Raw genomic sequence first — 60,948 nt, forward strand, 5'->3', positions numbered from 1 at the left:
CATCCACACATCTGTTAAATGCGTTCAAGGATGGGGACTCTACCTCTGCCCTGGGCATAGGTGATGATGAGCAAGGAGAGTTCAGGAGACAACCTGAATATCTGCACACCACTGTGGCACCAGCGGGGCTTAGGGGTGTTTTACAGGCAGTTTATCTCACACTGGTTTTCTTGGCCCTAATAACGAGCTCTGATGGACACAGCCCGAATTGTTCCCATTCCCTGTAGCACTTCAGCAGGGAGGTGGGACCAGCAGTTTCGTTTTCTACCCACAAAATTACCAGCCAGTTTTAAATGCCAACCGCAGGCCGATAAAGTGCTTTTGTTGGTTTTACTTTGTGCTTTTTTAAAGATAAAGGCTTTAAACAGAATTCTTGTTTCTTTCCATGGGAAGCTGCAAAACAACAGTGAATTGGTGCTTGTCTTGCAGTAAACACCAAGAGAGCATCCCAAGAGCTAAGCCTGCCTCAGGCTGCATTCCAGAAGAGCCTGTGCCAGGGATGTGGTCTTGGCCATCCCCCTTCCATCTCACCATAGGGACACACCTGAATCAGCACCCTGAGATTTCCAAGCATTTATTTGCCAAATCTGCAGATGCAAAGCCCCACCATCTCCCAGCCTTGGCTATGATATGATGTGGGGGAAAGGCTGGGAAGAAGTTCTGACTCCACATCAGCACAGGGGCTGGGAGGTGCTGGGGCTGCTTCTGCTGTGATGCTGGGATCAGGGAGACCAAACAGAATGGAAAGCTTTTAGACCTAAGGAGTTTGGGGCACTTCCAGCCGAGAAGTTGAGTTTTTTCCCCTACATCTCCAAAAACAGTTGTAGTGAGGTCCCCGTTCTCCAAACAGGAGGGAAACTACCAGAGATAACACAGAAAGAAAACAACTTTATTCTTTGGCACCAGTACAAAACAGTGGTTTGAGAATAAGGCTGAACACTGTGGTTCCACAACAAGCATCCTGTAAATAACCAGGGTACCACTTCCTTCTCTAGGGACAGATCTTACTCACAGCATCTACTGCACCGTTACAAAATTCAGCAGGCAAAACTCAGCCTGGGCTTCTAAGACAACACTCAGACCTAATTCCAACCCACAAATAGCTCTGGGATGAAATCTCACTCCCATTTTAGCAATGGAGGCACAAGGTGGAGCTCAGTTTAGCCACATCACACAGCAGGGCACCCCAAGATGGGTCTGCAAGGCCAGGAGGTCTTCAGTATCATGGCTGCCCTAGATGTGGCTGAATTATTGTGGATTAATTACACTTTCGTAAGACAAAACAAACTTCAGGTGTTCCAGGGTGGCTCAGCAGGTCTTGGTGCTTGGCTGTAACATTTCTAGGTCTGTGCCAAGCTCTGACAGGTGGTCTAGCAGGACTTCTCAACTTCCAGTGCTCACTGCAGCTCCAGACTGTTCACATATTCCTTCACCCACCTGGCATCAGGGTTAGCACAGACCTCTCGCTTCTTTCTGGTCACAAACCTGGCAAGTCATGAATTCAGGAGTTACCCGGAGCGGAAAAGGGCCACGGGGGCTCGGGTCATGTCATTGAGTCGTCTCCCTCAAGCCCTCAAGCATCTGGGAGCTGCAGAGTGTGCTAAAACCCAGGGGGAGATCAGGGTCCCTTGATCTGAGATGAGGCTCAGATATTCATCTCCTTGTCCAATGCAGAGGTGAGTCTGGAAGCAGTATGGAATGTTGTGTGGATTGGGTTCATCGAGTTCTTGCTGGCTCCTGACCTCTTCCCCAGACCTTATTCCCAGCATCAGAATAGTCCAAGGAGACCAAGGGACCCCTTATTTCTCAGCTGAGGTGGGTGAGGGCTCACACACTGCACATGGAACCTGGGTGTCTGCTCCCTTCCCCCAGGGATGATGCCTCACAGCATCCTGCTCCTGGCCCTGTTGGATGTGAAGCCAGGAGCCCAAAGGCTGGCAAAGCCTCCCCTCAGGGCCCAAAGGTGGTACTTACACAACTGCTGGCTGGGAACACTTGCTGCTGGTGTAGTAATACTCCTGCACATGACTCTGAGGCAGCTTTCTTGAGGTGTAGCTGAAGCAGCATGAAGTCGTATCAGACCCCACTGAAAGAGATCAGGAAATCCAGTCTGAGACTATCACTCAATAAAGTGTACCTTCCCAACTGAGGGCACAGGCAGCTGCCTCCTTAATCAGCTGGACCTCCCCTTTTGCTCCTGTTTTCCCTGAAAATCAGCAAGAAATTGCTGTGAACACAGAAGCTTGCTAAACATTGCTAGAATTGTTTGTTGAATATTTTACACTCACATCCCAGGGTAAAAATCCCTGTCAATACCCTGGGTTCACTCCTAAAGGCCAGCAAGAATATCAGGGGAGAGGAAACCTTTGATATCACTAAAATTTGTCTCTAAGATAAAAGGATGTTAGAAAGGAAGACCAGTCCAAATAAATCAGGAGAAGTTATTCAAACAGTTTTCCAACATTTGCAGCTGACTTTTGCAAGTTCTGCTCCAAATGCTGGCAGTCAGAGCAAAAGTCCACCCCAGGAGAGCAGAGGGATGCTGTACTCACATGGAGCAGGAAGGGCCTGAGAAAACAGAGCAGCCACCAGGATGATGGAGAGGCAGAGCGTAGAGATGTTCATCCTGGACAGGGATAAGCTGCAAGGGCAGAGACAGGACCAGAGCAGGATCCTCCTGTGTCTTCTGTGAGGTGCTGGCTCAGTCCTTGCTCTTTATAGGGACAGTGGCTACTCAGTCAGATTTGAAGGCAAATGTGGAATTTCCAAAACATAATAGAGCTGATGTCATGGCACCTTTGCTTCAGAAACACTGGTTTAAAAAAAAAAAAAAAAAAAAAAAAAAAAAAAAAAAAAAAAAAAAAAAAAAAAAAAAAAAAAGAAACAGCTGGTTGAGGAAGTAGCAGAATAGCAGAATAGCCTTTGTGTGAAGGGAGGTAAGTGAGAAAATCAGCCCCCAGTGACCAAGACAGGTTATGAAACCACCCCTGAGCAGCAGGTTCACATTTGCAGCATCTGAAACAACTGAGCTTATCAAAGTCACCTCAGCATCCTCACCAAAGCACAAGGAGGACCCAGCTCAGTCTCTTCTTCAAGGAACCAGGTCTAGGGGTCAGCAGTGCTCAGACCCTCAAAATGGAAGGTGCAGGTCCAGCCATGGAGTTCCTTCTCTAGTGGTAGGTCTAGGAAATGTCCAGGGTGGATACAGGGCGTCAGTGAGGGCAGCATGGGCAGCAGGAACACTCAGCCTGGAGACTGACTGTAGATCCAGGCTGGCAGGCTTGGCACCATCAAGCACAAAATTCTTATTGCTGTGCATCCAGTGTGGGGTTGTGTTCTTCAAACCCCTCCCAAACTCCCCAGTAAGGGCAGGGAATCCTGCCTGGATGGACTGACTCTACAAAGAGCATCTTCTCCAAGTGCCAGTGGATTTGGTACAAGGTGGGATGCAGAGGTCAGAGCAGGAGCTTCCTCAGCCCAGGGAGTGGAGATGGACCAAGAGACACCAGTCCCTGGTGCCCACCTACAGTCATGGGGGTCGTGGTATGGTGGCCCCTGGCACTCCTCTTGCCATGATGTGATGGGTTCCCTAGGATGTGCCAGGGAGCATTTCCCCTTTTTCCACCTCTCTCTTCTTTGTGACAGGCACCCATTTTGCCACCTCACAGTCTGTTGTTCCTCTGGGTGTTTTCCAGCCCAGCTGCTGCTCATGAGGCACCATGAGCTTGTGTTTCCCCTATCTCCTCACTGACCCTTCTCTCCAGTGCTGCGACAGGGCTGTAGAGAATGGCTGCTCTGCTGCCATTCTCCTTTTCCCCCACTGGCCTCATGGGTCTGTGGGGGCACTCAGAACCTCCCCAGTGTCCCCTCCACCACGGTGTCCCCATGGGTGGGGACCAGGGCTGCGGGAGGGTCTCCAAGGCTGTGCCAGGGTATGCCTCCTGCTGGGGTGGCAGGAGGCAGGAGCCCATGTTTTTTTGAAATCATCCTCCCAGGAGGCATATGGCTGGTGTCCTGAGGACCCTGAGGACTCCTCATGAGCAGGAGCTGAATCAAGTGCCTGACATCATGGGGTTGTCACAGACACATGGCTGTGGCATTTTGGGACAGCCAGCAATGTGCTGCAGGTATTCAGGCCTTGCAAGGGACAAAACCTCAGCTGGAATTTGCCAAGGGACACTCCCTGTCAGAGATGGAGAGATGGATTATTTATTGCTACTGCCATATTGCATTCCAGAATTGTGATTAACCTGTGGTCTGGCCAATTGAAGTGTGTATTGTTTATGCCCCAGATCCATATAGGGTGTGAAGTAATACAGTTGGTCTCACCCTCCTCTTCTCAGTACAATAACTGCATTTTGTGCTGAGTCTCATACCCACTGCCCCAAGGCTGATCCTGGGGCTAGGATTTCTCCCAGCCTGTAGAAAAAGTCTATTTTTTATGTCCCCCACCTGCCTAGCCATACGGCCCTACAGAGAGCTCCAAAAAGCAGCTCCTGTGCCGTGTCACCTTTTGGTTGCCTGTGGTGAGTGGCAGCCACTCACCTTCCACCAGAGATGGAGACTGTCCTGCCTTGGGACATGCAAATGAACCTGTTTGGTGTTCCCAAATCTGCTGGCAGATGAAGGAACTGTTACTGCCTGTGACATAATATGTAACAGGGTCAGACCAAGATCTAAGAAACCACAGAAAGATTCTGATGCTCCCCCAACCGCAAGGCAGCCAAAGCTCACACTCTGTCACGGCTGGTAAAGGCAGCCAAAACTATGACATCTGATTATTCTTCTGACAGTGCAGGGTGACTTCTCCGTAGCCCTGCACAGCCTCCCCCTTCTCTGCTCCAGACATGCCCAAGGGCTGGCACAATCCTGTAGGATCATCACACCGCCCAGCCTTGCCCCTCACTTGGGAGCTTTACCCTGTGCAGGGTTTTTTGAAGGTGCAGCCCTGACCCTCACAGTAGAGATGCCAGAGGTTTGGAAAGATGCCAGGTCATTTGTTGTAGATCCATCCTTTCTCCAGGCCTTCTCCCCATTCCCCAAAGCTGCCTCCCCTTTCCTTCTTTCTCCTTCTTCTTCTCCTTCTCCTCCTCCCTTCTTCTCCTTCTCCTTCTCCTTCTCCTTCTGCTTCTCCTTGTCCTCTTCTCCTTCTCGTCCCCAAGGAAAGGTATTGGCAAAGCTGGCAGCTGGAATCCAGCAGACACTGCAGAGAAACCTGGGAAGAGATCATGGCACCACAGGGACAGGGGGGCAGTATGCCCGAAGTCCCACTGGGATGCCAGACCAGGTCATGGAAGGATTGCAGGCAGGACCGTGGTGGGGTTTGGCCTCAGATGGAGATGAGACCTGCCCTGACCAGTTTTTTGAAACTGCATGGGACAAGGCAAAGCACAGAGAGGTTTCCACTGTCTGTGTGCATCGATCCCTGAAAATCAAAGAGGTTTTCTCTCTGTCTGTTTACTTCCCCTCCCAACCTTGAGCATCCAAGGAGCGCCAAGCCCTCTGCTGTTCTCCATGGGAAGTGTTCCTGGAGCCCTTTCACTCATCTCCACCTCAGCCACGGTTCATCCATCTGCTGAGGGGCCCTGGAGACACCCTTGTGCTCCCCTCTTGGGGTCTCCTCCCTGCACACAGCCCAAGAGCTCCACCCTCTGTGTCAGTGCTCCTTCCCCTTGGATCTGAGCCCTGGTGTGCTGGGAGCTGCAGGCACAGGTGACGCTTGTTTCCTTGAGTCCTGGGCTCTCCCTTGTGCTTTTTGTTCTGGGCAGGGGGCCGGGGCTCTGCAATGCCCTGTCCTGATGCCCTTGCTGGTAGCAAATCCCTGGGGAGTGGGAGGGACCATTTCCAGTCCCTCTGCATCTCCCTGTTGATCAGGAAGACACTTTTGCCCCCGCCTTCTATGGGGCAAAGGAAGACAGAACTCACTACTCCCTGTAAAGGAGAATCACCTGCTCTACACACCTCCAGATTAGGTTCCAGAAAGCTGCCCTCAACCAGCTGTTTTCTCATAGACAGATAAGATGGCCAGGTTACTGTAAAACTATCAGGAATGGAGACTGCAGACACATTCCCTGCCTAGCACCAGGACTCAGATAAGTTTCGCTTCCTCAGGAAAGGCTCTGCTGACAGTCAGCCTTTACCTGTACTTTTGTTCTTCTCCCCAGGTGACCCTGGAGAAGCTCAGGCCATGCACTGGGGGTCAGTATTGTTGTGTCCATGACACTGTGTGTTACACACTGGTGTGTGTCACACGAGCCTGGCAGTGCACAGCAGCCCCAAGGGGGCCGTGATCCAGCAGCAGCAGGAAAACTTCCCTGGTGAACCCCCAGAGGAACCTTTTCCTGAACCATTTGCTGTCATTGCCTTCCCCAAACCTGCCTTCAGTGGTGCTCAGAGTCATGATACTACCATGTCCTGCTTCCCTGGTCTACAGAAGTGGGGTCCCTTTGTACAGAGGGGCTTCCAAACGCCACAGGCATCCCTGACAATTCCCCCAGAAAGGCTGTGGCATCCATCCCCTCTCGTCTCTCCTTGAACTGTGGGGAGCAAGTGTCCCTGACCCTTCAGGGCTTGGTTGATGCTAGCAGCAGGTCACTCTGGTGTTGGCCAGTCTACATTGGTGGTCAGGATTTGGCACTCTCACTGCCACATCCTGGGTTCAGTTCCCAACCAGGGAAGGGGTTCCTGCAGCCCCACAAGTCCCAGTCTTTTCCTAGGTGGCTGCGATGTCCTGGAGCAGCTCCTGGGGTTCAGTTCAGGGTTCAGAAGCTCCCAGTGTGCGGGGCTGGATCAGGGTGGAATGAATTTTGGAGGGTGGCAGCAGCACCCTGTCCTCCCACTGCCATGAGGCTGAAGCTGCCAGTGGGGTAATACCCCTGTGGTGGGGTGTAGGGTGTGACAGGGATGTAGGAGGCTCACGTGCCAATTCCCCAGTATGTCCCCTAGGGACAGGTTTTAGACTGTCTGATGCAACACAGGGGGTTGTGATGCTTTATGTCCCCTTCTAATGCCATGACCACGGTTTGGCCCCATTTCTCCCGAGTGTTTTATTGCACCAGTTGCGAGTCATTGGAAGGGAGAGAACTGGCATGATAAAAAATATTAGCCCTCCTCCACAGGATCTGCTTCTTATTAGCTTTTGCCCTTATCTCTTTAAAACATTCGAGGCATTAGCTTCTGGGTGTCAGGGACACAATAAATCACAGAGCTCTAGCAGCTTTTTTAAACAAAGTTCAGTCTATCACTGCAGAGTGACACCTGGGGGGAGCAAGGTGATGGGCTTTTGGGAGCAGGGTGACACAGCCAGAGGGAGTAGGTTGACACAGCTGTAGGGAGCTGGGTGATGGGCTTTTGGGAGCAGGGTGACTCAGCTGCTGAGGGCAGAGAGAAGGGCTACAGAAGGCAGGATGACACATTTATAGAAAGCAGGGTGACAGTTCTAGGGAGCAGTGTGACACCTCTATAGGGAGCAGGGTGACAGGAGTTAGAAACCAGGATGACATATCTAGAGGAAACAGTGTCATACAGCTGTAGGGAACTGGGTGACATGGCTATAGGGTGGAGGGAGACATGCTATTGCAGGATTTCATTTAGTGATAAGAAGAGGTGCAGGGCTGCTCCCCTGAAAACCTTTCTGATCATGTCCTAAAGGTAGAGTCCCTGGAGATCAGGGTAGGATACGATAGGATAGGATCACAGGGTTCCTCAAGGAGGTGTGATTGCCTTGTATCTGTCCCTCCTGGAGCCAGTGGGACAGGGAGTGACAGTAAAACCCTCACTGTGAGCAGGACTTGAACCTGTGTAGGGAGTGACCCCACTGGATTTCAAGTCCAACGCCTTCACCACTTGGCCATCACAGCAGCTTGTCCAGGCTGTGTCCACAGAAGCCCCTGTCTGTAACTCTCCCCAGGAGTGCAGCAGCCTGGTCCCATCCTGGACATGGATTCTGCCATCCCTGCTTCACATCAAGCTCGGGAACTGGTGTTTGTGCAGCCACCTGCCCCTGCACAGAGCATCCCAGCAGCGCTGGGAATGGGAACAAGCCACAACATCTCTGTTGATGACATGGGGGATGAGCATGGTGGGGGGTCTGTCCTGTCTCATCTCTCTGGATCCAATAGGAAACTTGTCCGAGGACAACTGTCCCCAGTCTTCTTTTCTAGCCTGGAAATATCCCAGCCTTCTCCATCCCCTCTTCCCACAATATCACTATTTTTGCCTCTGTGACAGTGTGTCCAGACATGGCTCTTGGAGGCAGCCTGAGCCATGGACCTGGCAGATTCTCTCTGGCAGCTAGGAGGAGATGTTCCAGGGTTCTGTGGTTCTCATCAGGTTGCTGCCTGCATTTGGGCTTTTGGAACAGGGAATTTGGAGAAAGGAGGAAAAGGTGGCTGTCATGAGGAAATCCTTGCTGAGGTTTGGTAGTGACTTAGCTTCTCCTTTGGAGCATGAATTCAATTTGGAGGGCAGTCCTAGAAGCACTGTCCTGCTTTAGGTGGGACCTGGCTTTGAGGATCATCCTGAGACTTTCAAAGTCCTCCCTGGATCCCTGGAGTTGTGTCCAAGAGCTGTGCAAGAGCTTCCTTGTGTCACTGGCACTTCATGCCCCTCCCATGGGGATTTATCAGCAGGGACTTGCACATTACCAGACTCCAAAATGGGGTTTTGAGTGGTCCACCATGATATCAAAAGTATGGGAAGGTCCATTTGAAGGACCTGGAGAGAACCAGAGTGGGACATGGAGAGCAGTGGCTCTCTGTTTTCCTAAGAGGGGAGGTTGGATGAGACTAGACCTGAAAAAAAGAGATCTGAGGGGGTTAAGGAGGTTGAAAGGTGTGGTCTGGAGAGCTCCAACAGAAGTGTCTGGAGGAGACTGGAGGACACCATATCCCACAACTGTTTTTGCAACCTGGCTGGACTTGCACTTCCATTGCACTGGTCGGAATTGCCCGGTTTTCCTCTGAATCCTTCATCTTGTTGACTTTTTCCTTATCTAATCTTGCATTGTTGGCAGTGAACAGCTATCTTTATGTACAGTTCTTGCCATATTTACAGACAAAACAATCTTGCCTGTTTAAAAGAACCGGATGTGTTTACAGAAAAGTCTGAGTTCAACAGAGAGCTGACAGCTCTTCTCTTGTAACAAATGGTGCTTTGCAGTATTGTGCAATACAGAAAACCACAAGGTGTGTCATGAGGCAGAGCTTCTAAATCAAGGAAATGTTCAGACTCTCATTTTCGTCCTTTAATGTTGCAAGTTTCAGAAAACAGTGACAGCTCTGCCCGAGCACTGACTTTGCTGGACCCAGCACACAGCTCTCACCATTCCTGAGGAGAGAGAATGGACAGAATGGCCTCAAGATGTGCCAGGAAAGGTTTAGGTTGGATATTAGGAAAAATTACTTCATTGAAAGGGTGGTCAAGCACTAGGACAAGTTGCCCAGGGCAGTGGTGGAATCACCATCCCTGGAATGGCTCAAAAAACATGGAGATATGGCACCTGGGGACATGGGTTAGTGGTGGCCTTGGCAGTGCTGGGGGAATAGTTGGATTCAATTGTCTTAAAGGGCTTTTCCAACCTAAATGATTTTGTGATTCCTTGATTCACTGTTCCCTCCCATCATTTGATGCAATATTACACACTGCTCTCACCATAAATCAGCGTGTCACTGGTCGTGGTGTGAGGGCATAGGATGACCCAGAGGAGCCTTGGAATACCAGGGAACCTGTGCAAGCTCCCTCCATACAGATATTCCTTCACAGGGTTAAGCATTGAACCAAGCCACAAAATATGAGGTCCTTTTTTGCTTCTATTCACGTATTCAGCCTCTTGAGAATTTAAGCTGCAGTTCAGGAATCATTGTCTATGGCAGTGGATCACTCTGATCTCCCAGCTGTGGGGCATGATGAAAACTGCAGTGGGATCTAAAGCTTCTTCTACTCTCTTTGCCTAAATAAATCCCTGGAGTGTTTGAAGCTGTGTGTTCTCCTAGTGGCTTTCCAGGGGCTTGACAGCTGCTTCTGCTGTGTCCCATATTTCCAGAGAAGATGGGAACTGATTCCAGTGCAGGAAGATACATGGAAAATGGAGAAATCATCTTCCTGCATTCTGTCTTCTGCTCCTGCCAGCCCCATCTCCAGAGAAGCCATTGCCACAGTCCTGCCTGAGCCTGCGTGCACAGTCTGGAAGAGAAGTGGATGGGATGGAAGAAAGGATTACTAAAGGATGGGGCAGGAAGAAATTTGGTTCTTGAGGGGGAGCTGAAGTTTTTATTCAGGGAGTTTGGTCCATGGAAAGGGAAATAAAGCTACAGCCCCTGGGGAAGGATTGTTGTTCTTATGGAAGAAGTGTTCTAGCTGCTGCTCAGGACTGGAGGCCCATATAGGCCTTGCAAGATGAGCGTTTTCTGTGGATGGATGTGCAGAAGCTTGTGCAGGTGTGTGTGGTGGGTCCTACCACTGTGCTGGAAAGCCACGGATGCCTAATGGCTTTCCATCCCTGGGCACTGTGCCTGCTGCTTGTCTGGAAGTACACCTGAAGCACCTGCCACGGCTATGAAGTATCTCCGTGGCAGGTGGGGAGATGCACCAAAGAGGCTTCATAGCCTTGGGTGTTGAGTCTTTAAAGGAGAGCTTCCAAAAGAGGTAATAATGTCACTCCCAGGGATCACACAGCTGGACACACTCCTGAACACCTCAGTGATGCTGTGGTGCCACCCCCAGAACATCCCTTGCTGCTGCTGTCACTTATCCATAAAGGGTTAAAGTTCCCTTTCAGTGTTACAGACTTTCTATATTAAAGCTGGACAATCTGGTTTTGTTTAATGTCACTCCTCTGCTGCTGGGAAGTTTCCCTCCTCTACTTGCCCTTACAATTTCTGTGCTGTAACCTATTACTTCTGACTTTTATCTGTCTCATCCTGCTCACTCCCTCCCTTTATAAGCTCCGCCCTTCATCTATTGGAGCAGAAGATGCACTGGATACTTGTATACTTGTGCCCTGAACAGATTGGGTTGTACAGGCTGTTATCGCTCAGTTTGTAAATAAATTCACAGTTTGAAATAAAAGGAAAAATACACCATTGGCAAGTGAAGAGGAAACTTTGTACATTTAAAATGGTACCCAAATTAAATCCTTAATCATTATTAAACTTGAGGCATCATGGCTCACACCTGGGCTTTAAATGTGTCTCTGCCATCCAAGGCCAAGTTAAATGGGGCTTGGAGCAATCTGCTCTAGTAGAAAGTGTACCTGCCCATGGGATGGGGTGGAATGAGGTGACCTTTAAGGTCCCTTCCAACCCAAACCAATCTGGGATTCTATGATTTCTATGAAAACAAAGCTGAAGGAACTTGCAGGAATATCAGAGGTATCAAATGAGGAAGGGGAGGATGTTGCCTTTTGCTATTAGGATGGGAAATAGGAATACAATAGTAAGCTCTTTCTTTTGTTTGTGTTGCTGGAGTTAAATGACTTTGTTCCTATAGCTAGTTTTTAGCAAACACTATCAGTAGTTTACACAGCTCTGGGTGTACACTGGGATTTAGGGGTGAGGATCTGCAGCCTGAACAGGACCAAAAAGTAATGTTAGCAATACTAAGAGCCTGAGAGAAAAGAAATCTGCATCTTCTCAAGATATAGAAAATCTGCTACTTGGTCAGATAACTAATGGATAATTATTGCCCTGGTTGCCTGAATGTCTTGTGCACTGCTGAATACACATTGGCCTTGGTAAGCAGGATACCCTGGGTTTTCTGGAGGTTCCAAAGGTTGTACTGGAACACTACAGATCCCAACTGGAGGCGACATGGGACTGCTTGCTTGTCATGTGAAAGCCTTGGGAACTGCACTTAGACCCCAATAATGGACATGACACGTGATGTGAAGGCAGCCTTTGCCAATCAGGGCACTGGAGCCATGGGAGCAGCATGGGGCCACCTTCCTACAAAGACATGTCCTCTAGGGTGGACAGTGTCCTTGTCCAAGGGCAGTGGAGGTCACCAGCCTGCCAGTGAGGTGTAAAGGAAAATTCATTGTCTGACCTGGTACTTCCTCGGCTCTAGCCTGGCAGTCCCACTGGCACCACCTGAGCTGGGACTGAGGTCCCTTCCCAGCAGTGGCACCAGTGACCCCACTAGACTCCCCACATCTCTCACACTCGCCTAGTCAGACCAGGTTTCCTCACCAGCTTGACCCCAGGTCCCACAGCAGAGTCTCAGATGTCTGGATGCTTGAAATAATTTAATCTTGGTGTAACAACAGAATAATTGCTTGACTTGGAGCCTCTGAGATGGGATCCAAACAAAGGAAGCCCTGGTCTTTTATATCCCCACAGTCCAAGCAGAGGAAAGTCTAGAGTTATTGACTCCTGCCATGTCTCTGAGTGTCCCTCACCTGGTTGTGCACTGGTCCCTGTTCCTCTGCTGGGAAGAGGCTTTGGTTCCAGATCAGGTGATGCCACTGGGGCTGCCAGGGTGGCTCCTGGATGGTCAGATAGGGAAACTTCTTTAAGAGTCCCTAATGGCAAAGATACTTGTCACAAACACAAAAAAAGTAGCAAAGCCACCCAGCGGGTACCTGGATTTCTGCCTAGGCACGTTTTGTGAGGATAGCTGGATAGATAAGGTGGAGAACCTGGCAGGGTGATTAGAGTCCCTCTGGTGCCAAGGGCCACCTTCTGCTTTGGCTTCAAACTTCTGTTTAGCGGAGAAATATTGATTTTGCATTTTCAGTTTCTGAAAACCTGGCCTTCACGCATCTTTCTTTTTTTTTTTCTTTCTTCCCCCCTGCCCCCAGATTTAAAATGACATCTTTTGGGTAGCAATTTCCTTCATTATATATGCTTTTCTTTTATTTTGGTTTAATAAGAGCTGAGAAAATATTTGAACAGTAGGAAGGGTTGGTTCCCTAATCCTGTGAGGTTTAAACGGCTGATTGATGGCATAAAAATTCAGCATTGTCTTTTGTTATCAGTGTCACCAATGTTCAAAGGAATAAATTATTTCTACCTTCCCGTTGTTCCACTGAAGGACTGAAGTACAGTTCTTTTCCCTCCTGCATATCATGGAATCATGGAATGGTTTGTATTGGAAGGGACCTCAAAGATCATCCCATTCTGCCCTCTGCCATGGGCAGGGACACTTTCCACTGTCCCAGGGGGCTTCAAGGCCCATCCAGCCTGGCCTTGGACACTTCCAGGCATCCAGGGGCAGTCACAGCTCTGGGCACCCTGTGCCAGGGCCTAACCACTCTCCCATGGAAAAAATTTCCTCCTAACCATCTGTCATAATTCACATTGAAATTAATTACATCACTTAGCCCAAGACTTAGTTCCTTTCTAAGTATTTGCACAGCTATAACTTTGGGATTGTCCATGTGATTTTGCTGGAGACAGCTTGACCCTGCTCTGTGCTACTGCCTCCTTCCTTGTCTGCCTCATTCTTTGTCCAGTCTGTGTCATCCCCAATAATCAGCAATTATTTTATAGAGGCTTTCAAATCCTTGTTGGGACACAACTTTGTTCTGCCTGGACACAAATAGTGGCAGGCCCACCATTATTACATGCTCTGTGTGGACTTCAGGATGCTCCACAAATGCCCCACTGGCAAAACGATCCATTTCTGACTTCCCAAACCTTCAGAGATGTTAAACAACAACAACAGCAACAAAGCTGTGTTCCACCATGATCATTTACCATCATAAAGTTAAGCTGATCTCTTTCACTTGCAGGAAAGAAATGTGTGTCTTCATTCCTTTTTAAACTGATTTTTCAAGAAGGAAGTCAGAAGGAATGGAGAAGTGTGCACTGTCTAGCTCATTCCAGGAAAGCAAACCAGCATATATTTCCTCTTGGCTCTATCTGGTCCCAGTTTTTTGGCCACACCCATCTTAGACCCAGCTAATTTCTGTCCTGTTCCAAGAGTATAAAGAACTGACTTCTCTCCCAACCCTGCCAGTGCTGCAGAGATGACAGGTAAGATCAGTCCATTTTCATTCTATATCTGCATTTTATATTTCTGATGTAGATATTGGTGCATTCCATGAGTGAACCCAAGGAGATGGGAGGCAGAGTGGAGTGTTGGGACCTGGTTTCATTCCTCCTTCTCCCTCGATGTGTATTTAATTTATTGTGAGAAGTCAGCAGACACCCTGATTTATTCCTTGTGCAGAAATATCCTGCAATATATGATTGCAAGGAAGAAGCAGCTTTCAATCCCCAGGAAGATGGTTCAAGAATTTTAATGTAAATGTAAGATAACCTCTCCCACTGTGAGAAATCTGTTAGTTCTTCCAAATTTTGTCTCTATCCTGTTCTAAACAATTAAAAAGTTGACTTAATTACTTAAAATAAATCTAGTTGCAACCTTTGAGCTTAAAATCTCCATTTGGGGAAGGTGCTGTGCCAGAGTGGGAGATGCTGGTGGAACATATCATACACATTTCTGCTGTTAATGTGGAACAGGGATAAAGACAAATTTCAAAGAGCAGCAGGAGGACTGGCAGAGGTGGTTGAAAGACTGATGGTAGATGTGGAAACTTGTTTTGTACAGCACCAAGATGGAGGGGGCAGAGAGGGATGTGTGGGGTCAGGCTCCTTTCCACCAGCTGCTTGTGGACAGCTGCCAACACCTACAGCCACAGCCCCAGCCTGAGTCCCACTGACAGATCTGGACAGAGGGCAGCTCGATTTTATTCCTGGATCCTGAAAGTGATATTGGGACCAAACATGTTCTGGCCCCTCAGTGAAGCCCTGCCCATTGAGGATTTATGTTACATTTCTCTCTAGGCAGGAACCCAAGGATGACACTCCTGGGACCCATCATCACTCTCTGCGCAGTTGGAACAATGGGATCCTCGGGTCGTGGTAGGTTCCTCTTTGCCCTCTGGCTGCTGCTGTACTGGAAAGAGTATGAATCAAAACTCAACCTGAGTTACGAGTTAGACATAGCTCTAATAAAGAATTGAAGTATCCTGTAGATTGATCCACTAAAAATGAAGTTGATACTTGAGAGATTTTCCGAAGGAAAGTCCCTATTTAACCAACAGCCTATCTGTGCAAATTGTCCTTTTATGACAGGGAACTTGAGGGAGAGATTGTATCTTTGGCTTCTTCTGTGCACTTTCCTTGGGGAAACGTCTGGAGCCCCAGGAGCAGCTGAAGCAGCAACTGAGGGAGCTGGAAAGGGGCTCAGCCTGGAGAAAAGGGGGAACCTTGTGGCTCTGCACAACTCCCTGACAGGAGGGGACAGCCGGGGGGGTCGGGCTGTGCTCCCAGGGAACAGGGACAGGAGGAGAAGAAATGGCATCAAATTGTGCCAGAGCTTTTGATTGGATATTGGGGGAAAATTCTTCATGGAAAGGATTGGGAAGCCTTGAAACAGGCTTCCCAGGCCAGTGGTAGAATCACCATCCCTGAAAATGTTAGAAAACCCTGTCTATGTGGCAGCTGGGGGTGTGGTTTAGTCAAGAACAAAGCTTCTGTGTATGTTATAATTGAGTATCCTCAATTTCTGCGTTTTCTTCTTTTACTTTTTTGAGCAGAAGTGTCAGAGGTGCTGTCAGATTCATCTCTCCTGAGCATCATTACTGAGGCCAAGCAGTTGGTAGACACCACATATTTACAGTCTCGAAAAAGGTGAGTTCTTCCTGCCTGACAGTCCCAAATATTTTAAGGCAATAAGATCAAATATACGTGTGGTTTTTTTCTCCGTGTTCCAATGCATATTTATTATGGAGAAGCCTTAGTGCCAGGGCTCTCCTTGCCATAACTGGAGGGATGCTTTTGCCCAGTTTGGCTGGATTCTGGTCCCAGGACCACAAACCATTACCTCCAAGTATTGTTTCCTCACCTACACTGCCACGAGCACCTCTCACTGATCCATTCAGACGTGAACCATCCGTGGTTCAGACATGCCGGACATGTGTGAGTACTCTCCTGGCAGCAGGAGTTCTGCCCCTCTCTGGAAGGACTGGAGTTGTGCAGATGGACACCATGCCAGTGTAAGTCAAACCCCAGGTATCCTCTGTGATTGTCCCAAGAGGCTGGTTCCAGGCAGTGGGATGATTGGGAAGGAGTCTTTCTCCACTCATCCTACAGAAGTAACAGAACCTTGGGACCAGAAAGAGATGGAAGAGGAGCAATGTTTTCCCTCTGTTCACAGAATACACCTTGCAACATAATACATGTAAAATTTTATCCAGTCACAGCTCATTGATCTGGATTTTCACATGATAGAACAAAGTTTATTGTGACAAGGAAGTGTGACTGCCAACTTGAAGTAGGGGATTATTGTGCTTTGTTTGCCAAAACCATCTGAGCTGATGTGCTGATGTGCAGACAGCTGGTCCTTCTGGGCAGGGCTTGCGTGTGACCCCGCAGTGTTGTCACAGCTAATTACACCCAGTCCAGCATGACAAAGGACTGAAATGGTGCTTCATGGAACTCTTCTATGTTCAGCTTAAAGAGAAAACTGGAGGAAAAGATTGTCAACCCGATGGATTTCCTGAAGCACCTAAAGGACCCCATAGGTAGAACCAGATCTGCTGTCCGTGCTGCTGATTACTTGGAAACTACTTTGAAACTTCTCAAAAAGAAGCTACATCTCCCTGGGGAACAGAGTTTCAATGTCACAGGTAATGTGATTTAGACCAAAATGTCTTACAAATAGCTAAGAGCAAGAAATGTGCCACAGCAGGTGGCAGAGAGCAGCTCTGCCATGACCCAAATAACCAAGGATAAAACCCTTCCCCAACAGGGGAATAGATTCGAAGGTTGCTCAGAGACAGACCAGACCCTGGGGTGTTTTATTCATCATCTTTGAGAGTGCATCTCTCCTATCCTTGTAAAAATAGCATAACAAGACCTGTGACAAGCCTGGGACAAAACCTACTAGCAACTGTAACCACTGAGAACCCTCCGTCTTCTACTTTGCTCCTCACACCCCGGTTGTACCACTCTGCAAACTCATTGTCTTTTTCCCAGCTGGGGTAAAACCTTCCTGGGGATGATGCTCTCCACATTCCCCTGGAAAATTGCTTCATGCCCACCCTGTTTCCCTAGTCTAGAGGGGAAGGCTGGTCCACAAAAGGGTTTAGGCACTAAATTAACAATTCCTATCCAGATGTTTTACATCCACAGCTCCAATTCAGCTGGCTCAAATGCTGACCTAGAACACTGAGCTGAAACAACAAAAAAAAGGTAGAATCAGATGCTACTTGATAGGGTTTCTCTTGCAGACCTGCTGAGCAGGAGACAGAAGGAGATGATTTCCAAGGGCACTGGGTGTGACTACCAGATTCGTTCCATTAAATGCCCGGAGAGGGACTTTTACCGTACCATTACTGGGGAATGCAACAACAGGTAGGATTTGTGTGTGGACAAGGAGAGTCTCAAGTCTATATTCTCACCCTGGGTAGATGATTTGTGAAAGTGCCTTTCCAAAGGGCAAGAAGAGCGAAATGCACAGTTTAATAAGCCTATAACAGAAGATTCATTTCTACCTTTGCCTGTCAGGAAAAAAAAGTAGTTTCTTGAAACTTTAAGATTTGCACCTGCTGCCCTTTATGTGCTGCTTTGGATGAAGGAAAGGACTTCTTGGGGTGGGGGCAGGTAAGAAGTTGAGGAAATTTTGAGTCTATGACTCTCATTTTGCTGGACACTACAGGAAATCACCCCTCCACTCTTTCATAAGATCATACGAATTTCCCCAGCTGATTCAGATGATAATATTCAGCTGTTGATATATCTCTGTGATGAGTAAGGATAGGAATTAAATATGACTTTAATTCTTGGCTCTTCCAACTTTATCTAACAAAATTAGTTCTTCAGCTTTTTTTGCACATAATTTCCCTCCTGATTCGAAGCTGGGATAAATTGTTTTTTTTTTCTTACCAGAAAAATGACCAAATTCCTACTCTGACAATGGCGGTCAAGGTTCCTTGTCCTGCTGTGTCAGTGCCAGCCCCCAAATCTGAGTGGAACTTCCTTCCAACGTGCATCTGGCATGAAACAGATGTGCCAAATGTGGTGAAATGGCACAGGTCTGCGTCACTGTGTGGGAAGCTCACATTCATTGGGGTTTTCCGGTCTGTTCCCATGGACTCCAGGGCCTTCAGCCCCACAAGGACAGCATTGTCTGTCTGCCTAGAAAGGGTGTGGAGTCTCTGTCACTGGGGATATTCTAGAGCTATCTGGACACTGTCCTGTGCCATGTGGTCTGAGATGACACTGCCTGAGCAGAGACATGGAACTGGTGACCCCAGTGTGGTCTCTTCCAGAGAGACCAATCGTGAGATTTTGTGTCTGTGCTGATTTGAGGCTCAGGGTAGGGTTATCCTTGGTCTTTTTAGGCTGTTGGACCCAGTTGATCCCTATGGTGTTAATATTTTCCGAAGGATCTTTCTCAGCTTGAGGCACAGACCATGAGAATAGTTTGCCTGCAAAGTCAGTAATAACAACCAGAACAAGATCCTGCTGGTTCTGAGTCCTTAGTATTTGATGGAATTGCTTCAGCTCTAGTACAGTCATTTTTCTAGGACATGCTCTTATTTCACAGCACACTTGCTGTAAACACTGGTAGTCATCTCCTTTTCTAGTGTAGAATTATTTAAGTTGGAAAAGACATCCAAGACCATCATGTCCAACCTTTGACTCATCCTAACCTTGTCAACCAGACCAGAACCCTGAGTGCCACATCATATAGACAGACATTGTCTGAGTTTTGTGCCTGCAGGGCCACAGATCATTGGCTCAATCAGAATTATTCTTCTTCTGAACACAAAATGCTGACTTAAGCAATTCAAACTTTTTGGAGCAGTGTAAGGCAACACCATAATGGCCACAGCTGCAGGCTGAGAGGGTCTGTGTAAAACTTTCCCCAAGGGGCAACCTTGGCACAGATCCCCACAGAGTTGGAGAATCCTCATCCTTAGAATCTTCCAGCCCCCAGCTGGACAAGACATGGCCACCCTCACCACACTGATGGCCCGGCTGTGAGTCTGATTTTGTGTGAAGGTAGAGGTGGTACAGAGATTTAAATGCCAGATAAAATTAATGTAGGTTTAAATGACACATAAAATTATTAGAGTGACACAGGGCACCTTTTTAAAAAAAGTTGATTTTTCTCCACAGTAATAACCTTGATATAATTTGCTTCTTAGTGTTTTCTCAGTCTTATCCCTGTTACCAGAGAACTCAGACACAGAATAAAGGGCTGTGAAATGTTGGTCTGTACAAGGTTGCTGATGTTTGAAAAAATAACAGAAGTTGTTTTTCGGGTGATGCTGCAGAAATCACTCCCACCTGGGGTCCTCTAACCATGCTTTCGCACGCTGGCTCCCAGCCATATATGAAGATGGAGTGTCTGTTCCCAGAGGAGCAAGTGAAGGAAAGCGCTACAATGGATTCCCACTCCCACTGGTGAGAGCTGTTATCCTAATCCAGCCATGGGTATGGACACTGCCCTCAGTGCAGGAAGGAAGCAGTGGCAGCATCTAGAGGATAAATTGCTTGATCTTTGATCTCAGGCTGCTTTTCCATAACTGAGTTATGGCTCAGGTTAATACTTTTTGTTGGAAACAGACATGAGGCAAAAAGGTTGTAGATGTTTCCCTAAGCAGTTTCTGAAGTGTGCGGCCCAAGGATTGCTGCAGTAAGTGCTCAAGGACACTGGGAGGTTTGTACAAACCACAGGGCTTGGAATTCCTCAGCCATGTTCTTTCTGGTATTCATGAACAAGTTACAGCTGGAATGGGCTTTCCATGAGCCAGGTTTGGCTGAAGGACTGTGTAATCTACTTTTACATCTGATGGAGTAGAGCTGGGGCATGGCATGGAGCTCTGTAATGCCATATTTAACTCTTAGTAATTTATCTAAGATCATCTTGTGCATGATCTACAACTACCTGAAAGGAGTAGGGGGGATTGGCCTCTTCTCCAAGGGAACAAGTGACAGAACAAGAGGAAATAGCTTCAAAATGTACTGTAGGAGGTTTAGGATATTAGGAAAAATGTCTTCACTGACATAGTGGCTAAGCATGGAGCAGGATCTCCAGGGCAGTGGAGGAGTCAGTCCCTGGAGGCATTCACTAAAAAGGTAGATGTGGCACTTTTCAATATGGTTTAGAGGAAATGAGGATACTCAGTTGAAGGTTGATGATCTTGAAGGTCTTTTTTTTTCTGACCTTTGTCATTCTGTGATTCCAAGATCTCACAGTGGGAGTTCAAGTGAGAGGCAAATCCAACGTGGCGGAGACGGTCACATTTTCATTTTGGTTTTCTGCAGGTTCGAAAAGTATCCAATGAAATTGCTCACACGGCCAATGAGAACATCACTGCAGACCAGCAGCTCTCACTGGTCTTCATGCACTGGGGACAGTGGGTCAACCATGACATCGACTTGGCCCCTGCCAGTGGGGAAGGAGCCAGCCTGGAGCTCCAGTGCCACACCAGCTGTGCCTTCAAGCCCCCCTGCTTCCCCATTAAGGTACCCTGACTTCTCACCTATGCCACACTCTTATACAGCAGCAAAAAGAAAACCACAGGATTTTCAGATGCATCACTTGGCTCATATTTGCTTTAGTTGCCCCCCGACGACCCGCGGATGCTGAGCTCCGACACCTGCATGCCATTTGTGCAGTCAGCCTCTGCGTGCAACCCCGGGACCTTCCGCCGGGAGCAGCTCAATGCCGTCACGTCCTTCATCGATGCCAGCACGGTGTACGGCAGTGATGACTCCCTGGCGAGGAGCCTGAGAAATCTCACCAACCAGCTGGGTTTGATGGCTGTGAACCAGGATTTCATGGACGCAGGGCTGGAATTACTGCCCTTCGAGAGCGTGACAAAGAGCGTTTGTGTTCTCACCAACAAGAGCGCCAACATCCCCTGTTTTAAAGCAGGTAAGGTGCAGCTGGGGGGTTGTTTTCAGTGGGTCATAAAGTTAAAAAGGGACAAATATCTCCTTATAGGATCCTTGTGGGTCCCTTCCAATGAAGAATATTTTGCGATTCTGTGATATTTGAATGAGGCACTTCAAGACATGATTACGTAAGGTGAAAGACAGGGAATATTCCCCTCAGTTAGAAAAGAAAAATAATCAAGCAAAAATCAATTAATAAACACAAAAATTATTTTAATTTCCCAGAAGAATTACAAAAAATTGTTCTTTCTCAATGAAGTCTTTTCAAAAGCAGGAGAAATTTTCAATAGAATAGCCACCAGTGCTTAAAACTTCTCAGGAGCTTTTTTCTTCTACCTAGAATTCACCATTTATTACCTGAATGCCAGTTGTCAGCTTGTCAGCACTGACGGGCTGAGAAAGTTGAGGCTATTCAGCCTGGAGAAGAGGGATTGTGTGGAGACCTCACAGCACCATCTAGGATCTGAAAGGACTACAGGATAGCTGGAGAGGGACTGCATCAGCAACTGCAATGTGAGGACAAGGGAGAATGGCTTCAGACTGAGAGAGAGTAGATTAAATTTGATAAACAGAAGAATTTTTTCCCTATGAGGGTGGTGAGTCCCTGGCAAAGTTTGCCCAGAGGAGCTGTGGCTGCCCCTGTTTTCCTGGAAGTGTCCAGGTCCAGGCTGAATGGGGGACCTGGAGCAACCTGGGGTTGAAATGGGATGGGCTTTTAAGTCCCTTACATTCTGTGATTCTATGATTTAGTTTTCAACCCAATCGAGACTAGTAATTAAACACGCTTAAGCAATCTAGTCAATTGATTAACTAACACCCTATATCAGAAGAAGTCTAGAAATTTGTCTGAAATTTAAGCAAACTGAGGACAAACACAGAACTTACTCAAATTTTAAATGATCCATCATAGGCATAACATTAAAAAACCCACTATAAATGGGAAGCTTGCAAAATCAATCATAAGAATACAGAGTGTTCTCATTTCCTCATTCTCTGCCCATGAGAAGGGCTCCTTGCTGAGTGAGGAGATGCTCAGTGCTTCTTCCATCGTCTCACAGAGGGTCTTCACTGAGTCCCCTCCAGTTCTCATAGAATCATGGAAGGATTTGGGTTGGAAGGGGACTTAAAGACCATCCTGTTCCACCCCCTGTCATGGGCAGAGACACCTTCCACTACACCAGGTTGCTCCGAGCCCTGTCCAGCCTGGCATTGGACACTTCCAGGGACAGGGCACTCACAGCATTATTGCAAGAACATCACAACTGGTTACTTGTCTGTCCTAACACAAAGACATGCATCTGAAATTGAAAACAATGTACAAAATTCTTAAAATTTTTTCATTTTAGGTGACAAACGGGTGACAGAAAACCTGGGACTCTCTGCAATGCACACTCTCTTTGTCCGAGAGCACAATCGTCTGGCTACGGAGCTGAGGAAATTAAATCCCCACTGGGACGGGGAAAAGCTTTACCAGGAGAGTCGAAAGATTGTGATTGCCATAAACCAGGTACTGATTACTGTTTTCTATTTATCATCCACACACCGAGAAATGGTTTTTCCTCCAGGCAAAAGGAGGAAAATGTTTTGCTGAATCAGCGGGGTTATTTGTAGGTGTTGTAAACGGTGAATGAGAATGGTCCATCAAGAGACAGCATGGATATACAGAGCTTTTCTATGTATCATGTTACTAATTTATCCATTATTTATTATCTTAATGTATAAATTGATTATTAGATAAACTAATTTCACAGTTGAAAATAATTTTAAAATAATTTAAACTCATAATGCCAAACTTATTCATTGCTATAGCTCTTTTTAAATGAAGATTTTAATGAATTTTGCTGCAGAGAATCCATGTTCATTCTCTGTACTTGACTTTTGATGCCATTTCTGCCGCAGCTGCTGGTAACTTGCTGTGCTCTTGTGCTCTTTCAGATCATAACATACAGAGACTACCTTCCACTCCTGCTGGCTGAGGAGACCAGCAAGTGGATCCCTTTGTACAGTGGTTACAATGAAAAGGTGGATCCAAGAGCCTCAAATGTTTTCTCCCTGGCCTTCCGGTTCGGCCACACGTCAGTGCAGCCTTTTGTGTCCCGTTTGAATGAGAGCTTTCAACCTTTTGGTTTCTCCTCCCACGTCCCTCTGCATTTGACATTTTGTGCTCCATGGAGAATTATAGTGGAAGGTAAGAACATGAAGCAGTGGTCTTGGTCTGGTCCTGAGGTGGAGATCAGCTTGTTGAGCACGTGGAATTACAGAATCCCAGAACCATTTAGGTTGGAAAAGATTTCCAAGACCATCAAGTCAAACTTGTGACCCTCACCTTGTCACATCCAGCCCAGAGCACTGAGCACCATGTCCATTTCTTGGACACCTCCCAGCTCAGCAAGACCTGACAGTGAGATGTTCCACATCCACTCAGATGGTGCAGCTGCTCCTGCTGCTCCAGGAGGCAGAAGACTCTCTGTGCCAAATGTCAATTCACTAGACTCTACGTTAATCAAAGCTGTTATATCCCCCTATAATCAGGAGACATGGCAGAGGGTGATGCATCCAGTTTAACTGAGTTAAAGCTCAGTCCTTCCTAGAGGTACCTATCGCTTTTCCTGGCTCTAAATGGAGTTATGGGGTCCTGCTATTACACAGCTGAGATCTTCAGATGAGTCTTTCCAAGGAAGACAAATGTCTCTTTACAAAATGGGTTAACGAATTATGATAAATATAATTACAGATGTGCAACCAATTTTCCTGTGTTTTCTCATATTGTCTCCTTAATTGCTATGAAAAAGATGTGGCTAGTCACACATGAATTAATTTTGTCACTACATTTAATGTTTTAATAAATACCTGTCAATTAATAGTGAATTATAAACAAAACTTATTGCAAAACCTAAAACCTTGGACAGACCCCCAAGCAGTAGGACATAATGGAGCCTTGCAGGCTGAGGAGCAGACTTGGAAAGGGGCTGGTGTACAGCAAGTGGATTTAGGGGTGTGAAAGGAAAAGCTGAAGGATGAGGAGGGGTAAGGAATTTAGTTACTTTACTATGTGAGACTTTATTTACTGGCACCTGCAGACATGTACAAATTCATACAGGTACCACTGTTAGGGTGGAGAGGCCCTGGCACAGGCTGTCCAGAGCAGCTGTGGCTGCCCCAGCCCTGGAACTGTCCTGGGCCACCTGGATGAGGCTTGGAGCAACCTGTGATAGTGGAAGGTGTCCGTGCCTGTAGCAGGGGTTGGAATGAGATGGGCTTTAATGCCCTTTCCAAACCAAACCAGTCTGTGATTCTATGATTCCATACACACATGGTGAAATGAAAATATGGAGATGAAAACCCCACCCAGCCCATAGTTGACTGTTGCAGCTGCATGAAAGGGACCATCAAAGCTGCATTTTGGCACAAAAAATCTTCCCTTGATTTGCAATGGCTGCAGGAGGCATCGACCCCCTGATCCGGGGCATGGTTGTGGATCATGCAAAACTCATGAAACAGAGCCAGCTGCTCATTGAGGAGCTCCAGAACCACCTCTTTGAACAGACAGAGGTGATGGGTCTGGATCTAGGGGCCATGAACATGCAACGGGGAAGAGACCACGGCCTTCCAGGTAAGGAGACACAAATCCACATCTCCTGTGAATTACGACCTTTTTTTCTGCTGCTGCTTATTTCATGAATGAACTAAGCTTTTTCTATACTAATGGGAAGAACCAGTACCTTGATTTGAGGGTGGAGGATGAGCAGACAGCCAAGCTCAGGGAATGAAAGGTTTCTCTATTATAAAAATATTTTTGTGAGAGATTTATAACAAAGACAAAACACTTAGAAATCAAAGATGATATTTGAGATAATGTAAGAAAGCAGGTGAGAGACAGTGGTGAATTGCAAAGGGAAAACATGTGTGGTAAAGAAGGTACAGACACAAGTGACCAAATTCAGCTTTTGCATGGGCTTGGACAGGTCCCCTGGGCTTTATTCTCTGCCCATCAATCTTTATGTGTGTCCCAGACAAGCCAGAGTTCTGAGCAGAAGTGGCTTGCACCACAGGTGGGACTACCCCAGGTGCTATAGAAGAGGTGTTCTTGGGTTAAACACAACCAAATTTCCTCTTTTCTAAAAGTTTGATCCTAGAAGTTTTGCCTCTGAAAGTGGCAAGGACTGATGCATTCACCCTCAGCAGTAGAGAGTTTTAACCAATAGGATGAGAGGTAGTCGCAAAGACAACCCAAACTGTTTAGTGCACATATGAGAAGGACCTTTGAAAATGTGATATTCGTTGATACTGCCTGGACAATAGTGCCTTCCAGATCCTTTGAGAAGAAGCAGACAGTGTTCATGAGCCAAGAAAGGTGCTGTGGAGATGTGGTGGTGGGTTCTGGTCATCTGCTGCTCCTGTTCTTGCAGGTTACAATGCCTGGAGGGGCTTCTGTGGGCTCTCCCAACCCCAAACTATAGAAGAATTATCTGAGGTGCTGGGCAATCCCAAACTGGCCAAGAAGTTCATGAATGTGTATGGGACACTGTACAATATTGACCTCTGGATTGGGGCAGTTGCAGAGCCTGTGGTTCCCCAGGGCAGAGTTGGGCCCCTCCTGTCCTGCATTATTGGCACTCAGTTCAGGAACCTGCGTGATGGGGACAGGTGAGAGATACACTCCCTGTTTTTCAGAGGGGAAAAGATGACATTTCCTGTGACACACTAATCCAACCCATTTACAGCACTCCAGTGAGTGCTCCCAGCACTCTCACCCCTTGATTTTAGCCCCATTGTCAAAGGACTGTTTTTTGCATCCTGTTTCTCTAGATTCACATGGCTGACGAGCACCAGCTCCAGATCATGAGGGATCTGCTGTAGCCTCTGCCTGAGGTGACTTTTGCTCTCAGGGCATAAATCCCTGCATCCCAGCAGCCTGTTGATGCTGTGTGGAAGAGGCAAGCTCTCTGCACTGGCAGAATTCAGATCTGGCCACACTGGAAACATCTCTTTCTAAAGGGATGTTCCTGGTGAATGTGGATCTGAGCACCATTCAGACTCACCTCGGGCAGGTTCCCATCTCAGCAAGTAACCAGAGGTTATAAACTGCTTCTGAAAATTTCGTTGCAGATTCTGGTGGGAAAACCCAGGAGTTTTCACTCCACAACAGTTGCAAGCATTGAGAAAAATCTCAGTGTCAAGGGTGATCTGTGACAATACTCATATCAAAAAGATACCCAGGGATGTGTTCATGATCAACACTTATCCTGAGGACTTCACTGATTGCCAAGAGATTGACGTGCTTGACCTCTCCTCCTGGAAAGATGAGCCTGAGAGTGCCACAAAAGGTACCAGTGGTCTGAGATCTGTCAAAGATAATAAATGTGCTATGAAGTCTCTTCCATGTCTAAAAAAAATGAAAGAATTAAGGTTTCCACAGTGACTCTGCCCCCCAAAAGAAGACGACTGTTCATTTAGCTACATTCAGACACCACTAGAGGCAGGGGTGCTGTTAACTGGGTTTCCAGGCAATCTATCACTTTCAGCAGATGGGAAATCCCTCAAAATCCAGCCTGTTCTGGACCTTGGGAATGTGTCCTCTAAAGACCTTATTCCAGAGCAACCATAGTCTTTCCTGGCAGGAAAGCTGTTGATGAAAAATCAACTAGAATTAGCCAACCTGCTCCAAGGTCTTACTCTGCTGCTCCAAGTTCCTGCTCTCCCCTCATCTTCCCCAAAGCTTTAAACCAGTTTAAGATATATTTGGAGTAGTTTTGACACTGTAGGGCCTCACCCACCAGTAGCTGAAACACATGATCAAAGGTTATGATGTGCCACAGTAAAACAATGTCTTTGTCTGAGAGATGTGGACAATCAGTGTCCTACTGAAACACTTTTGACCAGGGCTCTCCCAATTGAAATGATGTGGGAGAACAGAGACTTGGAAAATGGAGTAGATTGGATTCTTTTTCCTTCTGACAACATTTATAGATGATCACAATACCTTGGGGTTACCTACACTGCAAGGCACAGACCACAAAGCATCTCCATGCAGTTCCTGTATTGAGTTTGACTATCTATTTGAGGGAAACATTGTTTTTTAAGACAGATACTTGCACTTAAAAGCTAAATTACAGTGGCTTTACCCCATTCTTTAGGACCTGAGTCCAGCTCACCTTCTCTCTAAACAAGAGTTTTTTCATTTCTTGTTTTTTTATTGAATTCTTATGGTCACTAAAATGTGTTGAGCTGCTTCCTGTGGCTCCTTTCTCACTAGGCTCAGGGGAAGTCAGTGTTTGTGTAATCCAGAGAGTAAAATTCCAGGGCTAAAAGCAGCTGCTAGAAGCTTAACCTTTTGAAATGGCAAGAAATTGCCCCCAAACCACTCATTCTAAGGCCGGAAATAGCACGGTGTCTCAGAGGTGCAAGGATACAGGGATGACAAAAGGGTGGACAAAAATGGTGAAAAAAATTCTGCCTCTCAGCAGTTTTTCTGCTTTATTGACAGTTTCTAATCCCGCTCGTCAGACGACTATTGGAAACCCCTAACAGTGGCACTGAGCTGCTGCTGGGAAACTCCTGCCTGGACATGAGGCTCTGCTGGCTGCTGTTGACTGAACATCAGCACATGGTTTCCCAGAGGGGAGCTCACGACTATGTAATCTGTTTTATTTCCTGCAACATGGCTTTTAAAATATAATTTCTTTCTAAAAACTTACATTAATGTAAGTCTTCAGATGGAAGGGCAATGATATTTTATTTTATGTTGCCCTAAAATATTGATCAGAGGCTTTCTGACTCTCTAAAAGTGTAATTATGACATGGGTTTTTTACTTCCTATCCTGATTGGGTGTCAAACCTGCAGGCTGCCATGGTTGCATTGCAAAATCAAATTCCTTATCCTTTATACCTGCTCAGAAATTAGCACATTCATGTAATCTCCACAAAAACTTCCCCAATCTCCTGGTTTTGCACAAGAGAAGAAGCTGTTTAGAGTGAGTGTTTAGAATCAGTAGTGAGATTTCAGCCTTTGAAGACACTGAAGAATGGCAGCTGCATCTGGAAGGCTTGAAGCAAGTTTTATTTAAATCCTACAGTGAACCTGTGTGGTTTAGGCATCCTTGTGCACTCACCTACAGTCATCAATGACAGCCTGGGGGCAGAGAGGCTGGAAATCTTTCCATCAGAAAAGGGCCTTGGGGAGCTGGTTGACAGTGGCTGAACAAGAGCCCAAGTGTGCCCAGGTGGGCAAGAGTCCAATGGTACCTGGGCTGTGCCAGACACAGTGTGACCAGCAGGACCAGGGCAGTGACTGTCCTCCTGTGCTGGCACTGCTGAGGCCCCACCTCAAATCCTGTGTTCACTTTTGGGCCTCTCACTGAAAGAATGTGAAACCCTGGAGCATGTCCAGAGAAGGGAATGGAGCTGGGAATGAGCTGGAGCCCCAGGAGCAGCTGAGGGAGCTGGAAAGGGGCTCAGCCTGGAGAAAAGGAGGCTCAGGGGGGACCTTGTGGCTCTGCACAACTCCCTGACAGGAGGGGACAGCCGGGGGGGTCGGGCTGTGCTCCAGGGAACAGGGACAGGAGGAGAGGGAACGGCCTCAGGCTGGGCCAGGGGAGCCTCAGGGTGGACATCAGGAGGAATTTCCCCAAGGAAAGGGTGGTCAGGCCTTGGTGGGGCTGCCCAGGGAGACTTGGAGTGCCCATCCCTGGAGGTGTCCAAGGAAGGCTTGGATGTGGCCCCCAGTGCTCTGGGCTGGTTGAGAAGATGGGGATTGGGCACAGGTTGGACTTGATGATCTTAGAGGTTTTTTCTAACCTAAATGATTCTGTGAATATGTGTGTGATTCTACGGAAGTCAGGCTGGTGTCCAAAATATTCTTTGGCTCTGTTTCATAGCTAAACACACCAGCAGAAAAAAGTAAGTCACATCAAGGCTGGCGGGCATCCTTTGACAGAAAACGCAGAAGGCTGGACTCAGAAATCAGGATCTGCAGGTCCCAGAGTGTGTTTGAGTTGAAAGATATATAGATTGTGCTAAAAATCATGAGGTTATCATAAAATCGTCACAGAATTTCAGAATCAGTAAGGCTGGAAAAGCACTCCAAGATCACAGAGTTCATTAACCCAGCACAGCCAGGTCAACCACTAAACCATGTCCCTAAGCACCAGTTACACACATTTTTGAACACTTCCAGGGATGATGATTCCATCTGGGCATGCCAAGGATATTAGGCAGCATACTCCTGCTGTTTGCCTCTGGTTTCTGACTCCCCAGACATGTCGCTCTCACTCAACCCTGAAAGCAAAATCTTCCTCAGCTTAAAAGGGAGGCTAAATATGTCAAAGATACCACCAAGCCCCATAGACACATGTAAGGTCTTTAATTCCCCTCTCCCAAAGCTGCCTTGGTTTCTGTGTGTCATGGCAGAGGTACCTCCCAAATCCTCCCCATGTAGGAGGAAGAAAACAGCACCTTCTCCTGAGTGTGTTCCAGGGGAATGTGGCAGCCCTCAAACCTCAAGGCAGCCACTTCCCAGGCAGCACGGTGACAGGCTTGGGATCAATGCCTCCACTTTGCTGGATGTGAACAGGAAACGGTGGTTATAAGCAGGCAGCAATGATCACAGGAAGGGCCCAGCTCTGCCTGGGGTCTGGCTGGGGGGACATTCTCAGCAATATGATTGCATAGAAATGTCCAGCAGTCCACTGCGTGTCTGTCCCCCTGGGTGGCACAGTTCTCTGGGAGGGTCACAGCAACATTCCCCTGGGAAGCTTCTCTCCTTGGTGGATGTTTTGCATGTCTCTGGTATGTCAGTGTTGCAATCCACAGTTGTCTCTGCTCCAGACCGTCCTGTGGTTGCCGTGGCCTCCCCTCAGCTGTGGCACACACAGCTGGAGCTGGAAGATGGGATTGCTAATGGGAAGCTCTGTTCATCATTCCTGATATCCCCTGGTAGGAGGAGAGCATGGAGTCACGGACCTGCTCCGTCAGCTTGGGAACATCATCTGGGCCCAGGCCCAGCGTCTCCACTTCTGGCAGGATCTGGATGATCATATTTCCTGAAAGAAGGTGAGACAGGGTGGGGGGAACAATACATGAGTGGTATAGAAGAGCCGGAGGCGGTACAGCAGGAGAGGTGATGCCAAACAAGGAAATGGCCTCATTCCCACACTGTGGTGTGGGAGCCCAGCCACATCCCAAATGTACACAGCAAAAACCCAGCCTGGGCTTTTCCCACCCACAGAGAGCACAAGAATCATAAATATGGAAACAGGTGAATGTCTCTTCCAACACAATGCAGTGTTTCATATAGGATGAGTTTTCACAGTGGAAAGATCTCATGGTCTGTCTAGATCATGGGTAAAAAGAAAATGTTTAATACAACACATACAAACTGGCTGGTCTCTGTCTATGTATACCAAACTTAGTATGGTCCCTCCTTCCAGAAACACACTTCGGGATGAGAGAAATTGTGGCCAGGATTCCCTGGTATGTCAGATTTCTCCAGGGGAGCATCTAAGCAATAGACTGGTGTAAACTGGAAGAACTTTACTGGGGAGCAAAGTTCTGTTCTGGCACCAAGAGTCCCCTGTTTTGGCCCAGTGGAGACAAGACAGTGCCTGCACAGACTGAAACCTGGGGATGTGGGGAGAGTCTGTGATGTGTTGTAATGTTTTTGCATGACTTTACATGTGTGCCTGGAGTGAGATCCAGCAGTGCCAGGAGCAGAGCTGTGGGAAGGAGGTAAAACAAGCATACAGAACTTCACAAAAGAAAAGGGTTTGTCATGTTGGATGGGGCTTGGAGCAATCTGGTCTAGTGGAAGCTGCCTTTGGCCATGGTCAGGGGTGGAATGAAATGAGCCTCAAGTCCCTTCCAACCCAAACCTTTCTGTGATTCTATGATTCTGTGTTGCCTGCCTGCACACCTTACACCCAAAGCCAGGCTGGTACCTCACTTCATTTGCTCTTACTGAAAGAGCAGAGTGATGACAAGGCTGTGCTGAAAATTCAGGTCCCTTGGGAACAGAATTCCAGCAAGCACCAGGCATGTTCCATGAATGACACTGTCCAACACCAGGCACAGAACTGGGCTTTCAAGAGGCTCCTCAACACACTGAGAACCACTGTGGACACACAGAGCTGTCCTGATCCACAGACGTGCTCAGTGTGCTAGAATCTTAATCACCATCTTCAGAATCAGCTCTGGCAAAACTTCCAGATGGCAAAGTACAAGAAAAGATAACTATGGTTCTTTCTTAGCAGTGAGGTCTTGCCTGTTTAACGACCATTTGGAAAAGGGCTCACAGATCAGCTGAGCATGGAATTAGCTAACCATGAATTCCCAGGGTGACTGAAGTTGTATATAGACAAATGTACATGTAACTGCAAAATGTCTTTCCTAAAACGTTCAGGGAATTCTTGGACTCTCCATCCTTGGAGTTAATGCAACCTTTTCTGGATTGGTCGCAAAGCATCTGTCTTTAGAATTGGCCTCGCTTAAAGCAAAATGTTCAGCTGCTTCAAAGATCCCTCCCCAGGGGTTTATTCTCTGATTTCCCAGATCAAGGATGTGAAGGGAAGGGAATAGGCTGGCAAAACCCCAGCTCATGGTCCTATTGACCTCAGGTGGGGAAACACTTCCAGATTCAAAAGACTTTTGTGTGTGAACAGGGAGAGGATAAACCCAGCAGGTGAAAGATGACTGGAAACAGGCAATTCCATATTTACCATTTGCACCACTCTCTTTCCAGGTGTCTGCCTGCAAGGGAATGACTACACCCAGGCACAACAATGGGAGGAATGAGAATTTCAGATGCAAATCTTCTCCTCAGGGAACACCAGGGCTAGCCTGGGAAAGAGTGGGAAGTGCCAGAAGTCCATTTTAAGATGGGTGGCAGCTAAGGGAGCGAAGGAACAGGATGGGTTACTTTTCTCTGTTGGAATTTGTACCATATTTTCTGCATTTTCCTTCTGAAGTCTAAGAGTTGTGTATTTTTTCCCCTAAAATTTTATTAGCGGCCAGTAGAAATTTTTTTACCATAAATGTTTCCTAGCTCTTCACGCACCTGCAGATGCAAGGGCAGTGTGTGTGTGGGGGGTGGGGGTCAGGGGCAGGACCTGCCCAAGGACTCTGCTGCTCCTCCAAGTTCTCTTGGACAAGTATTGGACAAGCAGTGAGAAATCCAAGGGGAGAGGGAAAAGTGATGCCTGAAATGTCCCATTTCTTCCCAAGAAGTCAGAAACTGCTGCTTTCTGGGTGCCATCTCCATATTACATGTGGCTCTCTGCCCACCCTGGTCATGGCTCCAAGGACTGAGCTTTGCACCACCACCCAGATCATTCTTTGCCCCAGGTCATCCTCACCTGGTGTAAATTTCTTCTCCTTCTGGTTGTAGAAGCTGTTGTAAGAAGACAACACTACAGGAATAATGGGGACCTGCAGGGGAGGTAGTCTACAGTGAATATACACATCTCCTTATCCTTCCTCCAAAGTTCAACTCATGTTTTCAGATGAATCCTGCACCTTGTTGATAATTATCACCATCAGTGTCACAGCAGACACGCAGAGGATTCTTTGAATATTTAGATCATTTAGCTGTATCACACCATGTCTTTGCTATTGGGTTTTGTATTTTCATCTCTGTATTTAGGCCAACAGCTGTGGATTGTCAAATTACTCTCTACAGAGGCCAACTCAGCAGAAACTTCCCTGTGCAGGACCAGGGCTCTTGTTAAGGGTTCCCACTTTTATCCCAAGCTGTAACAAAGGTTTTCCACTTGTCACAGAAACAGACCCCTCCTGTGCCAACTGCAAACACCCAAGGGCATACTCAATCCATAGGGAAGCAAGGGACCAGGGCCCTGGTTTGCTGGTGGACCACAGTAGGCAAATTGCACTCCAGGGGCAGAAGGAAGGTGGGTCTCACCTGGGCTTTCACAGCCAGCTGGAAGGCCCCACGTTTGAAGGGCAACATAGAGCCACCATGATTGCGAGTTCCTTCAGGGAAGATCAAGACACGCAGCTGCAGGAGGGAGAAGACATTAGGGCGGAAGGACCTCCAGGTACAATTCTAAGCCACTGCAGAGGGATGGTGCCCTGCAGCTCATCTCTGTAGCCCTGACCTCCATTCGTAGAACACACTCTCTCTTCTCACCCTGCTCTGCTCAGTGCCCAGCCCAGAGACAAAAATCTCTTTCCACCCACATCCAGATTCCTGCTTTCCAGTGACTCCTCATTGGACTCCTCCCCACTCACGTTGTCCTTGTGCAGGGAGTGTGCCACCTCTGTCAGGGTGGCAATGGACTTTTCACTCCTCTTGCGGTCAATGAAGATGACCCCTGCGAGCCAGCAGGCCAGGCCAAATGTGCCCATGTACAGGATCTCCTTCTTAGCAATGGGCACACAGCGCCTCGGCAATATCTCCATCATCACTGCAAGGGGACAGCAAGGACAGAACAAGTTGTCATCTGCACTCAGGGTCCTACTAGATTATGGGCAGCAGCCCTCTGCTCTAGGACATGCCACGCCTGAAGATCCATAGAATCCCTGGGGAATTTTGGGGGTCTCCGGGCCATCCACTCAGGACTGGCATTGAAGAAGAGCAGCTATGAGAGGGCTGTGGTCAGCTGAGAACCTTGCCCAATTCCCTTGGAGAGAGTGAAGCTGATATAGCTTGAAAATTCCTCTGATACCCTGGAGATCAGTCCTGGCTTGGGGCTGGCTGGTGAAGCGCTCTGTAGCAGCCACTCCTGCCTTTCTGCCTGGGATTCCATACAAGCCATCCCTACAAACACCTGGGGACAGGAGCAGGAGGCAGTATCACCACATACCCATGATGTCAAGCGAGGTCTGGTGATTCAGCACAAGGACAAAAGGTTTCTTAGTCCTGAGGTTCTCCTTGCCCTTCACCACTATCTGAATGCCAAAGATGTATTTGAGTGGCCGGGTCAGTGTGCGCAAAAACCTGGAAAAGAGGAGTGAAAATTAGCCAAAGAGATGCTGAAATTTGGGACCAAACTCTGCATCCAAACCAGCCCACCTCACACACTGCTCCTGCCAGTTTCCCACAGACAGCTTTGACCATGACTTGGAGAAGAACAATTAGTGCCCTCTGCAGTCAATTATTTTATTACAGAAGACAAATAAACCTTGCAGGTTTCCCTCAAGCTGTACATGACCTACAACTCCAGCAACTACAGTTCCAGAAGTTCTACAGATCAATCAAATATTAGAAAATATCCAGATTCACAACACACCTTTATAATCTGTTTTCCTCCCACCTTGGGGAATACAGGCTGCAGTAAACCTCTGCCTAACCCCACTGGCTGTGGAAAGAGAGGAGTTTGCCTCTAGGTAACATTAGGCTGCAATGCTGGGAACCATATTTGAAGAGCTATTGGTAAAATAACATCTGAAAAAAACAGGTCAGGCACCAAAGTCAAGAGGTGAAGAAACTATCAAAGCAAAAGGCTGATGCTCAGTTAAGAGATATGAATTCCCACAGAAGCATAAAATGGAATAGTAAATCCTACTTCCGCAGCACTTCAGGAGGGTTCAAGCACTGTGGTGCTGCGTAGCAGAGTCATCTTCTTGTCCCCACTCATCCCAGGTTCCTGATTGCCACCACCACTGATCACTCCTGGTCACCCCATGCAGCCTCCAGGTGACAGGATGGGCAACAAGGGGATGGGTTAGGGGACTGCCAGGCCTGGGACACCAGGCTGTCACTGAGCTGATAGGGACACCAGTGCCCATGCAGGGGCCTGCACTGCAGTGTGGTGATGTCTCAGGTGTGCACTGGCTCAGAGAAGAGAATGGGAAGAGTCCCTGGAGTGGCTTTCTCAACACAACTTAGTAATAGAGGGTTCAGCCATGGGGAGGAGGGAAATACATCTCCAAAGACCAGATGAAAGAGCTCTAGTAAAAATAGCAATATGCATTACATCCAGGTTGTTGGCATTACCTGCTTTGGCTAATCTATGTCACTTTTTACTTCCTTTCTTTCCATAATTTGTTATTCTTTTTATCAACCCCAAACCAGTATTAAAACTCACACTCCTTCTCTGAATTACAGTCTGTCATCTCCCCACACCAATATACAACCAATTCCTCCCCACCACACCACACCCCCAGGACCCTCCAAATCAAAGCACTGGATAGAGTGGGCTCTATCAGCACTCAAGGCAGAAAGGAGCCACAGATAACTTACATCATGTTGTCCACGTTACGTCCACGAGGAATACTGAGGATGGCAACCCCAATGCTTATGGTGAAGAGCCACAACTTATAGAAAGTCATCTTGCAGAAGAATCTGAATGCAGGTTTCACCTGGTAGAGGACTAGAAAGGCAACGAGCAGGCAGGTAAAGGGGTAGTGAAGGAGGAAAAGCTCCATCCTTCCAGCCCGGAGCGTGTTGAGCAGAGTAGTGAACGAGTCACGAGCACCTGGTGATGTAGAGCAAAGGTGAGACTCCCTCCATCAGCTGTGTGTGGGTGGTGCAAAGCTGGAATGAAGTTTGGGAGTGAGGCTTCAGCCAGGCTGTGCTCTCTGCTGGCAGCTGCACTCACAGTGGGAAGCCAGTTTAGCAACAGCACTGCAAGAGCTCCAGGAGGGCTGGGTGGCAACAGGGCAAATGCAACAGCAAAGCTGTCTGTGTGCAGTGGCTGTGGGGCTGGCAGTGCTTGGAGAGCCTCTTCAGGGGGCTCTGGGAATAGGAACCCTGAGGAATTTTAAGAGGATCTTTTGTGGGGAAGGGCAGGGTGTATTGGACAGCACAAACCCTGCCCAGAGAAGATGTGGCTGCCTCATCTCTGGAAGTATCCAAGACCAGAGTGGGGCTTGCAGCAACCTGGGATAGTGGAAGGTGTTCCGGGTCATTGCAGGGGTGGAACTGGATGATGTTCAGGTCCATTCCAGCCTAAACCATTCCACGATTCTGTGACCCCAGGCTGTCTCACTTTGTGCAAACATTGATCTTCACCAATGGCTTGGCTGCAAGATGCCCAGGAAATCAGAAATCAGTATTTTGGAGGGGAGAAAGAGAAAAAAGTGATCTGAGAAGCCAGACTCTGTCATACATATCCAGGCACTGGAGGGACCAAGCTAAGCAGCTGAACATTCCACATGAACAGTGGGAAAAGTGGGAAAAGTGCCAAAAGTATAGACAAAAAGGTAAAGCAAGAGCAGCGACTCCCAATGCTTTCCTGGCACATGTCCAGAGGCAGGCACATGTCCAGACAGCATCTGCATAAGCAAGGAGTAAATCAGGAAAATGCAGGTATAATCTGGGAATGCTCTAACTGCATTTCATCTCCTAAAATAACTGTATGAAAAGGAACTTTGCAATAGCTAGAACGACTGGGCTGAAAACCAAATGTTTCATGATTCATCATCTTAGCACCAGGCCTTGCTCCAGCAACTGGCACTTCAAAGGAGTGATGACTCTCAATTCAAGCCAGGACTGAAAGTGCAGATTCTCAGAAGCGAATAGCCTAAGGACCCATTAAACCACGATGCTCATCACCTACAACCTAAAAACCAAAGTCAAATCCTTGAGGACAGTAAAATGGGCAAGACTCAGTGATATTTCATGAAGAAACTGAGGAAAGACATAATAATATAGAGAGGCATTGCCTGTGCTCCCTGCTCCTCTGGCTTAGCCAGGCACCCTTCTTCTCCTAATTTTCATTGGAGAGAGATGACTGTAGCCTCACTTCTCAGATCTCCCAAGGCTTCCCTGCAACCACAGGAGAGGCAGCCAAAGCAAAGAGCTTTTCCACAGCCTCTGAACTGACCCTACACCAGCACATGGACACTATAAGAGCCCCATGTGTGCACACTGGGACCCTCTGAACTGGTGCTTGCAGAGACCAGGTCCCTATGGGAGCCAGTGCTTAGAGAAAAACCATGGCTTCTTTCTGCTTCTCCAAGGTTTGATGCAGCAAACACTTTCCTGTCAGCCTTTCCTGTATCTCATCTGTACAAAATTATGGCCTTTTGCAACTGGGGGAAGGTTGATTTGATGCATAACTGGTTCATTGTGACCTACCAGAGAGAGGTTCCTAAAATGTAATGCCAGTGAAAGGAGTGGAATAGCTGTCCTGCAAGGATGGCCGTGGTTTCCAAACCAAGGGTACTGTTGTCAGGCTCCTGCTGTAGAAGAAAGTTTTGACACAACTCTGCACATAGAAACCCACCCAGAGTGTCAGGGAGAAGGAAGTCTGCAAGTTCACAACAGTTCAGAAAGCACTGAAAAGGTTTTTTTAAATCACTCTCAGCAATTTTCAAAGACTTTACAGAAACATTAAGGTTGGAAAAGATCTCCAGGATCATTGAATCCAACCTGTGACTGATCCCCCCAACTTTGTCCCCAGCCCAGAGCACTGAGTGCCATGTCCAGTCTTTCCTTGGACACCTTGAGGGATGGGTACTCTGCCACTGCCCTGGGCAGCCCCTTCCAGTGTCTGACAACCCTTTCCAAGAAGAAATTCCTCCTGATATCCAACCTGAAACTCCCCTGCTGCAACCTGAGGCCACTCCCTCTCCTCCTGTCCCTGTTCCCTTGGAGTAGAGCCCAGATTCCCCCTGGCTGCACCCTCTTGTCAGGGAGTTGAGCAGAGTAAGGAGGTCTTTGATACCAACAGCTGGTAAATGTCTCTGATGAGTATGGAGAAAGCCAAGGACGTTCCCAATTCACCATGGACAGACGGGCAGCTCAGATATAACACAACATTCAGGCTTCAAACCCACAGATACCAAAATCAGCAGCAATAATTTTCTCCTGTTGCAAGGATCCCCAGCACCTGGATCCATCCTGCTCCCATTTCAGAAGCAGTCAGCTCTTGCCTAACCTGAAAAGAGTTTTCAGAAACTGTAGCTCTAATGAAGATCCCAGTCTCCAGACCAAGTGTATCCACACCCTGCTGACTCCCTTCTGCCCCTGGGTCTTTGCACCCGCTCCAGAGCCTGGCTCAATTTAAGTGAATCTGAGATACGGAGAGGAGGGACCCTGAGCTTTTGTCACAAAATTTTAATGACTCTCCCACTCCCCAAATCTGCTCAGCCACACAATGGCCAGAAGACAGAGGGGAGCCAGGGAAAGTGATCCAATGTGCTGGGAAAAGGCCAAGAAAATTGTCTCCTTCACCATATAAAGACTCAGAAGAGGACAGAATGCTGTCAGCATAGCAACGGGTGAGAGAGAGGAGTTGGTGAAGCCAAAGACCCCAATTGACTTCAAAATGCAAAGCAATGATTCCAGCACAAAACATGATGACAGGATTTTGAAATGGGAGTGATTCCCACTGAAAATTGCTGGCCTAAATATCTACTCTGAAACAGATTGGAACAAGCAGAGGGGCAGACACCAATCTCTTCTCTCTGGTAACCAGGGACAGGACCTGAGGGAACACTTGGAGCTGTGTTGAGGGGTTTAGTTGGATATCAGGAAAGGTTCCTCCCCCAGAGGGTGCTGGGCACTGAACAGATTCCCCAGGGAATGGGCACAGCCCCAAGGCTGCCAGAGCTCCAGGACTGTTTGGGCAATGCTCTCAGGCACAGGGTGGGATTGTTGGGGTGTATGTCCTGGGCCAGGAGTTGGACTTTTCAAGTCAGGATATTCCACATTTCTATGATAAGTTATCAAAGGGCAGTGTTGGGTCTGGCCGAGGATAGCATCAGTCACTGGCCTCCAAAGCATGAACAGGTCAAGAGGGAATTAATCACTCACTCCTCACTTAGAGGCATTAACATTGACACTAAAATCTTCAGAGGGATTCTGGGGTAAATATATTAGAGAAAGGTCATCAAGACTGACGAAACCATTTATGATGCTCTGGCTGCAACTCCATGATGAATCTATATAACCTTCATTTTTACACAGCACAAACTCTCTTTGGAGACCAATTTATGAGAAAAGGCATGGCTGGAAGTGCTTATATTGACAAGAGAAGTTTTACAATAAAAGGTGTTCCAGCGCATGAAGATGTCTGTGGTATCAAGACAGGTCTGACAGAAAAGAATGCAACAGCATGGAGCAGCCTGGGCTGCAGGACTTGCATACATGGGATAGTTTAGATCCCAGACAGGTGAACTCTGGCTCGGAAGTAAAACAGTTTATCACTGTAAATCACAGGAAAATTGAAGTGGGAATGAACACCAGGAGGTTTGCAGGCCAACCAGCTACTCAGAGCAGAGTTAACTGAAAATCCAGAAAACTTGCTCAAGGCCTAGACAGTTTGAGAGAATACTCAAGATTGGAGATCCCAAGATTTCTCTCATCCCTGTGTCTGCATCACACCACTATCACATGGAATAATGTTTGTTTTGTCTAAAGATTACTGCCCTTGTTGTAACCTGCATCTGTTACCTGTTGTCCTTTCCCTGTGAACCTGTGGGAAGTGTCCATCTTCACAGCCACTCCTTAGAGAGACTGAAATCACTCCCCACCCCCATTCTCCAGACTGAGTAGATCCAGATTTCTCAGCCTGTCTTTGCACCCCATGTGCTGCAGCCCACTGAGCACTTTGGTGGGCATCCACTGAGTCAAATTGTAGTTGGCACAGGGAGAAGGATCTGACAGGATGAACTTAGGATGGACCTCCAGATCTGACCTGAAACTGCTAGGGGAGGCTGCTGGTGGGAAAGCAAGCAAATGAGAGGCCTCAACAGCTGGGAGGGACGGCTGCCCTTCTGAAACCAGCAGCAGAAGCTGATCAGGGCAAACCATCCCATCCTAGCTGCTGCAGGAGAAACCCCCCATCTCAGGAGCTCCACTGGCCAAGGTAGACACATGTCAGGCACTCTACGGATAATATCCATGTTGCTGTACCAGCATTACATAGGTTTGATCAAGCTGATAAAGTGTAGGGACATCTGTGGACGGCAGGGACAAGGTACTCTGCAGACCTGAGATATTCCAGAAACACGTGGTTTTATTGCAAGGGTCATGGGTAAAGAGGGCTGCTTTCAGCCACCAGCCTCGGCTGAAGGGAAGCCCCAAAGAGAGAGGGAGGGAGAGAGAGGGGGTATGAGGTAAGGGAGGTAAAAAGCTACGAGGGGTTAGAGAGGTAAGAAGAGTGCCGGGGTCAGAGCGGGAGGAGAGAGGGAGGTAGAAGAAGCAGAGGGAGAGAGCGGGCAAGAGAAGGGATGAAGAGGCAAGAGCACAGGGAGAAGAGAAGAGACAAAGAGGTAAGAGAGAGAGGACCTTGTTACAACACATTATATCTCCTTTTGTGTTGAATATTCTAATTTACAGTGACCAACCGGCGCAAGACACAAAACCTACAAACTTTGCAGGCAACCTATGAGAACTACTAAATTACCATATCATCCTATATTCTAAACTCTAAAGACTACTCATCTACTTTTTCCTTGATGCCTTGGCAGGGTGGAGACGGACTGCATTCTTGGGTCCTTTTGTTTTCTGTCCTTCAACCTATCTCCAGTTAATCACCATCTTCCTGCCTGCCATGCCTACATCTCAGAGCTGGCCTTCATTTCTATTTCACTCACAGATTTTATATCTCCAGTATTTCTTACCAAATGATCATATCCATAAGCCCTTCCTGCCCCATCTTTCCCAACAATAAAGTAAATCAAATTGTCCAAAATTCAGCTTGGCTAAAAAGAAAAAAATCAGCTGTCTGTGCTCAGTGCATGGAGAGGGGATGTGGGTGATTTTGAGCCAGTCATACCCTCCTCCAGAGGGGAGCTGCTGAAGTCAACAGTCACTGAGGGCAGACAGACACCAGGCTACATCACCATTAGACAACCAGGAGTGCAAACCAGAGCTGGGACACCCCAGTCACTACCTCCCACCCATCAGTCTCTGACTTTCATAGTTGTGCATCACAAAGGAGTTTGGGTCAGAGGTCTCAGCAAGAAATACATTCTTTCATCAACAACACACAGCTTCTGGAACTGCCTTTTCCCAATATTCCCACTGAAAACCTACCACCATCCTCCACTCATGTGTGGTTGCTACACCTTTTATGAAATGCAAAGAACATCTTGGCCTCAGCCTAAAATTGCAATTTATTAAGCAATAACAGGAATATAGCAGGCTACAGAGGGTGGAGAAACTGGGTTTGATCCCTTTCAGGAAAAGGGAAAAAGGTGGATTGAAACCAGAATTGTTTTTACTTTCTTGTATGTTCAGATTGTTCTTATCTTTGCCAGGCCACATCCCAGCAGCTCAACAGATGAGTGCAGAGTCACTCTGGCTCACACCAAGCTTCAGGAATAACTTATTACAGGTTTCTGTCACATCAGAGGATGTTTGGGGCATTCTGGACTATGGGAAATAATAGTGAGAAAACTCTCATCCACGTGGCAAATTTCTTCCTTCCATATTAGAGCAAAACTTGACACAGGGCATTTTAGGACAGTATGTTTGGGGTGCAGGACAACTATTTCTTCATCTCTCAGAGGCATCCTGCCATTAGTATATTTTCTCTGGAAATCAAAGGATTTATTTCTTTCAAACAAAAAAATCGGAGAATAAATATCAACTATCATTTCAATGCCCTGGAGCATTTTGAAAATTTTAAAAGGAAGGTCCAAAACATGTGTTTCACAGTAAATCTTGATGAAGCACTGTGTGGTTTCATGGCCTAAGCCAGCAGTTGGTGTGAATTGGGATAAGCCTCTGGACAACTCATTTCACGTGGCTTTGTGATAGTGAGTGATTTCACGGGTCTGGGATATCCCTTCATGAAGTTCTTTTATTCCTGGGCTCCATCCCACTGTAAAGGCTTCATGCAAATCACGCTGAGCAAATGACAGAACCATGCCCAAACATTGAAGGCAGTAAAAGCATAAACACAGTAAAAATTAATAGTTCACCTCAGCAGGTTCCAGGTCTGGACATCTGGGAAATTGTCAATGTTCAGCATTTAAAGTCTTCAGAATCTTTATCTAGAGGAGATAAAAGGCATTGTGTTAACAGAAAAGAGCCTGCTATAGCTCCCTGATACCTCGTGTCATTTGTTTCCACAGGTTAGGCTGGAAAGGAGGGATCAAAAACCGGTATTATGACAGTGTGGCAGAACCTGACTGTCAGAGGAAAGGAAGGATGTTTTGTTTGGAAAGGGCAATGGAACAGCCTGTCCTTCTCCAGGGAGAGCCACTCCACATCTACTTCACAGGTATTTCAGGGAGAATTTTGGAAGGAATTAGACCACAAGAATTTTACAAATACTGAAGGCAAGTGAGAGAAATAGTGTAAAAATATGCAACAACTGTACAAGCAGAGATCAAAACCAAAAACCCTTCCACAGACTGGGAATTTATTTTCAAATGTTGAGTTGCTTTTGGCCTTACAAGGTTGTACTGACAAACAGCATCTCAACAGAGACAGAGAGAGCAGCCTTCCCAGTCAGGGCATTGTTGATGCAGGAAACCCTGGCATTACCAGTGAAGAGCTAAATGGAAAATCTATTAATTAGGAAAAATAACCCCAGAATTCCAGAATGGTTCAGGCTGGAGGGGACCACAGAGGGTCACTGGTGCCACCTCCCTGCTCAGGCAGGGCCATCCCAGAGCACAGGGCACAGGACTGTGTCCAGAGGGCTCTGGAATATCCCCGCTGAGGAGGCTCCAGCCTCTCCCTGGGCAGCCTGTTGAGGGCTGGGCACTGCCCAGGGCAGAAGTTGTGCCTCCTGTGCAGGGGGAATTGCTGGGCTCAGTCCCTGCCCGTTGCTCTGGTGCCACTGCTGGGCCCTGGAGCGGAGCCTGGGCCCTGCTCTGACCGTCCCTGCACACAGGGACACCCAGGGCTGAGGGCCCCTCTCAGCTGGGGCTCCTCTCCAGGCTGCACAGCCCCAGCTCCCTCAGCCTTTCCTCATTAGAAAAAAATCCAAGAACAGGGCACTTGGCTTGGTGTGCCAGAAAATATGCATTTTGTGGGAGCCTGTCTAAGTACACCTGGTGGAGCACCTAAAGCTGTACCTGGCACACAAATCCAGCCCCTTGTTAGGCAGCTCAGTTTTATACCCCAGGGTCTGGCTTTCTCAGGGATCTGCAGGCAGGACTGGCTGCTGTTTGCAGATGATACCTTGCTCCTCAGTGCTTTTAGACTTCCAGGGTCTGAGGTCCAGCTTTGGGATCTGACTGCAGCTCACGAAGCCATGGGGGTATCTGTTAGCCCAGAAGATATTCCTTGATACTTTAGTGATGTGGGTATTGTCACATATTATTCGTGACAAGGAGATTTTGGCCAATGAACAGCGCTGGCGAGGAGTGAAAACCCCAAGGTTCTGCCACCAAAACCTGCAGGAAAAAGAAGACACACCAGATTTTTTGCCTTCTGCCTTCTTCACATTGGTGACTCCTGCAGTATTAATTCCCATTACCACTCATTTCTTCTGCCAAGAACAAATTTCTGTTACTTAAATCAAGAGCCCTGACTTACCAGTTGGATAATTATCTTGCTTTTCTTTTGGCCATGAACAGGTAACAAAGCTGCACTTGAATTTATTTTCCTCAGATGAGGCACAGGTACCCTCTTTCAAATAGGAAAGGCTGCACAGACTGTGCACAGGCTGTGGTTACAGCCAAATGATTGCCATGTTGGAACAAGACTGTATTTATTCCTTTTTTTCAGAAAAGGGTTCATTTCCTGATGTTAGAACAGGATTTTTAGACATGTGCAAACTATTTGACTCTAAGCTCCTCATCCTGGGGCTTGAGCTCATCCTAAGTCTTCTCAGCAGAACTTTTTCCCAGAAACGTGGGTTGTGATCCCATTTTCAGGCAATATTGCTGGCAGGTACAGGGATCTTGCTTCAGAAAGCTTAAAATGGAGAACATAACTCATTCCTGCACCTGAAGACCCTGAGCAGCCTCAAGGAGGGGTAGGAATTCTGGTGTGTTGAAACCTCAGCACAGCTGAAGTGATTTTGGCTGACAAGAAAACCCCAGCCCATCACATCCATCACAAGCAAAGACCAAACCTTGCCACATGTCAGAGCAGAGGGTTCCAGTACAGGACTAAGGGAGGGAAGAAGAAATGTGAGATATCTCTTTGCTGGGAAGGGATTTCAGCCCAGGATCTCAACCATCAGACAGGGGGTAAGAACATCACTACAAAGAGAAGGAAACTTTTGAAGGAGTGCTGAAAAAAAAGCAACAAACAACTGGAATAGTTTTCAGATCTGCATGAAGGAATCTGCATAAACTCCAGCCTACCTGTACTTTAGGGTTGGGATACCCAGCTCCCCTCTTACCTGTCCCCATCACGAATATTCCTGAACTGGGTGCCAATGAGACAAGCCATGAGAGGCCCAACTCGGCCTCCTTTCACAAAGGGCTCTGCAAGGGCCCCAATCCAGATGTCAATGTTTTTTGGTGTCCCATAGAGCTGCAGGAACTTTCTTGCCAGGTTCTTATTCCTCAACACTCGACCAAGTGACTTCACTCCAGAGGGCTGTGAGAGCCCACAGAATTTTCTCCAGGAGTTGTAACCTGCAAGTAGTTGGATGTCAGAACAGACGGAGCAGTAGTGTGCTACCACCTCCTGGAAGGACTTTTCACTCTCTTTCCCAAAACTGAGACACTGGTAGAGTACCAAAACATTTTAAACATTTTTCTATGTTTCTGTTAATGCTACTGCCTTCCTGCTTCTCCAGAGCCAGCTCCTACTGCCTGGCCTTTCAATGCTGTTTTGGAAGAGCCAGGTCTTTGCAGGTGGGAGTTGTTCCACCACTTTCCAGCAATGTTCTGATCCGCTCAGCAGGGATTCAACTGATGTTGCCTTCACTGAAAGTGAACCTGGACAAGATTCTGAAGGCCCCTCTCTGTACAACAGTAGAATGACCAAGTGCTTCTCCACAGCTGGTCCCTGTCCAGCCATGGGGACAAGCCACTTGCTTCACACAGCCCAAGTTGCTTCAGCCACCAGACTTTTGCCAGCTGGACTAATTTTTCTGGGTTGCAAATAGCCAAAAATCCACTGGGCCACAACTGGTGCATAATTCTGCATCTCCATGGAGGAGACGGTGATGCTGCAGCAAACACCTCGGCTGTAAGCAGGATGTCATGGAATCACGGAATTATTTGGATTGGAAGGGATAATAAAGCTCATCTCATTCTACCCGCTGCCATGGGCAGGGACACCTTCCACTATCCCAGGGTGCTCCAAGCCCCGTCCAACCTGGCCTTGGATACTTGCAGAGATGGGGCAGCCACAGCTTCTCTGGGCACCCTGTGCCAGGGCCTCCCCATCCTCACAGGAAAGATTTTTTTTCCTGACATGCAATCCAAAACTACTCTCTTATGTCTAAAAACCATTGGGAACAAAAGACACAGCATATGGTGCCTGGATGACACCACTATCAAACAACTCCAGGACACTGAGAATTTGCTTAACCAGAAAATTAACTGGGGAGGGTTTTTGACCTTGCATGCCATCACCACCTTCATGGATGTCTAATATAAGGGAGAACAGCACTCATAGGTGGGTTGAGACCTAAAACTAAAGCCAAATTCACTAGAAATACATGTCAGGTCTGGAAACCCAGGATTTGTGGCTCTGATCAGGTTCTGCATGATGGTGTTCCTTAATAAAGCACAGAAAAATACAACCTTCTGTTGTGGCCAAGGTGGAGCAATCCTGTGAGCTGATGGTGCACCTGGATGTACTGCAAAGTCTCTCACTGGGCTTAAAACCCGTGGAGCCAGCTCAGTTTTCATCCCAGTTTCAAACAGAAGCCCTGTTGCATATCTCAGGATGTTGCTGACACAGCAGCTCTGGGCTCTTACCTCAGCCTAATGACACTGTTGGGCAAGGACCTACTCAGGAGCCAGCACTGAAGTGCAATCAACAATCTATTTCTCAAGACCATATTGCAATGCCGTTACACTGGTTTTGCACCTTGCAGAGCCCTGAGAGTGGTTCTGACATGCTTGGTTGTTTTTCTCTGCGACACAAATTTAATAGGGAAATTATGGTGAGATTTTCTTTACATATTGGAATCTACTCCTCCAGTCATGAATGGCTGGGCTGGACCACTACAGATGGTTTGCAGCAAAGTCACAGGGACTTACAGCCCTAATTCTACTCCTGCAAACTTGTTGCTGAACTATTTTACCAGTTTTTTCCACTTGGACATTAGAAATGAGTCAGTCACTGGACACCAAACTCTGGTCTGTACAATGCCCCACATTCTTCTGCCTCCATGTCTCATGCACCTTCAGCCAGGCTTTGCCTTCAGTGTTCAACCTCCACCCACTTACCTGTGGTTGTTCAGAAACAAGGAAAAGGTTTGGGAAAGAGCACTGAATACCTTGCATTGGGAGAGATGCATAAGGATCACTGAATCCAACTCCTGAATAATTTCAGCCAAGCATGGGCTGGAGAAGCTTCTCCATGTTTAATCACAAAAATGCCTGATCACCACTTGTTTTTCCTAAGCTCTGCTCCCACAGCTGACTTACCTGGAAGGCCATGATCTCGGCTGCGCTGCATGTTGAGTGCAGCTAAATCAAACCCAATCCTTTCAACCTGCTCAAAGAGCCGGTCCCGGAGCTCTCCCACCACCATCTGCTGCTGCGTCATCAGCTTGGCCTGGTTGGCCATGAGGCTCCGGAGATAGGGATCGATCCCACCTGCAGAGGGGGCACAGGGAAACTGGCATCAATTACACCTGAAGCAGGGACATGTGAGCAGTGCAAAGAAGCCAGTGTGTGGCTTAGAGGCCCCAGAGAGGTGAGCTTATATTTAATTATAAGCTTCTACTAGATGAGAATCAATTTCCCTGCACTTGAAGAAGTAAGAAGAAAATACTTTGAATAATGTTCTTGGAGGCCAGAGCAGTGAAGCGCTCAGACCATTCTGGAACATGATGGCCTGCCCTTGTCTGCAGGGGACAGCTCTTTTTGGACAATTCTGGCTGGTAGAAATGGCCATTTAATACATTGAACACAAAATGCTTTTAAATTTGGCTGAAGCAGGAGCTCATCAAGAGAGGGCAGGAAAGGATTAAATAAAGAATTAAATAAGCCCACACTGCAGAGCTGCAGAAAAGGATTTACCTTCTTGAATGATCCTCCAGACCGCAAAGAAGGAGGTTCTGAGTTGAATTTCAGGAGTTATGGGTCTGTAATATTCATCTAAGCGGCCAACAGTAGGAGGGATTGAGGCATGAGCAAAACGAAAAGCCAAGGTGAAGACATTGGATATCCGAGAATCCACAGACTCGTTGTAGCCCTGGTAGTGAGGAATAAGCGTGCGGAACCCACGTCCCAATAGGAGAGGCAGATAGTCCCTGTAGGTTATGATCTAGGGGGAAACAAGGAAAGGGTGAACTGTTAATGTCTTGGCCATGAGTTTCTGTGGAAGCAAAGTTGTTTTTCATGTTCTCTCTGCCACAACACTCTTGGCAGATCAGAGCAAGAAAATAATAGGTTGGACTCAATGATCTCAGAGGTCTTTTCCAACCGAATTGGTTCTGTGATTCTGTGAAGATAAAAGCCTGCCAAATCCTCCCAAATATTGCCTCCTTGTCACCGTTCCCATCAGGCAGGCAGAATTGCACCCTGCGTGCCTCAGATGGCGAAGATAACATCTGAAGATAACAGGGGTAGCACCACCCACAGGAAGGTCCCTTACTCCTCCCACAACAGAGATTCCCAACCCTGCTCTCATGTCTCTCTGGGATATTGAGGAGGCAGCACAGTATAATTAAAAAAAAAAAAAAAAAAAAAAAAAAAAAAAAAAAAAAAAAAGGAAAAATATCTGTGTCAGTAGGAGAAAATGGATTAACTGTCTGAATACTGCATGAAGATGAAATCATTGATGTAAACACAATGAAGGAGATGATGCTTTTTAGGACAATCCTTCGAGTGTTTGCCTTGCCCAACATGTTTTTTCAACAATACAATAATATTTAAACTGACAGCATAAAAACATAAACATTTTGATATTCCTGCTTTTTATTTTTTGTTAAATCAGCTCAGAAGACAGGCTTCAAAGGAGGTGCAGTGCCTTAGGAAACCCCATGTCCCTTTCTCTCTCTCATAAGATCCAGCCTTTCCTGCCAGATGTGAAACCTTATCTGGCTTTGAGGCCATTCCTGCTTCAAACTAGAGGCTGGACGAGAGATTTCAGTAGTTCCCTCCCAAGCACAGAGGCATTTGTCTGACTCCAGGATCCCATTCAGGGGATGTCTGAGGTGCAGCCCAGCCCCAAGGAGACACCATCACTGGCTGCACCCACCAGCACATGAGGCTTCTTCCTAGAATCCCAGAGTGGTTTGGGTTGGAAGGGACCTTTAAGATCGTCTCATTACAAGCCCCTGCTAGGGCAGGGAATCATTGAGAGGAGGGGATTCACAATCTGCGGAATCTTAATCCAAATTTCCAGTACCATTTTTATAAGGTACAAAACACAGTTAGAAAAGCTTTTCCTCTGACTTTTCTGTCTGTTCCTCAAACAAAAATGTGCCAATAAAAACCTCATCAAGCACTTTGTAAATTTAACAGTAGAGGGACATCAAAGATTCAGGGAGACCCCCTCAGTGCTTGTCATTTCATGCATCTCTGTGTGATTTTACTTTGGTCAGAAGGGGCTGGTGGAAAGAATTTGGTCCTTTCACCCCAAAATTCTGCACTCTTTGGCCACCCCACGTGAGCACAGCTTAACACGTGAACCTTGTGAGACTGCAGGCAGAGCCAGGACAGGTGGGATGATGACTGGTACCTGGATGATGGCTCCCAGGATCTTCCGTGCCTCCTGGTAGAGCCTCTCATCATTCCAGTGGGGATTGAGGCTCCTCAGCTTTCCAGCTAGGCGGTTGTGCTCCCTCACGAAGAGCGTGTGCATGCAGGCTAGCTCCAGCATCTCACTTGCACGGGTGTCACCTGGGCAGGGCACACACAACACTGGAGTGGGAATGTCACATTGGGAAGCACACAAAAAAGAATTTTTAGGTGTCTCAATATTTGTGTTGTGAAGAAAATGGGTAAGAAACACAAAGGAGAGAGAGAAACCAAGGATTGGACAGCACCAGGCAAAAGCTGAATTTCTGCTGCGGCAACAAAAGCCAGATGCTGTCCTGACTGTGCTGAGAATCACAGAGAGGTGGGGAAAGTTTCAGTGAAGGGCTGTGAGCATTAACTTAAAAAGTTAAATACAAGTAGGCGTTCTCCAGGCTCCTGTATCAGAGACATTTGGTCTCATAGCTCAAGAGAGAAATGCAAATGGGCAGAGGGAAGTCAAGATAGGCAAGGAAGCTCTGAAAGTCAGAAGGTCTTCTTCAGACCCACTGAAACAAAGACAAAGCAAGGTGACAGTCATAAACAGGCTCTCTGGGGAGTGAAAGGAAAAGCAAAATGAGTCAGCTTGGAGGAATAAATTACAAGCAGCATCACAATGAAATATCAAATCCTCTTTCAAACATCTGGGGCAGGAAACGCAAGAGCAAGCAGGTGATGAGAGTATAGACAAGCACTCAGAGAAAAATAAATATGTCATATTTAGTCCCCTTCTCCCACAATAAATAGAGGGATTTGCTCCTGCACTTGGCACAGAGCCCTTTTCATCTACTCTCAAAGGCCGCCTGTGAGGAACTGCGGAAGGAGGAACAAAAGCAGCACTGTGAGGGTTCCACGAGCAGAATGCATCCAGCCAGAGCTTCCAACAGAGGTCTGGGAGGAAATGCTAAGCCCTGGGAGGCAACTGCACATGTAAAACTCCCTCAGTTCTCAGGGACCGGAAAAGTCACAAATAAGACACTGAATTTTCAAAGGCGCTTCTGAAGCAGCCTTGATGCCTATAAAAGAACTGATGACTATAAAAGAATTAATGAGTTTGTTCCAGCCATGGAACAGGAACTGCTCCTTGCTGAGAGTCCTTGGGGGCCAGAAGGCCCTTCTGGGAAGTATCTGATACTCCTGTCCATTCTGCTTCTCACTGGGCACCTGCCTTTGGCCACCGGTCCTCTGCGGTCCTCACCAAGGACAGACCTGTATGGAGCAGGTGAACACATGAAACAATTTGTGGGACAGGTGGAATGCTGTGGGAGCTTGGAGGGAGCATGAAACACCATGAGCTTTAAAGGAGGGAGCGGATGGATTCCAACGACCATTGGGATGCTCAGAGGAACTTCAGCCAGATATGAAAGGGGCCAAGGGAGTAGAAAGCAGCTCCTCCACAGCTGATGAGACCTCTCATGCCCTGAAGCTTTCTCCAGCAGTGCCACAAGCAGCCTGGTGTGGCCAGAACCAGCAGGAGCCAGCTGGAAAGTCCTGCTCTTAGAAAGAAATAGGCCAGGGAGTGAGACACTAATTCATGAGATGTATCAGAAGCATCCCTCTCTGGGGTCCCAAAGGCTTGTGGAAACCTCCTAGTTCTCAGTAGCAGCACCCAGAGAAGGGAATAGTGCTAAGGATTCATAAGGTCAGTTTGGTCTCTGTGAGATGGGGTCAGAACATGGCAAATGGAAGCAGTGGGAGAGAGGGTGGTGGCTGTGCAAGGATTTTGCTGCAGGGAAGGCTTGGCTTTGGGAGCCTGTCTGGCTTTGGGAGGCCATGCCCACGACCAAAGGAGTTATTTTGGGTTGAAGAAGGGGTCAAAGGGATACTAAAAGCATGACAAAGGATAAATGTAGCAGGAGGGTGTCCTGATGGACTGGCCTGGCCAGTGCTCCCAGTGCCTCCTCAACCTTCACAGTTGTGGAAACACCTTAAAAGGCCACCTTGGTCAGGTATTGGCATCATTATCATTCTAGCTGGGATCCGAGCTCCTCTCACAGTACAGCAGGGACATGCAAATTTTCCTGCTGTGACCCAGCACAGTAGTTACACCCCTGTTCCCATCCTGCTGGGACAGAGACAGCCATGGAAGGACAAGTACAGACCAGCCATTGCCTCCAGGCCAGGCTGCCATTGTTGTGCCTGCTTGGCTCCATAATGGCACTCTGGGCCCTACACCAGAGCTGCTGAGCATTGATGAGACACCTTCACTCCAGGTTTATCCTCACAAAGAAGACTTGGAGATGGTGAAGACCTTCCTCCTACCTATCAGAGCCTGTATCAATCTTTCATGATTTACTCCATTCAATTTCCTACTTAAATAAGAAAACAAACAACTAAAGAAAGGAACTGGAGCTGGCAGAATTGTCTGCTCCAGATTTCAGGTTTGGGGTGCAGGCACCCAACTCACCCGCAAGAAAACAAGGGATTCGAGCTTTGCCGCTGGCCTTGAGGCAGGGCTCTTTCCTCATGGGACCGAAAGGCATGTACGCCCTGCCCCTGTCCGTGAAGTTGTGGTTCACAGCCAGGAGGCCCCTCTGGCTGCTCCGGTCCCGCAGCCGCTCGGCCACAGCCACCTCACTGCCGTACACGACGCTGCCATCCAGGAATGAGGTCAGCGCGTTGATCTGCTCCCGCACGCCCCCGCTGCATGTGCAGGTGGCAGCTGAGCGGAAGAAAGGGAGGCAATCCCTCCTGTTGGTGATCCGGGGGTCATTGGGTGGGATCTGCAGATAGAGAAAAGAAAACTTCATCAGTGGCTCAGGAGATGGAGCCAGGCAGGAGTCATCTCACAGGACATAAGTCACCAGCATAAATCTTGAGATGAAGGGTTAGATTGACGGCAGAGATGATGATTTTGGAGCCCAAGCCCTAAACAGCCTGGAGACACCTAGATTTCCATAAAGTCCTATGGATTTCTAAAGTTTTTCCCCTGAAAGTAAATATATTGGATTGCATCTTTAAGGTTCAGTTTTCTTATCTCCGTATCTACACTGTAGACAGTTGTCATCCAGAAGTGGTGACCCTTCCAGCATTCTCAAATGCATGTCAGGGAAATAGTCAGTGAGGTTGCATCCCATCATAGTTTTCCTTGAGAGGAATTAGGAGGACATGTGGGAGCCAGAGCTGCAGCAGAACTTCAAAGGCAGAAGAGCAGGGCTGAAGGAGGGACATGGACATGATTTGGAGAAAAGGAGGCTCAGGGGACCTTCTGGCTCTGCACAACTCCCTGACAGGAGAGGACAGCCGGGGTGGTCGGGCTCTGCTCCCAGGGAACAGGTACAGGAGGAGAGGGAGGCTCAGGCTGGGCCAGGGGAGGCTCAGGGTGGACATCAGGAGGAATTTCCCCACGGAAAACATTGTTGGGCACTGGAAGGGGCTGCCCAAGGAGGTTTGCATTCCCCATCCATGGAGGAGTCCAAGGAAGGCCCAGATGTGGCCCTCAGTGCTCTGGGCTGGGGACCAGGTGTGGATTTGGAACAGGTTGGACTAGATGATCTTGGAGGGCTTTACCAACCCAAATGATTCTGTGATCGACTGGAGCAGGCGCCAGGATCCCTTCTAATGCCGCACTGCTGGGAGATCTCAGCACTCCCTTGTCCCATGCACTTAAGAGAGCACTTAAGTCCTGTAGATTTTCTGGGGGTTTGACACTCCTCAGTGCCTGTCTGTGACATTTCCTGTTTTCCAGGCATCACCCGTGCTACCTTTGCGCTACAGCTCCAAAGAAAAAACACACTGCTGAGGGAAATGGGCAAACCCCTGAAAGCCTGGCAAAGGCTGTGCCTGTGCCTGAACCCAGAGGGAGCCTCTGTAACACAGTCCTGTCACCACACAGAGTGCTCTGGCCTCCTTGGCGAGATGGGAGGATGTTCCTCCATGGCCAAGGACTAGGAGAGCCACCAGCATCTCCTGGTTGGAAGGCAGATGCCCTCTGCTTTCCTCCCCTGGAAGAAGGAGCCTGCCTGTACCTGGATGGGAAAGCAGGGAGGCTCCTTGGCACAGCTGGTGTCACAGTCTATCTCGCCACTGAAGGGGACTCTGGCTGGGGTTTCTGGGCTGAAATCTAGGTCGTGGTCAATAAACTGGCCCCACTGCATGAACATGAGGGATCTCTGCTGGTCCATCCGCAGCTGCTCCGGGGGGAAGCGGACAATCTCATTGGACACTTGTCGCACCTGTAGGGATGTAGGCAGAACACGTTGGTGGGAATTGACATGTATGAATGGGTGCACCCAGTTGCAGGGTCATCAGCAAAAATTCCCAGGACACTTCTTCTGCTTCACAGACAAAAAAACCCAAATCTGTCTGTGCAGGGCAGGAAGGTGTCGCTATCACCAAGTGCCCTTTGCTGAGCACTACATGGCTCTGGCTCTAGGCAGGGTTCTGAGCCTCCAGGCCAAGACTGTCCCTTGATGGACTTAGAGGAACAGCTAAGCAAGCCTGGAAAGGGAGACAAAACAAATTTTAAGAGAATTTTTTTGAATAGAAATGTAGGAAAATGTAGGAAATGTAGGGAATTTCTGAAAATTATCTCGAAGTCCTCCTCCCTTCTCATCCCTTCTCCAGCCACCACAATTCCTCCACCTTCATGTGTTACTACAGAAGAAGTGGACACTGTGCTGTGAAGGAGGGTTAGGAAGTACAATAAATCAGTGAAAAAAAACCCAGCTCCTCATCAGAGCTGTTGTTGCACCAAGTTCAATGACCAGCAGCCACCTCACAGTGTCCCTGCTCACATCCAGGTGCCTGAGAGCCACAATCTGCACTTCACCCACCCAGGGACTCCCACATAGCATTTCTAGTCTTACATTTTTTGTTCTGGGGATTCCCTGGCACACTTTATCCTCTGGAATAATTGCTTTTCAGGAAACAACAACTGCCACAAATCAAATAAAAAAAGGTAAGGAAAATAATTTGGCTTTAATGTACTCAATTTAAAAGAACATATTGTGCAATTCTGTATTCCTCCTGTGATTCTGCAGCAATCAGATTAATTTTCCTTTGTTTTTCCTGAAGGCATGGGACTTAGAAGGCATTCCTAACAAATCCCCCTGGATATTCTGAGACCATCACCCTGCAGCTGGTGAACTTAAGCTACTCCAACCTGATTCTCTGGTGGAAGAGCCCTTTAATGCCTGCAGCCTGTCCTAGAACTGACAGTCTCTAGGTCTGGCACTGTATTCTCAGACTGTTACAAACTTTACCAGTGGAAGGGGGAATCCAGAGAAACGCCTTCCTTCTGTCCACCCACGGGGCACAGACACACCATCCTCATATTCTGCTGGCAGCCACCTGGCCAGGGCTCTGTTGGAGGCTCCTAGGGATGGGTTCCTCCTATCAGAGGCAATGGAAAAACACCAAAGCGTTGGAGCCAAAAGCTTGTGGATATGGAGAGGCACAGACCTTCAAACAGGAGCACACTGTGGCTGGGGGAACTGCTGGAGGTCTATAGGTTTGGTGCTATCAGTAAACCTCAGGATTATTAACAATAACAAAAATAATCATAGAATTGTTTAGCTTGGAAAAGACCTTTAATAACCTGCCCGAAGCCTCAGCTTCTCCCAGGCAAGAACTCAAGTGCCCCTGATGTCATCCAGCCTGAAGAAAGGCCCTCTACCTCAGAGTGTGGTTGGAAAACAAGTTGGAAGTTGAACACCAGGGGAAAAGGGAAGAGTCTTGGAATGGAATTACCTATGGTCTCAAACAGAAACTGGGGGATTTGGACTCTGAGGTTACTGTCCTGGGTGATTTTTTGAAGGTCATTACTGAAGAGGTCTGCCCATGGCAGGGGGTTGGACTAGATGACCTTTAAACCTTTTCAAAATCACTTTCAACACGAATCATTCTGTGGCTCTATGACTGTACTTTGATTAGACCGTTAAAATCTTAATTAGACTACTAACATACTTTCTTTGGAGTGCATGTCCAAAGTGTGTTCTGTGGTGGCCTCTCACCCACAGGGGGTGGTAGCACTGCCCCAGCAGTGGAGAGACAGAGCAAAGCTGAGCACACCTTCCCCAGGGCCTCAGGTCTAGATCAAGTGTAATGGATCTGTCCTTATCCCAGAGTCCACATCCCGCTCTGAAGTGAGAGGAGGCAGGAAGGTGTCTCCTTAGTTCTCATATAACCCCCTGAAGGCTAAAGCATCCTGGGGCAGGAAGAGCTGGCTGAGCTCCTTTCTCTTGCTTCAGCTGCTCCCAGGAGCTTCCTAGCTCTGTTTTTATAGGGAATGTTTCTGAACTGTCCCTATAAAACACCCCGTGCTCAGCAGCTTCTCATGTCTCTCCCACATTCCCATTCCAGATATGGGAGGTGCAGGAGGTGCTCTCCCAGCCTATACGTCTAGATTTCCTCCCACACACACTGTGGGGCATGGGGATGGCTAGATCATGCCCTGTATGGATTTAGGTCAGGAAACCCTTGGAGACCTTGTCAAAGAGACTGTCCTCAACAAAGAGCTCCTCCAGTTCTGGCAAAGAGCTGGTTCAGGTACAACACCAGGAACCTTCCAAACAGGACTGGAATTAACAGCTCCACACGTTACTAGGCAATACTGTGGAGTGTGAAACCCTACAAACAAGGTGCTTGTGTGGATTATCGCTGGGGAAGTGAGTCTAGTTCTATTTATGGAGGATGCATCCATCAACAGAATAATTTAGGTTAACAACCAGCCCAGATCACTGAGTGCCACATCCAATCCTTCCTTGGACGCCTCGAAGAATGGGGACTTCAGCTGCCCTCTGGGCAGTTCCAATGCCTGACTACCCTTTCCAGGAAAAAATTCCTCTTGATGTCCAACCTGAGCCTTCCCTGGTGCAACTTGAGGCCATTTCCTCTTTTCCCATCCATCCATCCATCCATCCATCCATCCATCCATCCATCCATCCATCCATCCATTCATCCTCCTGCTGACACAGCCCCTCACCTGTTGTTGCACTCGCCAGTGATGGTTCTGTAGCCAGAAGAGGTACAATTTATTTTCTTATCCTGCTGGTCACATCCAGTGGCCTTGAAAATCACCCCCACCTGAGCTGGAGTCAGCAAGTCTTGCAGGGAACAAGAGAGAAAAAAAATGCTGGAACACACTGGCCCTGCTGGGTTTGCTCAGGAAAAGATTTTCCTGTACCCTTGTACCTCTACCCAGCATCCTCTGCACAACCACAATGTGCTGTCATTTAAATCTTCCAGCTTGAAGATGTGACAAGATCCTCCTTGACCAGCAGATGCTTTTTCTGGTTTGGAAGGCATCGAACCAAGCAAAGCTGTGGTCAGATCTTATTTATAATCACATTAGGCTCATGCAACAGCAGAATGGTTTTCTAGTATTGGCACTTCCTCTCCTCTCCCTTTTTATCCCCACCATAAGATGCAGGCACAGCCATGCTAGGGGCCGTTACAAGTTTTTCCCCCTGGAAGCAGCTTCCAGTGTGTGTTGCCTCTGCTTGGAGCTGCCTGGAAAAGAGCCGTTCTGTATCTGGGCTCCCCAGGGGCATTGTGCTTGGCTGTGCACATTTCCCTTTGCACCGGAGCTAAGTGGCAGTGTTCAACAAGAAAAGTCTTACAGAATCATGGAATGATTTGAGTTGGAGACACCTTAAAAAGCATCTTGCTCCAGCCCCCTGCCAAGCAGGGACACCTTCCCACGTTGCTGCAACCTGGCCTTGGACACTTCCAAGGATGGGACAGCCACAACTTCTCTGGACAACCTGTGCCAAGGCCTCAGCACACTCTCAGCCAGCAATTTCTGGGACATATAATTTCCTAACATATAATCCAAATCTCTCCTCTTTTAGTTTAAAACCATTCTGTCTTTTCCTGTCACTATCTACCCATGTAAAAAGTCTCTTCCTCTCTTTTATAAACCCTTTTAGGCACTGGAAGGGGATGTAATGTCTCCCCAGATCTTTCTCTTCTCCAGGCTGATCCCCAGCTCTCCCAGTCTGTTTCCACAGGAAAGATGCTCCTTCTTGCTGCTCACTCTACAGCCCATCCCTCAGAGGTTTCCTGGTCACTGCTGCCACCAACAGTCTGGGTCACAGCATGGTTTAAAGAGCCACTGGGCAGGTGGGTGAGAGGCGGCAGCCAAGTGGCTCTCACAGGGCTCTGTAGTGGTGCTGGAGCATCAGTCCTGGATGGAGAGGCTGGAACTGTGTACAGCCAGTTCTGCCATTGCCTTCCAGCTCATCCTGTCCTGGAGCAAAGCCAGAGCACCCCATGATGTGTCTTATCCTGCCAGCGCTTTACTGTAATGTTGGGAAACTGTTTGAGGCCAGGCTAGACGAGGCTTGGAGCACCTTGAGACAGTGGAAGGTGTCCCTGCCTATGACAGGGGTGGCACTGGATGGGCTTTAATGTCCCTTCCCACCCAAATCTTTCCATGATCCCCACGAGTTCATATTTATATGGCAGGAATCCTCCCTGTGTGTCCCTGAGCTGTTCCTCTCACTGGCCCTGATTTGCCTCCTTCTCTCAGCAGCCTGGCCTGGCCTGACTCCATCACACAGAGGATGTTGCTCCTCCAGACACACACTGAAACCTCCTCTCACAACTCCCTATTCTCTATTTGGGCAGTGTTGTGCCCATGATGTGACTTCAGTGCTGTCTGATGTCTGGCTGAAGAACTGCCTCCCTTGGGGCCAAGCTGATGGGAGTCATCACTGGGTGTGCTTATTCCCTACTCAAGCAGTGGAATATCTACCAAAGGCTTCCAAGCTTTGACCCATTGGAACATGAAACTCAGTACAGAAGAAGGAACTAGGGAAGTGCACAAAACACTTTCATTAGCTAAAAAATCACCAAATAATATTTAAGATGGAAAAAGAGCACAGAAAAATAACTCAGCCTTGCTTCACTGTAACCACATGGGAAAGATTTGTCACAGCCCATCACAACCCCCTTTCCTTCCCTCCTCCCAAGCCCCAGTGACCATGCCCTGTGTTTTCCTCCTCTGCCTTCCTCCCAGCAAAGGGGGATCCTACCTGTGACATTGAAGTCCCCCCTCACAGCCCATTGCAGCCTCTCTTTGAGCAGGCTCAGGGTGGTGTGCAGATAATCTGCTGCCCGGACGGCTGCTCGTGTCCTCTCCACTGGCTGCTTGAAATATCTCAGGAGCTCCGCTGGGGTCAAGGCATTGTTCTGAAGGTTCTTCTTTATTCTGCAATGGACAAGAACCCAAAATCTGAAATGGGCAGGGGCAGAGATGCTGCAGTTGCACACCTGAGCATCAGGCATGGCATGTCCTGAGTCTGAACTGCTGGAGGATCACTGGGAGAGGCCAGGAGTGGCTCCTAAGCACCCTCCACAGACCAGCAGAGAGACTTGCAGGAAGGGAGTCTCTGAAACTGCCCAGCTCCACCTGCCAGAAGGCAAATCACATCCATGAGGCAACAAATCTTGCTCAGCTATTATCAAGATCATCAATAGCTGTCACTGCCCAAAGGCTTCAAATGTCTTCAGGCCACCCTGTCCTAAATCTGCTGGAGCCTCCTCCTAGCTGGATGGGTCCCCAAGCCAGGGAGGGGATTCAATGTGGCTGCTGGGAGAGGACAGGTATGGGCAGGTAGGAAGCTGGACACTCCCAAAGAATGTCTGGGAGTCCCACAGAATGTCCTCACTGCAGGGTCCAGGGGTTTGCTGCATCCATGGGAGGGAACCATTGGAAATAAGCAGGAGCCTGTGGTGGTCTTAACTCAGGGCTCCTGCTCAGAGCACCCTGAGGGGTGCAACAGAGCCCAGCAAGAGCATCAGGGGCACACCTGTGAATGTGGGCGGCCCTGGCACAGGGTGCCCAGAGAAGCTGTGGCTGCTTCAGCCCTGGCAGTGCCCAAGGCCAGGTTGGACGGGCCTTAGAGCACCCTGGGATAGCGGAAGGTGTCCCTGTCCATGGCAGGGGCTGAAATGAGATGAGCTTTAAAATCCCTTCCAACCCGAACCACTCTGTGATTCTCTGAAAACCGAGCTGGAAGGAGCAGCACGGGGGAGGTCACAGCTCTTGGTGACACAACAGACTGGTGTAAAATCAGAGTGAGCAGACAAAAGCTGGATGACAGCCCGTTGTGCTCCTGGATTTCCCCACCCCGCTGTCCCTGTGCTGCGGGGAGGAGGAGAGGCGGAAAAGCTGTAGTGCAGGAGAGGACAGCGGACAGGGACAGGGGACAGGGACAGGGGACGGGGACAGGGGACACGGGACAGGGGATGGGGACACGGGACAGGGCACGCCACACCCAGCCCGGCTCTCACCGGTCCCGTGTGCGCTTGTAGGCGGCATCCACCAGCTGCCGGGCCTCGGCCACGGTGCTCAGCAGGGACGTGTCCGACAGCTCCAGAGACACATCTGAGCAGGGGAAGGGAGGAGCAGAGATGAGGGTGCCCGCAGGCAGCATCTCTGCGCCTCCAGCACCCAGGGACAGGGACACAGCAGTGCCGGAGGCAAGTGCTGCTCATTCTCCAGAGATCTGCATATAAATATATTCCTCAGGGGCATCCGAGAGTCCCTCCATCAGTGGAGGCTTCAAACAGCCCCAGACAGTGAGAGATTCGGGCACAATCTGCCCTGCCCTTTCACAGCAGAGCATTCGAACAGGGTGCTCAGAGAAGCTGTGGCCATCCTATCCCTGGCAGTGCCTAAGGCCAGGTTGGACGGGGCTTGGAGCCACCTGGGATAGTGGAAGGTGTCCCTGCCCATGGCAGGGGGTGGGATGGGATGGATTCTAGGCTTCCTTCCAACCCAAACCATTCTGGGATTCTCTGATTCTGTAAGCAGCCAAATTTCCCCATGGCTTTCCCCAGTCTCCCCTGCAACCTCCTGCCATTTTCGCTGCTCCCCTTCCTGCCCTGGGAGGAGCTCCCAAAATTGATTTCATCTTCATCATCTGCTGGCCGTGGGTCACAGAAAGGGAGGGGACAGGCCCCGAGGGCTTCTCTGAGTGACAGCACTTTCCTACAGTTTCTGGGAAAGAGGAAAACCTCAGAAAATATCACAAAGGGATAAATATCTCCCAATTCTCCCCAGTTTCTTTCAAATCTCTTCCCAGATCAGCCCAGAGCTCAGCCCTTGGACAGTCCTGATGAGAAAAATTATTGCCTGGACCACCATTTGAGACAAAGGAACAGCCAGGCATGTGCTTTTCATTAGGATTTGACATTGTAAATTAACAGGTGGAAGTCTATATGTTTTGGAGCAGTGATTCGGGGCTGGAAGAGGGGGAGTGACTGCCCCATCCCCACACTCCACAGGCCCTGGTAGCTCTCTCAGATGCTGGCACAGGGAGGGTTCCATGGGCATGGACCAGTGCTGGGAACTGATCTTGTTTTACCCGATTTTAAGGAACCAGGCAGGATGTGAACTGGTAAAAAACTGAAAGAGTCAAGATTAGTGCCACAGGATGTATAAACTTTGCTCCTTCTGACACCTTTTCAGGACTGTGCTGCTGTCTGACAGGCTCTTCCAGATACAGCTTGAGCTTTCCCACTCAGAAAATCCCCTGATCTGTGAAGCCTGAGGGAAGGACAATACCGTAGGAAGAGGATACAGATGCCTGGAACAGGCTGAGGATCACCAGCGACCCCAGGAAGCTTTCTGCCTTCATCCCTGCAAAGAAATGGAAGTGAAGACCGAGAACAAGTGGATGTATCAGGAAGGTCTGTGCCAAGGTGAAGGATGGCACTTGTCAAGGGAGCTCATGAAGTATCCCCTGTGCAATGCAACACTTCCAGGAGGGAGCACACAGCCTGGGAGGCCCCGTGGGAAAGGAGCAGCCTCCTGTCCCACGGACTGCCAGCACTGGGGGGAACGTGCTCCTTGGGACTTCGGGGGCAACACAAAGGAACCAGATTCTGCCTCCAGGGCAGCACACCGAGTGTGCAAGGGAGAGCTGGTGGGGAAGAGGGAAGAGCCAGGATAGCACAGCACGTCCTCTAGACCTCTGTTTCCCTGCCTTCAAATTCCAAGAGTCCTCCTTGCAAGTAGTCATGCCACACAAGACGTCACATAAAAACATATGAGGACTGTATTCTCTTTATTTCTGATTAGCCTGGGATTGAGGATATTCAGATTAAAGGTTACACCAAAAGTTTGGAGGAAATAAAACTTCAATATTTAGAATGTTGCTACAAAAATCACCATGAATGAACTGTTTGTGTTCCTCAACAGAGCCAGAGCGAAGCCAACCATGAGCTGGGTATCACTCTATCCCCATAATTATAAAATACAGCATTTATATTTGTGTTTTAATGGGAGTTTATTAAATTATGACCTAGCTGTTCCTTTAACGTGGGCTGCAGAAAGAGCGGGAAG

At 48.1% G+C, this 60,948-nt stretch overlaps 4 protein-coding genes and 1 non-coding gene across 5 annotated transcripts; 1 reads left to right on the top strand and 4 right to left on the bottom strand.

The window, feature by feature from the left end:
• Nucleotides 1-868: 868 nt before the first annotated feature.
• On the bottom strand, nucleotides 869-2,860 carry LOC136369956 (C-C motif chemokine 5-like). Its single transcript, XM_066333101.1, has 3 exons — nucleotides 2,553-2,860; nucleotides 1,975-2,086; nucleotides 869-1,485 (listed from the first exon to the last, which is right to left on the bottom strand). The coding sequence occupies exons 1-3, from the start codon at nucleotides 2,623-2,625 to the stop codon at nucleotides 1,398-1,400; spliced, it is 273 nt and encodes a 90-aa protein (XP_066189198.1). The 5' UTR covers nucleotides 2,626-2,860; the 3' UTR covers nucleotides 869-1,397.
• A 4,915-nt stretch (nucleotides 2,861-7,775) lies between these two features.
• TRNAS-UGA (transfer RNA serine (anticodon UGA)) lies at nucleotides 7,776-7,859 on the bottom strand. Its single transcript has one exon. It is a non-coding gene; the product is annotated as a tRNA-Ser (tRNA).
• Nucleotides 7,860-14,767: 6,908 nt separating this feature from the next.
• On the top strand, nucleotides 14,768-27,443 carry LOC136370323 (myeloperoxidase-like). Its single transcript, XM_066333698.1, has 13 exons — nucleotides 14,768-14,864; nucleotides 15,539-15,635; nucleotides 16,458-16,633; nucleotides 17,237-17,360; nucleotides 19,289-19,418; nucleotides 20,283-20,483; nucleotides 20,580-20,895; nucleotides 22,262-22,422; nucleotides 22,851-23,103; nucleotides 24,358-24,528; nucleotides 25,325-25,562; nucleotides 26,025-26,242; nucleotides 27,403-27,443. The coding sequence occupies exons 1-13, from the start codon at nucleotides 14,768-14,770 to the stop codon at nucleotides 27,441-27,443; spliced, it is 2,223 nt and encodes a 740-aa protein (XP_066189795.1).
• A 2,015-nt stretch (nucleotides 27,444-29,458) lies between these two features.
• Nucleotides 29,459-35,689, bottom strand: LOC136370284 (1-acyl-sn-glycerol-3-phosphate acyltransferase alpha-like). Its single transcript, XM_066333656.1, is given in 7 exon segments — nucleotides 29,459-29,956; nucleotides 32,264-32,336; nucleotides 32,827-32,922; nucleotides 33,156-33,331; nucleotides 33,731-33,864; nucleotides 35,110-35,336; nucleotides 35,338-35,689. Coding segments are annotated over 7 exon segments (894 nt in total). The 5' UTR covers nucleotides 35,380-35,689; the 3' UTR covers nucleotides 29,459-29,810.
• A 5,010-nt stretch (nucleotides 35,690-40,699) lies between these two features.
• On the bottom strand, nucleotides 40,700-60,241 carry LOC136369957 (eosinophil peroxidase-like). Its single transcript, XM_066333102.1, has 13 exons — nucleotides 60,169-60,241; nucleotides 58,893-58,986; nucleotides 57,632-57,807; nucleotides 55,579-55,699; nucleotides 53,858-53,987; nucleotides 52,622-52,828; nucleotides 51,061-51,376; nucleotides 48,598-48,758; nucleotides 46,932-47,178; nucleotides 46,335-46,505; nucleotides 44,126-44,363; nucleotides 42,955-43,169; nucleotides 40,700-41,816 (listed from the first exon to the last, which is right to left on the bottom strand). Exons 1-13 carry the CDS (start codon nucleotides 60,239-60,241, stop codon nucleotides 41,788-41,790), a joined length of 2,178 nt encoding a protein of 725 aa, XP_066189199.1. The 3' UTR covers nucleotides 40,700-41,787.
• Nucleotides 60,242-60,948: the final 707 nt, after the last annotated feature.

Source organism: Sylvia atricapilla, chromosome 20, assembly GCF_009819655.1.
Source record: "Sylvia atricapilla isolate bSylAtr1 chromosome 20, bSylAtr1.pri, whole genome shotgun sequence".
NCBI lineage: Eukaryota > Metazoa > Chordata > Aves > Passeriformes > Sylviidae > Sylvia > Sylvia atricapilla.

Bases quoted from the DNA above. Each gene is read 5' to 3' on its own strand.
- LOC136370323 (XM_066333698.1), top strand. From the start codon at position 14,768: ATGTTACATTTCTCTCTAGGCAGGAACCCAAGGATGACACTCCTGGGA. The intron at 25,563-26,024 runs GTGAGAGATACA...ATTTCGTTGCAG, and splicing joins AACCTGCGTGATGGGGACAG to ATTCTGGTGGGAAAACCCAG. The intron at 26,243-27,402 runs GTACCAGTGGTC...CTTTATTGACAG, and splicing joins GCCTGAGAGTGCCACAAAAG to TTTCTAATCCCGCTCGTCAG.
- LOC136369957 (XM_066333102.1), bottom strand. From the start codon at position 60,241: ATGAAGGCAGAAAGCTTCCTGGGGTCGCTGGTGATCCTCAGCCTGTTC. The intron at 46,506-46,931 runs GTAAATCCTTTT...CCCCCTCTGCAG, and splicing joins CTGGAGGATCATTCAAGAAG to GTGGGATCGATCCCTATCTC. The intron at 43,170-44,125 runs GTAAGAGGGGAG...TTTTTCCTGCAG, and splicing joins AATATTCGTGATGGGGACAG to GTTTTGGTGGCAGAACCTTG.
- LOC136369956 (XM_066333101.1), bottom strand. From the start codon at position 2,625: ATGAACATCTCTACGCTCTGCCTCTCCATCATCCTGGTGGCTGCTCTG. The intron at 2,087-2,552 runs GTGAGTACAGCA...GATCTCTTTCAG, and splicing joins TCAGGCCCTTCCTGCTCCAT to TGGGGTCTGATACGACTTCA. The intron at 1,486-1,974 runs GTAAGTACCACC...ATGACTTGCCAG, and splicing joins TGTTCCCAGCCAGCAGTTGT to GTTTGTGACCAGAAAGAAGC.